Below are 60948 nucleotides of genomic sequence, written 5' to 3'. Positions count from 1 at the left end.
GGCAAATGGCAGAGAATGAATCATTAGGAACGGCAAACAAAAATACTAAATTACTGAAGAAATAAGAATTTTGCAAAGCTTTAATTATATTTGGGTTCGGTTCTTTAAATGTGTTTTTTTTTTGTCTTTTGACCAGCAGCCCTCAATGAGCATCTTTACAACTCTGTAAAATCAGGCAGAAATGATGGAAAATAGAATGCAGAATTTCATCATGTCATTACTGCCTTATACTTCTACCATAACTGAAAGCAGATCTAAAAAGGAATATCTGGTTTATTCTGTATAGTAACCTGAAATGCTACACTGATCCATTATGGATTACAACAAACATAGACAAAACAAGAACTTCTCAAGCTGAATACTTTACCTTCATCATTTCCTCGGTTTTCCTAAACTGCATCTTCACTGTCACCACCTAAACAGAAAAACTTAGTTAAATACATAGAAATGTTTATTTCATTTGACTCATTTTAAGAGTATTAAGTAACTCATTCAATTGTATTGAAAGAAGCTGAATTTACCAAAAGTTAACTATTCCCAGCCGTAAAATAAAATTTATCCAATGTAAAGTTTCAATTCAAATAAACATGCAAATGAGTACTTCGAGTTCAACAAAACCATCAATATTGCAATAATAACAACTGTATTGAAATCCTTTATTCTGAATTCAATCCCACGAAACAACACCCACCTTTAAGGAGTAATTTGAAAATTCTGTCTTGAATTTCTTTTGTTGCTATTTGAAGCACTTCGCATCTGATCAAACTCTCATGATCACTCTTATTTGCTTTAAATAATGAAATAATCTTCATCTGTCTGGATAAGTGCAGCTCTAACAAAATTCAATGAGTTCAGCACCATCCACAACAAAAAGTCTGTTTATTTGATACCCTATCTACCTCCTCAAACATTTGCTCTCTCCACCACCAGCACACAGTGACAGAAATGTATAGTTCCTGTAGGAGGCACTGCGGCTACTTACTGGGGCTCATTCAATAACCAACCTGGTAGTAGAAAAGTGGTGGTGAATACATCACACAATTTCCTCTCCAAATGACACTCCGATCCTGACTTGGAAATACATTGCCTTTTGATTACTGGAATTTCTGCCAACAACACTGTGGGAGTACCTACCTAGCACAAACTGCAGCTCTTAAAGAAAGTGGCTCACCACCTTCTGAAGCGCAATTAGGAATGGGTTTTTGTTGACCTTGTTCAGTGACACCCACGTCCTGTGAACAAGTGAAAAACCTTCCATTTGTTAAAAGCTAAGGAGATATATAACCGCATTTCCTGCACATTCAGGCACCAGATTTTCTCCAGGCTATTATGTTATCAGCTCACAGAAACCTACCACACAAATAATATAAATCGCTGAATGGACAAGAGCTCTTCAAACTAATGCCTGTCAGATGCTCTGCTATTTTTCAAATAGACCTTTGACATAGAAGCAGAACACAAAACAAAATTGTAATTTCTTGAAAAGTATGTGGAATCTGTAATTATTTTCAAGAGTTTTAAGTGGTTGCATCAATTGTAAAAAAATTCATTGAAATTTCCTTTGATAATAAGAAATGCACGTCCACGTGATCTGGCAACCCTTGACCTGGAAGCAGTACTAAGTTAATAAACAAGTTTTGTGGCTGACAGCTAGGTTCAAAGGAGAGCTGCATGCAGATGAGGTGGAGGATGAATGTGATTGGTACATGGATACAGACAAAGAGAACAAAGACAGTCACAGAAGGAGGAACACAAGCGATTTCTTGTGCAGAGAAGAAGCAAATCACGCCAAGGAAAAGATCAATTTTTCCTGTTTCACAGGACAAAGAAGGTGGGAACTCTTCGGAGGTACTGTGCAATCTTCTAAGAGTGTCCAAAACCTGGAAAGCTGCGTAAATAGCTTGGGGATGTTTAAGTACTGAATGTTTTGCCAGAAGTGGCCAAACTGCACAGTGTTATAAATTGGTTAGATGAAATGGAACTCTGGAGTCTGGAAAGCTACATCATCAGGACTGTCAAGAACGGAGAGAGTTCATAGACATATGAGTTGGTGCTGATATTCATGAAACATGAAGGTGAAAGCTGTTGTCGGATAGGACTCCTGGCTTACCCTGTATTAATAAAGGACAACATTTTGTGGAACTGTGCAGCTCTGCAGTGTCACTTTAATGAGGGGATAATGCTTGTAGTTGTGCAAGATCTCGGAGGTGGGGGGCGCGAGGCCAGAAATTCCCGCCCAAGGTCATTGGAGATTTTCATTGTTGAAACCCTGCCGGCTCCAAATCCGTGGTGGGGGAGGCAGTAGAGATCCAGCACTATTGTCTAAAGTAAAATGTACCTTTCAGTCATATCATTTACTTATTAATTCATGTGCAATTTGTGTTGGCTCTGATTCGTGATAAAGAGAAAGCTCCAAAAGTATAATCATGGGTCATTTCCTCATTTGATTTTCATCCAGTAAGCATAGTTATTTTGGTTTGTGGTAATGGTTGCTTACCCAGTCGAGGGAGCACCCAGTTGACTTCCAATGGCTTTCTTAGGCTTTCATGTTCTACTCGGCACGTGTACGTCTTCTCAACATCAGCGCTGGTCAGTACACTCTTCACACTACTTGTCAAGGAATAGAGACCATCACTTCCCTGAGTTGGCGCAATTTCTTCAGATGCTTCTGTCATTGTTTCATCACTTTTGAGCCAAGTAACTCTGATGATCTCGGATTGTCTGACGTTCTGTATTCGACAGGATAAAGTTATGGATTTTCCTGCCATTGCTTTTTCTGGACATGTTATCTCGTCCAGTTTTGGAGGGGCTGAATAAGAAACAAGAAAAACAAGCTTACTGTCGATTTTAACAGAGACAGATTAGAGATATTGGGGTCTAGATTCTATCCTATCTCAGCCAATGACCAGATAATTTAATCCTTTGAAAATTCAGGATGGGGCCAAAAAGTTACACAATAACCTCAGCTGGAGAAATATCATGCTCAGGACTCTTCACTCATTAAAAATGTTGAAAATATTACATACCAGGAACGAGTAGAGTTATTTCTTTCTTCTCCACACTCTTAGTGCATTCGTGTTGTACCTCACAGATATACTTTGTGCCCTGGTCTTGAAGTATATATGGCATAATAATTAGGACACTGGTGATGCCACATGATTTACCTTCAGACTCAATCTCACTTATTTGATGTTTATACTTCTGCATCATCCCATGGTCAGGATTAAAAGTTGTCCTGTCATTCCAAATGAACAATTTTTTTCAACCCACCATTCATCTTCATTTGTTACCATATTATTGTTAATGGTCTTGATTTAAAACCAATGATTGAACAAGTCAAGGCCACAGGTTCATTATGATGAGTTTGAAGCAGCGCAGCAATGTTTGAAACTTTTGGTTTCAGTTAGGTTGTGCTACTTTATTACACCCCTCCTCTGTAAGTCATTTCAACCAAAGCCGTGCAAATTGCAATCAGTGGAAATCAAATTTCTGTAACCTTTTTGTGCTCGTTCAGAAAGTTATGTGCTAAAGCTGGCCCCAGGCACAAAATTGGCTATGGCCCAAGATCAAGTTAATCACCACACCCAAGCTCCGCTACTACCAGTCATTTGTTTGGCTTCAAGGAAGATCTTAGAATTTAGAATAAATAGAAACTCAACAGGAGGGAGAGTCAATGCCTCAGGTCAGTAATCCCTCCAAATCAGCCAAATGCTGAGAGTTTCCAGCATTTTAATGTTTCTACTTCCAGCATCCACAGTGTATTGTTTTTCTTTTTAAAATAGCCTTATTTTGGCACAAGAATACCAATTTTAAATGTTTTGAATAGTATTTTTATTTTAATTTATTAAGAGGGAGATCAATATTAGTAGAGAAATGGTACTAGGAAATTTGAAGGTCGTGAAGGTGGATAAATCCCCACGGCCTGATAATCCCAGTGTACTTAAGGAAATGGCTCTAGACATAGTGGATGTGTTAGTGGTCACCTTCCAGGATTCTATAGACTCTGGAACAGTCCCTGCAGATCAGAGGGTAGCAAATGTCACTCCAATATTCAAAAAGGGAGGTAAAGAGAAAACAAGGAATTATAGACTAGTAAGCTTAACATCAGTGGGGGTAAAATTCTCGAATCCATTTTCAAGGACTTCATAGTAGAGCATTTAGAAAGCAGTGGTGGGACCAGACAGAGTCAGCGTGGATTAATGAGGGAGAAATCATGCTTGACAAATCTGTTGGAATTCTTTGAAGACGCAACTAGTAGAGTTGACAAGGGGGAACCAGTAGATGTGGTATATTTGGACTTCCATAAAACGTTTGACAAAGTCCCACACAAGAGGTTATCTTGCAAGGTTAAAACGTGTGGAATTGGAGGAAGTGTATTGAGATGGATAGAAAACTGGTTGGCAGAGAGGGAACAAAGAGTAGGGATTATGGCTGCTTTTCAAACTGGCAGGCAGTAATTAGTGGGGTGCCACAGGGATCGATGCTGGGACTCCAGCTTTCACAATATATATTCATGATTTGGATGAGGGAACAAAATGTAACATCTCAAAGTTTGCAGATGATACCAAGTTGGGTGGGAGGGTGAACTATGACAAGGATGCAGAGATCCTTCAGAATGATTTGGACAAGTTGAGTGACTGAGCTAATCAATGGCAGATGCAGTATAATTTGGATAAGTGTGAGGCTATTCACCTTGGAGGCAAAAACAAGAAGGCAGATTACTATCTGAATGACTGTAAATTGGGAGAAGGGATATGCAGCGGGACCTGGGTATCTGTGCGCCAGTCACTGAAGATAAGCATGCAGGTGCAGTAGATGGTAAAGTAGGCAAACGGCATGTTGTCCTTCATTGCAAGAGGTTTTGAATACAGGAGCAGGGATGTGTTGTTGCAACTATACAGGGCCTTGGTGAGGCCACACCTAGAATATTGTGCGCAGTTTTGGTCTCCTTTCCTGAGGAAGGATGTCCCTGTTCTCGGGGAGTGCAGTGAAGGTTTACCAGCCTGATACTGGGGACGGTAGCACTGATGTATGAGGACAGACTGACTAGGTTAGGATTGTTTTCACTGAAGTTCAGATGAATGAGGTGGGGATTTCATTGAGACTTACAAAATTCTAACAGGTCTAGACAGGATGGATGCAGGGAGGGTGTTTCCCTGATAGTGGGGGAGTCATGAACCAGGGGTCATAGTCTAAGGATTGAGGATGGAGGTGAGGAGATCTTTCTTTACCCAAAGAGTGGTGAGGCTGTGGAATTCATTACTACAAGAAGTAGTTGATGCCAAACATTGAATGCATTCATGAGGCAGCTAGATATAGCACTTGGGGCAAATGGGAGAAAGGCCTTCATTAAGGTTGAGATTTCAGAATGGATAAGACAAGCCCTAAGGCATTGCATAAGAATGTTGGGGGTACATTTTGGAAAAGGTGATATGGTCTACTATAAAAGAGAGACGGCCTAAAAGAGTGGAAAGGGCAAAGTGAAGTGATAGGGATGGATGGCAAGGTAGTTATACTACAACACGATAACCAGACAGTGCAAACCCACTCTTGGAGGGTAGTAGGAATTGATTATGAATTTGGAGCATCTGTAGAAGATGCAGAAATACAAGAAGCACCTTGTGCCTCACACACACCCACCTTGAGCAAATATGATGATCAGACGGCTATAGAGAGGGGGAATCTGATGATCAGCTAAGTAACAGTGAGACAGAGGATGAAGCTGTTACTTCAAAGGTTCAGCTACCCAAAGTGGGCACAAGGGTATCATACATACCCAAAGGGTCAAGTGAGTGGAGGGATGCCACTATAATCGGAAGAGCAGGAAAAGTATAAACATTGCCTTTACTCTTGGATGTTGCACCAAAAAATGAAAGCTACAAATTGGAAAGATGGAAGCCAAAGAAGTGAGATTTAAGTTCTGAGGATGAGGCAGTGAGCACTTGTGAACCCAGGAAAAAAATCTCAAATCTGTGATAGAAGTTATGTTAACAGAGAACAGTGGCCTGAGGAGTACAGCCCTGCCAGGGACGGACACGATAGTAGAGTCCGGAGCATAATGAGGAAGGCGAGGAATCAAGCAATAATAGTAATATGAGCAAAAGTCCCCATGATCGAGAAGTGTTGGCGGCTGCCATTAAAATGGAGCTCATGGAAATACAAGGCCAAACAAAGAGAACTGGACAGTTGGAAAGAGTTTGGGATGTACACCAAGATATCAGATGAAGTGCAGTCTACTTTATCCATTGGTGGGTTTGCACAGAGAATTTTGCAAGATGGGACTTATAAAGCAAAAGCCAGATTAGTAGCCTGTGGGTATGAAGAATCAGGATACTAATATTCTGTTAATGACAAATAATTTAATCGGGTAAAGAGGTTAAGGAAGTGTTATTTGCATCTGGAAATGGGACTTTGGCAGGTTAAAAAGCTCACTGTTTTGAAGCTGCATCGGCAATTTGCACATCTGTCTCCTTGGAGGCTGCAAATTTTATTAAAGGATGCAGGTGTCAGGAAATGAGGACTATATAAGCTTATGGAACAGGTCAGTGATCGGAATGAAGTTTGTGGGAAGTATAGAAGGACACCATTATGTCTGATAGTAACTCCACCTCTGGCCAGAGATTTTAATGATGTTGTGGCTATGGACATTAAGATCTGGGATAAGGCAAATAATATATATATTTTGCACTTTGCTAAATCAACAATCAGATTTAGTAATTCAACAGTTTTTCATAGTGGAGAAAAGAATAACCCTGGATCAGATCATGGAAAAATGGATAGGGACAGGAATGGGGCCATTGGCAAAGTTCCTTCATAGGCAACTGGGGGGTGGATTTGCCAATGATGAGTTTAGGGATATGTATAAAAGTATGAATGTGGCTGCGGAAAGCCCAGTTAGTAATGGAGTGTGTGAGGGGAACCATGCAGTAATAGATGACACGCTCAGGAAAATTTTGGCAGATAGATTAGATTTGCAAGTTAAATTCAGCCTTAGCATGCGAGGTACATGCAAAGAATTTGTTGCAGTGTTTGGGGGTTGTAGTCTGTATCGATGAGTATTTGTTAGAAATCTGAAAATTCTTCAATTTTGAATGACCAGCCTTCAGCTTGGGAAGGGACTACAATTGGCTCTGGCTTTGCTGAGCATTTAAATGCACTGCATATAAGTAGAAGAGCGTTTTTGGAAGCCGAAGTCTGAAAGAATTCAGAGCATTAAGGCACAATGTACGGCCATCAAACACTGTTTCTCAGCAAGGGGACATAGCATACTATGAGAATTTCAATGAATAGAAATTTATGCCTATGACCAGGGAAGGTTATAGGCATAGATGGCAAAACAATTGTTTTGCAACATGGCAGTCGAACTGTTGGGGTACATTCATCAAGAATACTGGGTACAGATTACAAATTTAGAAAGAGTAGGCTAATGTGATGAGGAACCATCATCTGATACACATGTTTCAGCTAACTTGCATAATTCTGTAACATACTATCTGAAGAGGAATACAATATTTCTGATGAAATAGAACAGACCATGTTTTCTAAAGGACAACTTCTAAAAGTTGGTACAAAACTGACATACTTGCCTGAAGGGTTCAGTCAATGAAAGGATGCAACTGTCATTAGTAGAGCAAGGAAGACCACTGAACAGAATAAACATTGGTTGAATGTACAGAATACAGGGGAGGATGTCAGGACCATGGATTGGGAACATGAAGTTCAAAAATGGAATGCATAAGAATCGTAGTGTCAGTTCCTGTGATCATATTCACTATCATCTGAAGAGATAGAGAACCTCTCGCTACAGGAGGGAAAGATTAAGCAGTGGTAGTTCAGAACAAGATATCAAGAAGAATAGGGGACAAAGCTTGACAAGGTCTCAGCGTATGGGTAAGACTACAAATGCTACTAGGAGTAGAAGCTCACATACTCGCGAGGTTTTGGTGGCTTCTAAATTAGATGAAAAAGTTTAAAATGATGTTGAACTGCATAGTTGGAGTGAATTTGGAGTACACATGGAGATATCAGATAGGGGTGTTGTGAAGTTACATATGTGAGGTTAAAATGTGGTGTTTGACAAATGTAAATAGTGAAAAGAAATGCTAAAACCAAAAGAAAGCATATACCATTTTCCTTTTTTTTAGAAAAAGACAGATATCTTTGAGTGGATTTTAAATTGCAGGCTGCAGAAACAATTGTTACAGAGACCTACATCAAAATCTTGCAGTCAGGGTTTTAACCAACCAAAACTGGCTTTTGAATTAGACCAATGAATTTAAAGCAAGCAGACGGTGACACAACCAATGGAATTCAAATGTGAGAATTGACAGCCTCAGGCCACTAATATCACAGGAATGCTGAGGTAATTCCAGGCATATAAATCCAGATGAGAGGGGAAATTGTCACAGTATGCTTGTTACCTTGAGTCAGAAGGAGGGTAGGTGAAGCTGGCATGTAAATCCTGCAGTTTCTGATGTCTTCACAAACTTACCACCTAACTAGAGAGAGATCAACTCAAAGTATTCCAGATGTGAGCATTACTGGCAAAAGTTTGTACTTCTAAAAGATGCTTGTTTGTATTTTAGTTGAGAGTGACTGAGTTCTGTGATGATTTATTTCATTATTGCTGAGGGAGTCTTGTGCTTGGACAGCATTTATTGGGGTTTTATTCTGTTTGTTAATTTGTTTTAAGGTTGTCACCAGCTTTAAAAATAAAGACCTGTTAATTGTTTGTTGTCAGATCCTGTCTTAATTTAACAAAACCAATAACTTCCTGCTCCCTCGCACATACTTGTACAAGATTATGAGGGAAGGTATATCCCTTTTGGGTGGTTCCAAAATTGCGCAGAAGGAAAAAATCATCTCCACGTTGTAACAGGGAACAAAGAGTTTGATCTCACAGATGGATTTGCACGGAAAAGCTGCTTCCTGATGGAATTTGTAAGACAAAGGCCAGGCTTGTAGCAAGGGGATCTGAAGCAAATCTAGGATACCAGGAGATAAGGAAGGATTCATCCATAGCAGGAAAGGTTATTTTAAGATCTTCTTGGCTCTGTTAGCTACAAAGGCCTATGAATGCAAATCTATCAATGTTAAAGCTGCTTTTTAGCAGGGGCATCAGTTTCAGAGAGATATTTTTCTCCATCCTTCCAAAGAGGGAGCTAACACTGAAGGGATACTCAGTTCACATTTTTTCCGTAAGGCCACTTTTGTTAAAGTTAGGCTATTGCCTGTTGAAACCAGATCTTGTGACGTTTTACTGGCATTATGGAGGAAAGCTTTCTGGTATCTTTGTGATGCATGTCAATGATCATTTTGAAGCTATTGTGTTTTCTGTGCTGAGGAAGGAATTCGAGGCTGGAAGGGAGGCTTCAGGAGCTTCCAAATATTTTGGGCTGGAAATTGGACAGACTGAGTCAGGTGTCACTTTACGTTAGCAATCTTATTTGCGGAGTCCAACTGCAATTAATGGTGGTCGGGTTTCACAAATGACAGTGGTTTCTAAGACCGGAAGAGAGGAACTCTGAAGTTTGGGCAAATGCATTGGCCACGTAGTCAGACCAGACCGGATGTTAATTTTGATGTCCTACAGGTGAGTACAAAAATGAATAACCCTGTGGTGGAAGACGTAATGAGAGCAAACAAAATGTTAGCCCAACTAAAAATGCAGGAGTAGGTTTTGAGGTTCCCATGTTTGGGGGAGTTTAGACACCTGAAACTCATAGTTTATAATTATTCTATACCAATTTGTGATGTGTTTTCAAACCACAATCAGACCAGACCTGAATGTACTGAATGGGCTCAGGGCAACAGCAGGGTGGAACTATCTCCTTCAGAGATCCAGAATGGACCTGACAAGCCAAACTCTTTCTATATTGTAACCATTTTATAATTTTAAGTTAGTCATTTGGCAGTCCTGATCTTCCATTTTGCTGAAAAAAATACATTTTTATTGAAGATTTTCATCTTGCACTCATCAGGATAATTTTCCAGCATGCCAAATGTAAACAATGAGATGAGAGTGCTGATTGGTTGACAAATGGACTCTCGATTGGTAGAGACATTACCACGGAGAATGCATCAATTCATGGTGACTGCCAAGCACGTGGTTGAAATTTAAACCAGGCAATACGCTTTAAATTGATCAAGGTATTATCCTGAGGAGTGAATTGCTTGACACTTTTTATTTAGCTGAAAAACAGCACAATGTGTGTATTTGTTTGCAAAGACCAGGGCCCTGTGAATTCATATATATGATGTCGAGATGCTGCCGTTGGACTGGAGTAAACACAGTAAGAAGTCTCACAACACCAGGTTGAAGTCCAACCAGTTTATTTGATAGTAATCCCACATTAATCTATCCATGGATTACTAATATGGGATTACTATCAAATAAACTGGTTGGACTTCAACCTGGTGTTGTGAGACTTCTTACTGTGTTTACCAATTCATAAATAGCCTTCAGTACACAAAATTGCTTGTCATCATGATCCTTAGCACATTGAGGATTATTTAGCAAATGTCCAATTGTGGAGTCACATTTAGTGTTGGACACTGAGTTTTGCAAGCACATCATAGTGGGATAAAGTCTGCACCTTGCCTATTGCAAACAATTTGCCAATCTTTGTATATATCTAACATTGCATTGGCACAGAAATTCATATACCACAACATTCACTTCTGTGGGGGGCAGAATGTCTTTTTGACTTGATGGCAGCATCCTGTTAGTGGTGATTCTAAACTATTATGTGTAACACGAAGGAATATTTCTTGAAACAAAACTGCACTGATTAATGATGGAGCTTTACATTTGACAAAATAAAAGTTCATTTTTCCATAGACTGGGATGTAATTTGCAGCCAGGTTGCCCAGAGCTAAATCTAACATCCAGGTTACTTTTTCTAACTGCTGTGTACACAAACACACAAGGGAAAAACCTGCAATAAGTAGCCAAGAATGATGAGAGCATTTTTATTTTTATTTTATTTGCGGTAACTATGTTTCACCAGTATATACGTTACCTCTTCTGCATTTGCACCAACATAAAGTTGCACCGAGAAGCACACATGCTACACATAGCAGAACAATTAGCCACGTAACTGTTGAATTGTCGTTAAGCTTTGAAGAAGCTTCTGAAAAAAAATAGAAGCATTTAGATTAAAATTGCCACAATAAACTGTCACTTGTGCAAAACGTGGTCTGATTTGCTTCACTTCTTTTGAATCATAATTTAAGATACTTAAATCGTGAAAGAATCTGATATTACAGACCTGTGCTGTTAACAAACTCTCTAAACAATAGTCTAGAAATACAGTGGTGCAAAAGGAGTGTGATTCAATGTAAATAAGCTGCAATTACCAATGACCCAGAGAGGTGTTTACTCTGTAATTTCACAGGTCAGTTCATTTTCATGCATATTGGAGTGACGAAAACAAGATTTTTAAAAGACAATTTTAACCAAAGACTGCAGCAGGCAAATAGAGGATGGATAGAGTTATAGAAGTTTACAGCGTGGAAACAGGTCTCTCGGCCCAACATGTCCATCCCGCCTTTTTTTTAAAACTCCTAAACTAATCCCGATTTGGCCCATGTCCCTCTATACCCATTGTACCCCTCAGCCTCCTACGCTCCAGAGAGAAAAGTCCCAGTCTATCCAACCTCTCCTTATAACTCAATCCATCAAGTGCAGGTAGCATCCTAGTAAATCTTTTCTGCACTCTTTCTGGTTTAATAATACCCTTTCTATAACAGGGCGACCAGAACTGTACACAGTATTCCAAGAGTGGCCTGAATAATATCTTATACAACTTCAACAAGACATTCCAACTCCTGTATTCAATGTTCTGACCGATGAAATGAAGCATTCCCAATGCCTTCTTCACCACTCTGTCCACCTGTGACTCCACTTTCAAGGAGCTATGAACATATACCCCAAGATCTTTGTTCTGCAAATCTTCCCAAAGTGCTACCATTAACTAAGCAAGTCAATCTACCAAAATGCATCACCTTGCATTTGTCTGAATTAAACTCCATCTGCCTATTGGAATAAGGAACTATGGTCAACTTCGGCCAGAACTTGCACAGTGACAAGAGATCCTTTCTTTCTCATCCAGAAACGTTGCTGCCAAATGTGGCACTTCCATGCAGGGTGGGGTGGAGTGGGGGGAGGGGGGGCAGGGGGAGTACAGACAGGATCCCAAATTGAACATCCAGGGTTAACTGAAGCAGCTCCCATGATTTTTGGCACATTGGGATGGGAGAATTGCGTGACGGCCTTTTCGCAGGCTTTGTGAACGCACGCAGTTCTCCCACAGCTGGAAAACAGGCAGAGTCAGGAGCATACTGGAAACCGAGGGGGAGAGAGGTAAGTAATTTAAATCTATTTTTAATGTATTTTAAATGTGATTATCAGGCCCGGCATGGAATTCTCCGGGATAGCATCTCCTACCCTGCCAGCATAGTTCTCCCCTTGTGGGGAATTAGTGAGACACTGGCAGAGTGAAGCGGGGTAGGGGGAGATGGGAATAAAGAACAAAGGACAATCCAGCACGGGAAACAGGCCCTTCAGCCCAACGAACCTGCGCCGCTGCATCCTCCTACACCTACCCTGCCCTGTGTGTATGTGAGTGGAACCCCTAATTTACCCAGATTCAGGGGAGAATAGTGTCAATTTGGTACACCAATCAGCCTAAGAGCACATCTTTGGGGTGTGGGAGGAAACCGGAGCGCCCGGAGGAAACGCACGCAACCACAGGGAGAATGCGCAAACTCCCACAGACACAGGCCCAAATCCATGTATCTGCACAGCTAGCAGTGATAGTCACTGAGCTGTTGTGGTGCCCGTCTACTGGTCCAGGATCAAGCACACACACCGACATGAAGTACTAGGCCACTCCCGGAACCTCCAAGAGCAGCCCACGCACGACCCACCGTGTGCATGCCCCTCGTTTGACAACAAGGTGGACCGACACCTGTGGAATAAAAAGACAAAACATTAACATGTAATTCTACATTTCCGGTGTCGTCCCGAGGCTCTGACCCTATTTAATACCCTCTACTATAACCCTCCATCCTTGTTTTGCTCATGTGTCTATCTAAGTAAACCTTAAACAAGCCCAACGTGCCTGCCTCTACCACCCTACTCGGTAGCGCGTTCCATACCCCCACGACCCTCTGCATGAAGAACCTTCCTCTCATATCCAAATTATACTTCTCCCCCCTCACCCTTAGATCGTGACCTCTCGTAATTGTCCCCAATCTAGGGAACAGCCTACCACTATTGACTCTATCTTTTCCCTTCAGTATTTTATATACCTCTATCATGTCCCCCCTTAATCTCCGTCTTTCCAAGGAGAAAAGTCCCAATTTCTCCAACCTTTCCTTGTAACTCAGTCCTTCCATGCCAGGCAACATCCTGGCAAACCTCCTCTGCACTCTCTCCAGAGTCTCCACATCCTTCCGGTAGTAAGGTGACCAGAACTGGACGCAGTACTCCAAATGCGGTCTAACCAATGTTCTGTACAACTGAAGCATTAGACGGCAGCTCCTATACTCTATACCCCTTCCTATAAAGGCTAGCATTCCATAAGCTTTCCTCACAACCTTCTCCACTTGTGTCGCCACCTTCAGAGACTTGTGAACCTGCACTCCCAGGTCCCTCTGTATTTCTATACTCCTAATCGGTCTACCTTTTATTACATAGCTCCTCTCTGCATTACTCCTTCCAAAATGCATCACCTCGCATTTGTCAGGATTAAATTCCATCTGCCATCTATCTGCCCAGTATACCAACCTATCTATATCCTGCTGTGTCACCTGACATTCCTCCTCAGTATCTGCCAGTCCTGCCATCTTGGTGTCATCCGCAAACTTGCTGATCACACCACGTACGCTCTCTGCCAAGTCGTTTATATATAATACAAAGAGGAGAGGTCCCAGAACTGAGCCCTGGGGCACACCACTGGTGACTGGCCTCCAGCCCGAAAAGGTCCCCTCGACAACTACTCTCTGTCTCCTATTGCCCAGCCAGTTTTCAATCCACCTAGCTACCTGTCCTTATATCCCATGTGCCTTAACCTTTCCTACCAGCCTACCGTGAGGGACTTTGTCAAATGTTTTACTGAAATCCATATAGATGACATCAACGGCTCACCCATCGTCAACCGTTTTTGTCACCTCCTCGAAGAATTCTACCAGATTCGTAAGGCAAGACCTCCCCTGAACAAAGCCATGTTGCGTATCCCTAATCAGATCGCAACACTCCAAATGCTCATACATCCTATCCCTAAGAATTTCTTCCAATAATTTTCCTACCACCGATGTCAAACTCACTGGTCTATAATTACCAGGGTTATCCCTACTACCTTTTTTAAACAGCGGTACAACATTAGCTACCCTCCAGTCTTCTGGGACCTCACCTGTGTCCAAAGAAGAGACAAAGATTTGCGTCAGAGGCCCAGCAATTTCATCTTTCACCTCCCTAAGCAGCCTGGGATAAATACCATCAGGCCCCGGAGCTTTATCCATTTTTATGCTACCTAAAAACCTTAGCACTTCCTCCTTCGTAATGGATATTTCCTTCCACTGATCTGCAGCTCCCTCCAAGACACTACACGACACCAAACCCCTCTCCTTCGTGAATACTGACGCAAAGTATTCATTCAGGATCCCCCCCATTCCCTCAGACTCGATACATAGCTCCCCTCCTTTGTCCCTAAGAGGACCAATTTTCCCTCTAACCACTCTCTTGCTCCTAATATAAGAGTAAAATGCTTTTGGATTTTCTTTAATCCTATCAGCCAAAGCCATTTCATGCCCTCTCTTCACCCTTCTAACTCCCCTTTTTAGCTCCCTACTACTCTCTCTATATTCCTCCAGCGCACTCTCCGTCCCCAGTTGTTTTGTAAGGGATGGTAGTGTAATTTTTGAGTCAAACCATCTGGGGCGGAAACCATGACAGAGCCATTATTGTAACCTAAGGGGTTAAACGCTAAGACCAGCAGATGATGAAACACATAGAAAAAGAAGAAAAAAAACATGAGACTGGCAGGCGCCCGGGGTCGTCAGCATAGCTTAAAAGAGATAGGAAAACAAACTAATTTACACCATATAAAATAAATGTGTTAGTAATTTACAGGACAATGAAAAAGAGTTAGCTGAATTAATGAGAGGTAAAACGATTTAAGCCTTAAAGGGGGTGATTGGATTAGAGTTAATGGGATGTCAACAAGGGAAGAGCTCACTCGGTAAAGAGATTAGGAAGTGGTAACCAATGAAGAAAGGAGGGCTGTCCTATTGTTATCTAGAAAAATGTATATAAACTATGATTGTGTAAAGCAAGGTGTGTGTACCCACGGGACGGCACCCTTTCTTGCAAGATCGAATAAACCGACAGTTAGCTGAACTCATCCGTGTCTTTGATTCAAGGGGGGGATCATAAAAGTGAGTATCTGACCGTTTCTCACAGTTTTGACCTAACATAAGCCTCCCTCTTCTTCCTGACCAAGTCTTCGATACCTCCTGTAATCCACGGCTCTCTAATCCTACCTTTCCCATCCATCCGCTTGACCGGCACATGTCGTTCCTGCAACATTTTCAGTTTGCCCTTAAAAGCCTCCCACTTGCCAACCGTGGACTTGCCAGCTAACAGTCCCTCCCAATCAGTGTCCTTCAGCTCCCTCCTAATCCAGCTATAGCTCGCCTTCCCCCAGTTCAGCACCCTCCCCTTTGGACAGTATTCATCCCTTTCCATTTTTATCCTAAAGTAGATGGACTTGTGGTCACTGTTAGCCACATGTTCGCCTACCTCAACCTCGACCACCTGCCCTGGCTCATTACCCAACACTAAATCCAGTATAGCCCCCTCCCTAGTCGGGCTAGTTACGTACTGCTCTAGGGACCCTTCCAACACACATTTTACAAACTCCTCTCCCTCCGTACCCCCAGCTCTAGGCCCCTTCCAATCCACTCCAGGAAGGTTAAAGTCACCCGCTACAACCACCTTATTCTTTCTGCATCTATCTAACATGCCTCTGCAAATACCTTCCTCCACTGACCTCGGGCTGTTGGGTGGCCTATAGTATGCCCCTAGCATCGTAATCTCTCCCTTTTTATTCCTCAACTCCACCCACAGAGACTCAATCCCTAACTCCTCCATATTGTCCTCCCTCTGCACTGCTGTGATGTGCTCCTTTACTAACAACGCCACCCCACCACCTCTCTTCAACCCTCCTCTGTCACACCTAAAACACTTACACCCAGGGACATTCAGCTGCCAGTCCTGCCCTTCACGTAACCACGTCTCTGTTACTGCCACCACATCTAACTTCCTCACAAATATCAAGGCCCTAAGCTCATCCGTTTTTCCTGTCACACTCCTCGCATTGAAACAGACGCAGTCCAACCCACCAGTGTCACTCGGAACCTCCTTCTCCCTGATAATTTTCCTTTCACCCAACTCACTCCCGGCCCCAGTGTCTAGTGAGCTATCAATCACATCCCCACCCGCCCCCCTATTAATTTAAACCATTCCTAAACACACCAGCTAACCTCCCTGCTAAGACACTTGTCCCTCTCCCATTCAAATTTTCCCCATCCCTCCTATACAGTTGCCCTTCTCTCATAAATACCTCCCAGTGGTCTACAAAAGTGAAGCCCTCTACCCTGCACCAATCCCTCAACCATGCATTCAGCTGCATGATCTCGTGATTCCTAGCCCTGCTGGTACTAGGCAGCAGCCCAGAGAATGCCACCCTGGAGGTCCTGCTCTTTGGACCCCAACTCCCTAACTTGCCTACATACATCTACCCTATTCCTCCTTCCTACGTCCCTCTCCCCTACGTTAATATTACCTCTGCCTGGGTCCCCTCCCCTTTCAAAATTCCCTCTATCCTTTCCGTTATGTCCTGTACCCCTGCTCCAGGGAGGCAGACCACCATCCTGGAGTCACGCCTCTGCCCACAGAACCTCCTGTCAATGCCTTGGATTCTCCCATCTCCTACCACCATCACATTGCCAGCCCCCTTCTGTCCCTCTAAGTCATTCTGGCCCTCCTGCCTATCCTTTTGTGCCCCTGTCGATGAATCTTGGGGGGCCCCCAGGGGGTTGGGCAGTGGGGGGGCTGTGATACCTCCTGGGCATGGACACCCTGGCACTGCCCAAGGGGCAGTGCCAAAGGGGTGGGGGCTGGGGCTGTGACCTAGAGGGCAAGTGGTGGCCCCAATGGGGTGGGGCTTAAGTGAAGGGGTGGGGCTTAAGGGAAGGGGTGGGGCCAAGAGGCAGAGCTTATATTGGGCAGGACCTAGTGTTGATCGGTGGGAGTGAGGGGTTCCTGCTGCCACTCTGCATTGGGATTGATCGGGACTGGAAGGAGGCCAGCGATTGGAGGGGGTCTGCCTCCTGGGGAGTGGCAGTGGGAATCACTACTGCTGGGGGGTGGTGCAGGAGATCAGAGCGTTCCAGGAAGGGGAGGGAGGACATCTTTTAGGGCAAACCAAATAAACTAACTCAAATTCACTGAGGGACAAAGTAAAAGGTGCAGCTCCCCAAAAGGAGGGGGAACAGCCCGAACAGAAGTACAAAGGAAACTTAAAACATCAAATCATAATGTGATTAGCGGGCAGCCCCCACGGTGCCCAATGGATGCAGAAAGTGTCAACTGCGCCCACTGACACCGCGTGCTCCCTCTCCAGGGACACCTGGCTACGACTGTAGCCATGGTAGAGGAGCAGACAGTCGGAATGGACAACCCCATCAATTGCCCACTGCCTGGACCTGATGGAGAGGGGGGGCAGAAGGGTGGGAGGAGGAGCCCAGAAGTAGTTGTGGGGGCTTCAGCACAGGGGTCCTGGGCTGGCCAGTGATTGAGCTGGCCAGCAAACGGGGGGACTGACAGATTGGGGCCACTGTGCACCTGCAGAGGCCCGAAACTGTCTGATTCTGATATGAATACGTCTTGTCCCACAAGCTTTTAATGAGATTCACGACTGTAATCATTGCTTTGCACAGAGCAAGGGAGATTTGAGTCTGAAGTTGAACTGAAAAACCAGTTTTCTCACCAATTCATCAACTCTTGGGAGAATTGCAACCACAATGTTTACTGATTAGACTCTGACCCATGCAAAGCTTTCCTGCACCTTTTGGTTCCTGTTGACTTCAGGGCCCGACCTGGGAGGATGAGGGTCCCACAACAGAGATATCCATTGACCTGTCTCAGATTTCCCAGAGCTCCTTGATGATGAACTTGGGCAAATGCTGTCTGGATGTCAAGGATAGTCACTTTCATTTTCCCTCAACTTCAGTTCTGCTATTCATACTTGGACCAAGGCTGTTGAAATATCTCCTCAGAGGCCAGTGTCTCTCCACCAGATTCCCCTTTATTTACAAACTCTAATTTATTCATTGTATGCCAGAGGCACTCTATCAGAATCCGGAGTGCTAGAACACCCAACACTCCCAGTTTTATATACATGAGACTCCTGAATGGGCACGTAATTCTGACCTCAGTCAGGGAGTTCCTATTCCAAGAGGCCAACCTCCTGTGCCTGGTTGAAATAATTACAGCTGTAATGCAGTTGGGAGCTGAGTATCCCCAGTGGAACCCAAACTGAGCATCAGTGAGCAAGTTTTTGCGGATGAAGTGGTGTTTTGTAGCACTGACCACAACAGTTTCCATTACCTTGCTGATTTTTGAGGATAGATTGGGGCAGTAATTGACTGGGTTGGATTTATCCTGTTTTGTGGACAGAACTTCACTGGGCAATTTATCACATTGACAATCCATGCCAGAATTGTTATTGTACTGGAGTAGCTTGGCTAGGGACATGGCAACTTGTGGAGCACCAATCTTCAGGGAGGTGGTGGCACAGTGGTATTGTCACTTGATTAGTAATCTGAAGACCCAGGTTCTGGGGACCTCAGTTCGAATCCCACTATGGCAGAGTGGAATTTAAAAATGAAATAAAGTAACTGGAATTAAAAGTCTAAAAAATGACCGTAAACCGGTTTAGTTCACTAATGTTGTTTAGGGAAGGAAACCTGCCATCCTCGCCTGGTCTGGCCTACATGTGACTTCAGATCAATGTGGTTGACTCTTAAATGCCCTCTGAAAAGGCCAAGCAAGCCACTCAGTTGTACTTAACTTCTGTAAGTGGAACAGAAGGAATAAAACCTGATGGACCACCCAGTATTGACCGAGGTACTGGAAATGACAATGGCAAAACCAGCCATGTTAACTCTGCAAAATCCTCCTTACTAACATCTGGGGGCTAGTGCCAAAATTGGGAAAGCTGTCTCACAGACTATTAGAGCAACAGCCTGACATAGTCATTCTCAAAGAATCACACCTTACAGCAATGTCTTAAACACACTATCACTAATTCTGGGCATGTCCCACCAGAGGTGACAACGCGTCTGTATAGAGTCGGGAAGGAATTGCCCTGCGAATCCTCAACACTGCCTCCTGACCTCATGGCATCAGGTCAAACATGGACAAGGAAACCTTCCAACATGACCACCCCCTCCCCATCTCCGTTGTTGAATCAGCGAGGCCCATTGTCTTCACCTTTACAATAACTGTGTGGTGGTCAATCCTACAAATAGTGTCTTTTTTAAAATTCATTTATTGGACATGGGCATTGCTGGCTGGCCAGCATTTATTGCCCATCCCTAGTAGCCCTTGAGAAGGTGGTGGTGAGCTGCCTCCTTGAATCGCTGCAGTTCATGTGCTGGACCTTGACCCACAATGCCATTAGGGAGGGAATGCCAGGATTTTGACTAGTGACTGTGAAGGAACAGCGATATATTTCCAAGTCAGGATGGTGAGTGGCTTGGAGTGGAACTTGCAGGTGGTGGTGTTCCCATCTATCTGCTGCTCTTATCCTACTAGATGGAAATAGTCATGGGTTTGGAAGATGCTGTCGAAGGATGTGCGATAAGTTGCTGCAGTGCATCTTATAGACAGTACACACTGCTGCTACTGAGCGTCAGTGGTGGAGAGATTCAATGTTTGTTGATGTGGTGCCAATCAAGAGGACTGCTTTGTCCTGGATGATGTTAAGCTCCTTCAGTGTTGTTGGAGTTGCAGCTATCCAAGCAAGTGGGGCGTATTTCTGACTTGTGCGTTGTAGATGGTGGATGGGCTTAGGGGAGTCAGGAGGTGAGTTACTCACCACAATATTCTTAGCCTCTGACCTGCTCTGGTAGCTACTGTGTTTGTGTGGTGAGTTCAGTTGAGTTGCTGGTCAATGGTAATCCCAAGAATGTTGACAGTGGGGAGTATCAGTGATGGTAACACCATTGAAGGTCAAAGGGCGGTGGTTAGAGTATCGCTTATTGGTGATGGTTATTGCTTGGCATTTGTGTGGCATGAATGTTACCTGCCACTTATCAGCCCAAACCTGGATATTGTCCAGAACTTGTTGCACTTAAACATGGACAGCTTCAATATCTGAGTTGTGAACGATGCTGGACACAATCATCGATGAACATCCCCACTTCTGACCTTATGATGGAAGGAAGGTCAGAGCAGCTGAAGATTGTTGGGCCTAGGACACCAGCCTAACAAACTCCTGCAGAGACATCCTGGAGCTGGGGTTACTGACTCTCCACAACCATCTTCTTATGTCCCAGGTATGACTCTAACCAGTGGAGTGTTTGCCCCCTGATACCCATTGACTCCAGTTTGGCTAGGCCTCCTTGATGCCACACTCGTGGACAGAGATATCTGTTATAGGTGGATTAGTGAGAGAAGTTGTTTTCCCTCTTGGTTCTCTCATCACCTGCTGCTGGCTCAGTCTAGCAGCTATGTCTTTCAGCACTTGGCTTGCTCAGTCAGTAGTGATGATAACGAACCACTTTTGATGATGGTCATTGAACTCCACCAGCCAGAGTATCATGTGTGCTTCTAGCCTTCAGTGCATCTTCCAGTTGATTTCTTATCAATTCAACAACTTAGGTGAGGATGGGGTGTCATGGCGGAAGGTTTGCTCAATCCATTGCCCAGGGCTTTGCCTATATAGGCAGTCAGTCAGGAAGATGTTCAGGCAGTGGGCACAGCTTCAGCCTTGGACTGGCAATTAGTCAGAGCACTGCTCTGGGTTGTGGGCGAGATGGAATTGAGACAGGGATTAAGAAAGGAGAGAGAGAGAGAGAGAGAGAGACAAACAGAATGGGAAAGGAGACAGAGGCAATGTGCAAAAGGTAAGCAAGCAAAAAGTTGATCTGAGTTTCAGTGGATGAGACATGCAAGCTGTGTTACCCAGGGTTTGTTTGGTTGATTTAGTGTTATTCCTGGTTTTCTCCCACACTCCAAAGATGTGTTAGCTTGATTGGCCATGCTAAATTGCCCTTTAGTGTCAGGGGCAGTAGCAGAGTAAATACATGGAGTTAAGGGGATAAGACCTGGGTGAGATTGTTGTCAGTACAGGCTTAATAGGCCAAATGGCCTCCTTTTGCACTGTAGTGATTCCAATTTGAAGGTGTACAATATTTCTGTTTATATTCAGTGATTTATGTTATGTTTCCAATAACTCTAGCTAGGAATGCACAGCACTGCACGTGTATGGTAATGCTGTTACATAAGTTCATTCGGACACTTCTCACCCAGAAAAACCAAACTCCAGCCTGAACGTTGTATCATGGGTTCTCATAGGAATGAAGGTTGTTTCACAGTCGGAATTTTCAGGAATGCAACCACTAAGTGGGATCTCACAGTATTCATTGCTCTCTGAATTAATTTGAGAATATTGGAAATTAAGTCACCATACCTGGGCCCAGATAAATTTCACTGTACAGATTATTTGAAGGTAACACTGTTCAACTAGTGTTGACAGCAGTTTAATAAAATTCCAACATGTGGTACTATTAAAGGCAGATAAATTTTGTCTGGTTAATTTGAATAATTATTGCATACAATAGTCATTTAATTGTGGAATAATAAAGGGTGAATTCCTGACTTAGATGCAAATCCAAGTAGAAATCCAATAGTAATAAATAGGCATCACGCTTAAATGTTTGTAAGCTACAATAAAAACACACTGAAAAATCTTTAGCAAAGAAAGGAACGTACCTATCATTCGGAGTGTACTTTCTTGTGAAATGCCATCAGGATGAACTGATCGGTGAGTCACAAAACATCTGTACACATCTCCATCATCATCCAATGTTGGTACAATTATTATTCTGCTGGAAACACTGAAGGTTCCATTATTACTGGGAGTGGTGGCTCTGGCAGTGATACCTGTTAGGTTTTTTGGTTCCTTAGATCCTTTGTTTGAGATCTTTTGCCAGATGAGTCCATGCTGCTTAGGGTAAAATCCTGTAACATCACAACCCAAGGTTCCCTCAGATCCAATCAAAATCTTGATGTGTTCTCTGGATAAACTAACCACTGGCCGAGCTGCATTAAAGGTAAATGTGAGAATAGGTCAGATAGGCTAAAGGCATTCCCAGAAAGATCTAAACCCAGATCTAAGTTATTCCATACAACCATGTTCCAAAAACAACTTCTGTCTTTCTTCAGCTGTTCCATTCATACAGGTTTCTACAAGAGGGTGCACCATTATACCCAGAGTAAATTAATCTCAAATTTGGATGGAAACATTCCAGATTCATCCATCACCAATAAGGATGGGGAGAAATTGGAGAAGAAGACTATTCTGTTGAACTAATCTCTAAAAGGAGGAAAAGAAAGTGGAAGAAAAAAATACATGCAGTCTATAAATCATCTTTTAAAATCAAAGACCATCCCAAGATTTTAACAATCAATTAAGTACTTTTGAAGTGTAACTGTTGTCATATAGGAATCATGTCTGTCAATTTTCACACAGCAGCAAACAATTTGATTAACAAAGACCAGAAGATCAGTTTTCTTAAAGGTAAATCTCCCACTCTTAGGTGGATTTAAAGGATGGGACAGCACTATCTGAGAGATTGACAGGGCTTTAGTTTAGTATCTCATTGAGACACCACACCTCAAAGTATGGAACACCCTCAGTGATGCCCAATGCAGTATCAGCTTTTAATTATTTGATTCAAGCTCTGGAGTCGGGTGCGAAACCACAAGCTTCTGACAAAGATAAAAGTGCTCCAAAAGAGACTGAATTAATACATAAGATGCTTTGGTAGGAAATACCAAAAGAAAAGGATTTAGATTACTGAAGGAATGCTGGAATTGGGGAGGCCACAGCCAAAGGAATGGTGTATTCTGGATAGGGTTCGTAAAGCCTGCAGGAGGTTACAGGGATATGGAAGGCCAAGATCACAAAGGGTTAATTAAAGAATTTAAAACTTAGGAACCATAATTTATAATTATTTGTCACACAATGCATTTTTTTGAAATGTAAGAGAAGCAGGAGGAGACTATACGGTCTGTCGAGCACCCTCTGCCATTTAAATGATCATAGCTGAACCTCTACTTTAACTTAACTGTCTTACCTACTTCTCATATCTTTTAGTTCCCTGAGACACCAAAACTCTGTGTACCTCAATGTATTCAGTGATGGAGCATCACAACTCTCTGGGATAAGAGAGTTCCAAAGATCCACAACCCCTTTGAATGAAGAAATCTCTGTTCTAAATAATCGTCCTCTTACCCCAAGACTGTACCCCATGTTCCAAAATCCCCAAACAGAGGAAAGAAAACTCTGTCAATTCTGCCAAGCTTAAACAAAGGAGACTACAAAGGGATAAGGGAGACATTGGCTAAGGTAGACTGGGAGCAAAAACTTTATGATGGGACAACTGAGGAACAGTGGAAGACTTTCAAAGTGATCTTTCACAGTGCTCAGCAAACTTATATACCAGTGATAAGAAAGGACTATAGAAAAAGAGATGATTAGCCATGGATATTTAAGGAAGTAAAGAAGGGTATCAAATTGAAAGAAAATGCATACAAAGTGGCAAAGATTAGCAGGAACTAGAGGATTGGGAAATCTTTAAAGGTCAACAAAAAGTCATGAAAAAAGCTATAAAGAAAAGTAAGATGGATTCTGAGTGTAAACTAGCTCAGAATTTAAAAACAGTTCATAAATGTTTCTATAAATACATAAAACAAAAGAGTGGTGAAAGTAAACATTAGTCCTTTAGCGGATGAGAAGGGAATGTAATAACTGTAAATGAGAAAATGGCAGAGGTATTGAACAGTATTTTAGTTGGTCTTCACAGTGGAAGACACAAATAACATGCCAAAAATTGATGACATGAAGGCTATGGCAGGTGAGGACCTAGAAATATCATTATCACGAAAGAGGTCGTGTTGGGCAAATTAATGGGGCTAAAGGTAGACAAGTGTCCTGGTCCTGATGGAATGCATCACAGGGTACTAAAAGAGATGGTGGGAGAAATAACAAATGCACTAGTGGTAATTTACCGAAATTTGCTGGACTCTGGGGTGGTTCCCGCAGATTAGAAAACAGTAGATGTGACGCCACTATTTAAAAAAAGGAGGTAGACAAAAGGCAGGTAATTATAGGCCAGTTAGATTAACTTCTGTAGTAGGAAAAATGCTTGAATCTATCATCAAGGAAGAAATAGTGAGACATCTGGGTAGAAATTGTCCCATTGCTAAGATGCAGCATGGGTTCATGAAAGGAAGATCATGTTTGACTAATTTGGTGGAATTCTTTAAGAACGTTACGTATGCAGTGGACAATGGAGAACCTTTGGATGTGGTGTATCTAGACTTCCAGAAGGCATTTGACAAGGTGCCAGACCAAGGACTGCTACATAAGATAAAGGTGCAGTGTTACGGGTAATATATTAGCATGGATAGGGGATTGGTTAACTAACAAAAAGCAAAGAGTGGGAGTAAATGGGTGTTTTTCTGGTTGGCGATCAGTGACTAGTGGTGTGCCTCAGGGCTCAGTGTTGAAACCACAATTGTTTACGAATTACATAGATGATTTGGAGTTGGGGACCAAGTATAGTGTGTCAAAATTCACAGATGATGCTAAGATGGGTGGCAGAGCAGTGTCCAGAGGACGCTGAAAGTCTGCAAAGGGATACAGATAGTATAAGTGAGTGGGGGAGGATCTGGAAGATGGAGTACAATGTTGGTAAATGTGAGGTCATTCATTTTGGTAGGAATAACAGCAAAATGGATTATTATTTAAATGGTAAAAAATTACAGCATGTTGCTGTGCAGAGGGACCTGGGTGTCCTTGTGCAAGACTCATGAGGAGTTGATTTGCAGGTGCAGCAGGTAATTAAGAAGGCAAATGGAATTTTGTCCTTCATTGCTAGAGGGATGGAGTTTGAAAACAGCGAGGTTATGTTGCTGCTGTACAAGGTGCTGGTGAGGGCAACACCTGGAATACTGTGTACAGTTTTGGTCTCCTTACTTGAGAAAGAATAAACTGGCACTGGAGGAGGCGCAAAGGAGATTCACTAGGTTGATTCTGGAGTTGAGAGAGTTGGCTTATGAGGAGAGACTGAGTAGACTGGGGCTATACTCATTGGAATTCAGAAGAATGAGGGGAGATCTTATAGAAACATAAAAGATTATGAAGGGAATAGATAAGATAGAGGCAGGGAAGTTGTTTCCATTGGCAGGTGAAACTAGAACTAGGGGGCATGGCCTCAAAATAAGAGGAGGCAGATTTATGACTGAGCTGAGAAGGAATCTCTTCACACAAAGGGTTGTGAATCTATGGAATTCCCCGCCCAGTGAAGCAGTTGAGGCTACCTCATTGAATGTTTTTAAGGCAAGGATAGATAAATTTTTGAACAGTAAAGGAATTAAGAGTTATGGTGAGCGGGTGGGTAAGTGGAGCTGAGGCCATGGAAAGATCAGCCATGATCTTATTGAATGGCGGAGCAGGCTCAATGGGCTAGAACGCCTATTCCTGTTCCTAGTTATTATGTTCTTATTAAGCCCTTTCATAATCTTTAATGTTTCAATAACATCACCTCTTGAGTTCTTGTATTTCCAGAGAATACGGACTTAAAGTATTCAACCGCACATCATAGGCAACCTCTCATCAAAGGGAACGATCAAGTGAACGCTTTTCGTTGCGGGCTTTGATGTTCAGCCTTTAAATTAAGCACTATTTTGATCCCTTCAAGTAACCAGATCAAGTCACAAAATTCCCTGAAAAAGCTGTTTTCATTTCAAGCTATAGCAAGGACCCTGTAAAGTCATAGGTCACAGACTGTATGTAGCCAGAATTCAGGAATACACAAGCAATTATAGTTTCAAATTCAATTACATGTAATTGACATATTCCAATCAAGGTATAGGGGTTCTCTCTATCCATTCACAGCTTCTGATTAAGGTTTTGTCACACAAGATACAGATATTAAAACCAATCACAATCATTTATGCCTACTTAATTACATCCAATCAGTGTGAAGACTTGATCAATGTTAGCTGATATCATTGTTACAAGTTATCATTGATGTTCCAGTGTGTGTCTGTGGATATCATTCCCTCTTCCCATGTCCAGATATCTGATTTAATGAATTATCTCAGACTAAAGGCCTTGATGCTTATCTGTGTTGGCTTTTATAAAGGCTTCTGTTTTTTCTCATAGCAGCTTATGTGATTTTTAATCTCATGTGATTATTAACCCTTTCACATGCTGTCCCACCTCCAATGAAAGAAAATCATTTCTTAAGTACGGAGACCAAAACTGCTCAAAGTATTCCACAGTATGATTGTGACACAGTATGATTCTTGTACTGCAATCTCCATGAAATAAAGGGCAATATGCTGTTTGCTTTCCTAACTGTTTTACTGTATCTGCGTGCTAACTTTGTGACACCTGTACGAGTAAGCTCAAGTCAAGTTTCATGCCTTTTAAAAAGCATGCATTCCAACCTCGCTCTATAAAATCAGCAAACCTATATACATTATTCACCACCTCTTTATCTAAGACAGCAACATAGATTGTAAATAGCTAAGGCCCCAACACTGATCCTTGCAATTTTCCATAGCGAAATTTTCTAAATCCAGGACAAGCAGGAAGTAGACAATATGAATTTGAAAAGAATTGCTGCGGTAATTTGCCTTCAGTGAACACAGATTCTTCAGGGTTATGGAAAGAATGCACACAGAGTGAGTGAGAGTAGTGGTTAAAAACCCCTCAGATATCCAATAGTATATCTGTCATAATATCAATTTCTTGAGTAACTTTTAAAAATTATATTTCATAGTGATGCTCTCGGAATTGTGTTCATAACTTTCCCCATTTGATTTATTCAATATTAGCAGCATTCTCATTGTTTGCCTTGGCTGCAGTTCCAATGTAGCTGTGTGGGTACATTTCTTGTGCTGCATATTACTTTTCTCCCCTTAGGTCGCCTGATGGCTCTAGAGCTGTGGATGGATTCACTTTGGAGCATCTGCAATGCTGAGAAAGTTGTGGACAGCACATTCAGTGAGCTGGTCACACCACAGATAAAATTTACTGAGGGAGATAGGGAAAGGGTGACCGCCAGACAGGAAGAATAGGAAGAGAGTGCAGGGGTCCCTTGCAGTTGTCTCCTTTCAAAAAGATATACCGTTTTCGGTACTGAAGGGGGAGATAGCTCACAAGGTGGCAGCAGCCAGGTTCATGGCACCATGGCTGGCTCTACTACACAGGAGGGCAGAAAAACACAGTGGCAGAGCTATAGTGATAGGGGATTCAATTGTAAGGGGAATAGACAGGTGTTTCTGTGGATGCAAATGAGATTTCAGGATGGTGTGTTGCCTCTCTGGTGCAAGGGTCAAAGATGTCTCGGAGCAGCTGCAGGGCATCCTGGAGGGGGAGGATGAACAGCCAGCTATCATAGTGCATATAGGCACCCACAATACAGGTGAAAAAAAAACATGATGAGATCCTAGAAGCTGAATTTAGGAAATTAGGAGCTAAACTAAAAAGTAGAATCTCAAAGGTAGTCTTCTCAAAATTGCCGAGTGCCACGTGCTAGTCAGAGTCGGAATGTCAGGCGAGCCAAGATGAATACATGGCATGAGGGATGGTTCAAGATGCAGGGATTCAAATTCCTGGGACACTGGAATTGGTTCTGGGCGAGGTGGGGCCAGTACAAATTGATTCCAGTCCTGCCAGGTGCAGACCATCCAATGTCCTGGGGGGGTGCTTGCCAGTGCTGTTGGGAAGGTTGTAGTCTGATGTGGTGGGGGATGGGAACCAATTCAGGAAACCAGAGGGAAGTAAAGTGGGGACAGAAACAAAAGGCAGTAAGGGGACAGGTGGAAGGCAGAAAAACCAAAGACAAAAATCTAAAAGGTCCACATTACATTTTAATTCTAAGAGGGCAATAAATGCCAAAAAAACCTTAAATTCTGTCTCAATGAAAGGAGTATTTGGAATAAAATGGATGAACTAACTGCGCAGAAAGTTCATAATGGATATGATGTAATTGAGATCACGGAGACGTGGCTCCAGGATGACCAAGGATGGGAACTCACCATCCAGGGGTATTCAATATTCAGGAAAAATAGACAGAGGAAAGAGGGTGGGGTGGTGTTGCTGGTTAAAGAGGAGATTAACACAATAGTAAGGAAGAGCATTAGCCTGGACGATGTAAGATCTATATGGATGGCGCTGCCAAACAACAAGGGACAAAAAACACCAGTGGGAGTTGTGTACAGACCACCAAAGTAGTAGAGGTCAGGGATGGCATCAGGCAGGAAATTAGAGATGCGTGCAGTAAGGGTACAGCAGTTATCATGGGTGACTTCAATCTGCATATTAACTGGGCTCACCACAGTGCAATGGAGGAGCATTTCTTGTAGTGTATAAGGAGTGGTTTTCTCAACAAACATGTTGAGCAACCAACTATAGAGTAGGCCATTCTAGACTGAATATTGTGTAATGAGAGAGGATTAATTAGCAATCTTGTGGTGTGAGGTCCTTTGGAGGAGAGTGACCACTATATGGTAGAATTCTTCATTCAGATGGCAAGTGACACAGTTAAGCTTGAAACTAGGTCCTGAACTTGAGGAAAGCTAACTTTGGTTTGAGATGGGTATTGGCTAGGATAAGCTGGCAAAGGATACTTAAGGGATTGACAGTGGATAGGCTATGACAGACATTTAAAGAACACCATGAGAACTTCAACACTGTGCATCCCTGTCTGGTGTAAGAATAAAACAGGGAAGGTGGTTCATCCATAGCTAACAAGGGAAAGCAGGGATAGTCTGAAAACCAAGGAGGAGGTATATAAACTGGCCTGAAAAAGCAGAGTACTGTGAGAAATTTAAAATCCAGCAGAGGAAATCAAAAGGTCTAATTTGAAAGGAGAAAATGAGAGTGGCTTGCAGAAAACATAAAAACTGACTGTAAAAGCTTCTATAGACATGTGAAGAGAAAAACACTGGTGAAGACAAATGTAGGTCCCTTACAGTTAGAATCACATAAATTCGTCAGGGCCAACAAAGAGATGGCAGACCAGCTGAACAAATACTTCAGATCTGTCTTCACTAAGGAAGACACAAATAACCATCCAGAAATCCTAGGGGACAGAAGGTTTAGCATGAAGGAGGAACTGAAGAACACTGTTATTAGTCAGGAAATTGTATTGGGAAAATTGCTGGGATTAAAACCTGATAAGTCCTCAAAGCCGCCTGCTCTGCATCCCAGAGTACTCAAGGAAGTGGTTCTAGGAATAGTGGACGCATTTTTGATCATTTTCCACTATTCATTTCCAGTGAATTGGAGGGTGGCTAACATTATCCCACTTTTTAAAAAAGGAGGGAGAGAGAAAATAGGGAAATATTGGCTGGTTAGCCTGACATCGGTGGTGGGGAAAATGCCGGAGTCAGTTATTAAGGATGTAATGATTGAGCAGGATTGGCCCAAGTCAGCATGGATTCACTAAAGGGGAATTGTGCTTGACAAATTTTCTGGAATTTTTTGAGGATGTGATCAGTACAGTGGACAAGGGTGAACCAGAGGATGTTTGAATCTTGTACTTTCAGAACACTTTTGAGAAAGTCCCACACCAACGATTAGTGAGCAAAATTAAAGCTCATGGAATTGGGGGTAATGTATTGACGTGGATCGAGAACTGGTTGGCAGACGGGAAGCAGAGAGTGGGAATAAATGTGTCCTTTTCAGAGTGACAGGCAGTGGCTAGTAGGATACTGCAGGGTTCGATGCTGGGGATCCCAGCTATTCACAATATACATTAATGATTTGGATGAAGGAATTGAACGCAATGTCTTCAAATTTGCAGACGACACTAAGCTCGGTGGCAGTTTGTGCTGTGAGGAGGATGCTCAGAGGCTGCAGGGTGATTTGTACAGGCTGGCTGAGTGGCAAATGCAATATCATGTGGATAAGTGCGAGGTTATCCACTTTGGTGGCAAAAACAGGAAAAAAGATTATGATCTGAATGGTGACAGTTTAGGGAAAAGGGAAGTGCAACATGACCTAGGTGTTATGATGGAACAGTCACTGAAGGTTAGTATTCAGGTACAGCAGGTGGTGAGGAAAACCTTCATAGCAAGAGGATCTGAATATAGGAATAAGGATGTTTTGCTGCAATTGTACAAGGCCTTGGTGAGGCCACACCTTGAATTTTATGTGCAGTTTTGGCCTCCTACCTGAGGTAGGACATTCTTGCCTTTGAAGGAGTCCAGTGGAGGTTCACCAGATTGATTCCTGGAATGGCAAGGCTGAAATAGGAAGAGACACTGGCTTGCAGTATTGGAATTCCGAAGAGTGAGAGGGAATCTCATTGAAACATATAAAATCCTGATGGGACTGGACAGGCTAGATGTGGGAAGGATGCTCCCGATGTTGGTGAAGTGCAGAACCAGGGGTCAGAGTCTAAGAATAAGGGGTTAGGTGTTCAGGATTGAGATGAGAAAGATCGTCTCCACTCATAATTGTGAACCTGTGGGATTCTCTACCACAAAGCTTTTGGGGCCAATTAGTTAGGTATGTTCACAAGGGAACTGGACATGGCCCTTGCAGCTAAAGAGTTCAAAGAAGAGAAAGTGGGAGTGGGATACTGGAAGTGCGTGTCAGCCATGATCATATTGAATGGTGGTGCAGGTTCAAAGGGCTGAATGGCCTACTCCTGCACCTATTTTCTATGTTTTTTGTTCTGAGCAGTTAAATTTGTCAGAGTACTCCGCTTGATGAAACTTTTGGACATTTTATTGCTCATCACAGTCAGGCATCAGATGATTTTCTAATTGCTTTAATCCAGTGTTATCAAGCAGATACTGTAGCTTGCATTGGTGTCACATAAAACTCATCTGCTCCACCAACATTCACCCTCTCTTTTAACCTTAAGAGAAATATCACGGCTGCACTATTGAGTTTCCAGTTTCCCACACTACCTGCTTTGCTGATCTAAGAAGTGAAATTGTCAATTCCACACCAAAAATAAGATTCTTCAAATTAATTCCACACACTGCTAGGTGATAGAGCAGAACATCATTCCATGGGCGCCATATTACAAAAGAAACCCGAGGTACAGAACCAGCTACACCACCCTCCCCTCACCCCCCACCATCATAGCCCCATCCCTTTGGCTCTGCTCCTGTTGGGCAATGCCAAGGTGCCCAATAGGCTGAGCCCAGTCATGCCCCCAACTATGTGGGGGTTCAGATGGCCTCATGAGCCTCCCCAGTGAGGCCATGGCACCTGGTCTCTGCTGGTGGAGACCAGCTGTGTTTGTTGCCAGTGTGTGGACCAAACTGGATTTTTCATCCCGCACACAACCTTACTGGCTCGCTGCGGCAGTTGATTGTTGTGGCGAGGCAATAAGATCATGTCCTCAGGCTTCACAGATGGAAAATTAATGTATCAACCCAAGGAGACACTGAATCCAATTGCAGCCTGCTTATTTTACAGCTCTAGCTTAGCATTTCCCTAACACCAGAGATAGCATTACTGAGGGTCTTACCTGAGACTTCCAATCTTGATTTCTTTTCTACCTGATCAGGTGTGACAAACACAATACAAGTGTACTCCCCTTCTTCAGTAAGCTGTATCTTCGGAAGATGAAGTGAAGCATCTCCTTTTTCTAATGCATCTGTTGACATGTTCGCTCCAGTTCTTTTTGGAATAGTGGTTCCTCCATGAAAGACATAGATATCCTGACTGTTGGGCCCAACCCATTGGACACCTACGTTTTTTAGGTTGAAGCCTGCTGCATCATAGCCAGAAAAATTACATTCCAGGGAAATATCTTCATTCACTAAGACACTCTTTGGGTTTGCAAATATTGTCACTTCCAAAGTTTCTAAATAAACAGAGCATTAAATATTAGTGCAATTGTTCAATTGTCAAAGCTAGAAATAAGAGATTCAAAATGTACTATTGAAAGCGGAACAGTAGCACTTCAGATACGCATCTTCAAAACACTGCAATGAAGTAATTATACCCAAATCATATCTACGATTCCCTAATGTGATTTTTAAAAAATATGTTAATGGGATGTGGAAACCCCCAGCAAAGACAACATTAGCTGCCAATACCTAATTTCCCTCAAGAAAGTGGTGGTGAGTTACCTTCTTGAACTGTTGCAGTCTGTCTAGTGTGGATACACCCATAATGTGAGAGAAGGATTTCTGGATTTTGATCTGGTATAGTTTCAAATAGCACACATTGCTGCTGAAGAGCTTGCACCCCAGGATCACAACTTGTAACCCCTCCAGTTTGGAAAGCCATGCCTTTAACTCCACTTGCCTGTCTGGACCTCAAAACTTTGATTCCCTTGTCAGTCAAAACCATGTATAACTCAGCCTCAAACATATGGCACAGCTCTCTGGGCAAGGAATTCCTGGAATCCTGGAAACAGTTTTGGTCCTTTTATCTGAGGAACGATATGCTGGCATTGGAGGTAGTCCAAAGAAGGTTCACTAGGTTGGTCTCAGGCATGTAGAGATTTTCTTGTGAGGAGAGGTTGAGTAATTTGGGATTGTACTCATTGGAATTTAGAAGAAGGAGGCGATCTTATTGAGACATATTGGATTCTCAAGGGGCTTGAGCGGGTAGAGGAGGAGAGATTGTTTCCCCCTGTGGGAGAGTCTAGGGCCACAGGGCACAATCACAGAAAGAGGTCACCCTTTTAAGGCAGATGAGGAGGAATTTTTGTTTCTCAAGAGGGTAGTGAATCTGTAGACTTACTTACTGCAAAGAGTTGTAAGGTTGGAAAGTGGGGTTGAGGATTGTCATATTAGGTCAGTCTGAGAATATAAAAGCCATAAGGTTTATGTATAGTTTGTAATCTCATGCTGTGAACATGCTGTCCTGCACGTATGCAGAAGTGCCATTAATCACACTCTGTAGTCTAGCTGTACTTAGTACCAAGTGTTTTAACTGTCATGTAAGGATTTATTGTGATGAGAGTGTGTACAGATTTGATTGGTTTTCAGAACATTATGAACTGTGCACGCAGCTATACCACCGCTCTATTGGTGTAAAAGAGTCGGGGATAAGTTGTAATAGGCTAATGCTCTGGAAGCCCGCCTACAGACTGGGATAAGTGTTTGGAAAAAGTAGAACAAAGAAGTTAGTTTTGCCTGGGTGTGCGGGACCACTGATGCCTGCCCACCCTAAGGAAAACGAGCTCCAACGTCGTAAAAGAATAAAGGTATAAATCTTCTATCCGGAGTTGACTTGATTATTATCAAACCAAGCCGAACGCAGAGCGCTGAACCTTAGAAATTGTCAAGTCAATCAATGCCGGAGCAGACTCAATGGGCCAAATGGTCTACATCTGCTCCTACGTCATATGATCTGATGCAAAAGGGGAACTAGGAGAGGAGTTACCCACTATGGAATTCCCAGCTTCTGATTTCCTGTTTATGTTACAATACTTACATGACTAGTTCAGTTTCTGGTCAATGGCAATCCCAGCATGTTGATAGTGGGGGGATTCCGAGATGGTAATACTGTTTAATGTTAGGGGGACATAATTAGACTCTATCTGGTTGGAGATGGCCATTGCGTTGCACACATGACATGAACATTACTTGCCAAATATCGTCCCAAACCACATCCAGGTCTTGCTGCACGTGGATACGGACGTGTTGCAAATGGTGCTGAATACGGCACAATCATTAGCGAGCACCACCAATTCTAACCACATGGTGGTGGAAAGTCATTGATGTGGAAACTGAAGATGATACAGCCTGAGACATTATCCTGAGGAATTCCTGTTGCAATGTCCTGAAACTCCAACTACAAAAACAGGATCTTGGTGTTACTCCAACCAGTAGAATGTTTTTCTCTGATTTCCATTTATTTCAATTTTACCACAGTTAGTTGAATGTTGATTTGATGTCAGTGACATTCACTCTCAAGTTTAGATGGGGGGAGGAGTGTTTATTTATCTGGAAACCAAATGGTGAAACAGGAAACTGGATGCCAATCTTTCACTTAATATTGAATTATGTAATTGTATTCTGGAAATAATTCTATGTAATAAGTTCCTGCCTGTATTCCAGAGATCTCTGTGTACTCTTTAAAAATAAGTTAGAGAATAAAACAAATACACTTCTGATCCACCCTTATGGGGTAATCTTCATTATTTCAACACAACCAATTAAACTTTAACAGAAACTTAGCAGATTAAAATAGCACTTTGGGAGTGATGGTGCTCTTTAGCCCCTCCAGCACCAACAGTCAGGCAAGGCCTCCAGTTTTTTAAGTTTAAAGTTTATTTATTATTGTCACAAGTAGACTTACATTAACACTGCAATGAAGTTACTATGAAAATCCCCCAGATGCCACACTCCTGTCGGGAGATGTTAACATGGCCAATGCACTTAACTCGAATGTCTTTCGGACTGTAGAAGGAAACCAGAACACCTGAAGGAAACTCGGGCAGACACGGAGAGACCATGCGACTCCGCACAGATGGTGGCCCAAGCCAGGAACCGAACTCAGGTGTTTGGCATTGTGAGGCAGCAGTGCAAACCACTGTGCCGCCAGCTTACTGGTGGACAACCTGTGCACCATCTCCAGCGACTACTGGGCAAAAATGCAATCACAGAAGACAGGACATTCAAACAAAGAGCAGGAGTAGGCCTTTTGGTTCCTCGAGCCTGCTCTGTCTTTTAATAAGATCATAGCATTTTTTTGTTCATTTGTGGGATGTGGGCACCACTGCTGGCCAGCATTTATTATCCATCCCTAGTTGCCCTTGAGAAGGTGGTGGTGGTGAGCTGCCTTCTCAAATTGCTGCAGTCCACATGCTGTGGGTTGACCCACAATGCTGTTAGGGAGGGAATTCCAGGATTTTGAACCAGTGACTGGGAAGGAATGGTGATATATTTCCAAGTCAGGATGGTAAGTGGCTTGGAGGGGAACATGCAGATGGGTGATGTTCCCATGTATCTACTGCCCTTGCCCTTCCAAATGGAAGTGGTCATGGGTTTGGAAGGTACTATTTAAGAATTTTTGGTGAATTGCTGCAGGGCATTTTGTGGATAGTACACACTGCTGCTACTGAGCATTGGTGGTAATGAGATTGAACGTTGTAGAGGTGATGCCAATTAAGTGGCCTGCTTTGTCTGGGATGGTGTCAAACTTCTTGAGTGTTGTTGGAGTTACACCCATCCTGACAAGTGGGGAGTGCTGACAAAGGCCCATCTTCTCAACGTCAGCGCTTTCTCTCCTTACAGATGCTGTCAAACCTGCTGAGATTTTCCAGCATTTGTCTTTTGATTCCATCACACTCCTGACTTGTGCCTTGTAGATGGTGGCTGATCTGATAGTAACCTCAAATCTATATTCTGCCTCCCCCGGTAACCTATCATCCCTTGTTTACCAAGAATCTGTCCACTTCTGTAATAAAAATATACAGACTCTGCTTCTACCACCTTTTCAGAAGAGATTTCAAAGACCTACAATCCTCAGAATAAATTTCACCTCATCTCTTCCATTTTAAATGGACAACCCCTTATTTTTAAAGCAATGACTCCGATTTCTGGATTCTCCCACAAGAGGAAACATCAAGTGGAATATTCCCATTCCACCCTCCACATGAATCGTAGTGGTTGGATCACCAATTTCCTGTCCTGGTCTCCCCATGCCAACACTATAGTTAAGAAAGCCCACCAACATCTCTACTTTCTCAGAAGACTAAGGAAATTTGGCACGTCAGTTATGACTCTCTCCCACTTTTACAGATGCACTATAGAAAGCATTCTTTCTGGTTGTATCACAGTTTGGTATATCTCCTGCTCTGACCAATACCACAAAAGGTCGTGAATGTAGACCAATCCGTTACACAAACCAGCCTCCAATTCATTGACTGTCTGCACTTTCCGCTGCCTCAGCAAAGCAGCCAGCATAATTAAGGATCCCACGCACACCAGACATTCTTTCTTCCACCTTCTCCCGTCAGAAAAAAGATGCAAATGATCACATATCAACCAACTCCAGAACAGCTTTTTCCCTGCTGCCATCAGACTTTTGAATGGAGCTACCTTGCATTAAGTTGATCTTTCCCTACACCCTAACTATGACTGTAGCACTACACTCTGCACTCTCTCGTTTCCTTCTCTATGAACGGTATGCTTTTTCTTTGTAGCATGCAGGAAACATTATTTTTCAGTGTATCCTAATACATGTGACAATAATAAATCAAATTAAACATGGACCATGCAAATGGCTGTTGACTTCGGGCAGGATTTTCTAGCCTTAGGGTGAGTGCGGCCAAAATATCCCACCCATCTTCTCCGTTTCCATTTTGTCCAGACCCCTCTGGATCGTGTATGTTTCAAGCAAGTTACCTCTTATTCTTTTAAACTCCGATGGATATAGGTCTAGCCTGTCCAGCCCTTCCTCTTAAGACAACATGCTCATTCCATTAGCCTGCTTCAGTAAGGAAATCAAGATTGTACACTGCAGTCCAGATGTGGTCTCACTGATGCCCTACATACATGAAGCATAACCTCCCTATTTTTGTATTCAATTGTTCTCACAACAAATCAAAGTGTTCTGTTAGCTTTCCTAATTAACTGCTGAACCTGAATACTAGCCTATTGTGATTCAGGCATTAAGACTCCCAGGTCCCTCTGCATTTCAATGTTCTGCAATCTGTCACCATTTAGTTAATATGCTTCTCTTTTATTTTCCCTGCTAAAATGGACAATTTCACATTTTCCAATGTTACACCACATTTAGATATGTTAAGTCACTAGGCAAACATGTGCTATATCCATTTGGAACCTCCTTATGTCATCCTCACAACTGATTTTTCTACCTATCATCACATCAACAGCAAATCTGGCAACCATCCAGTCATCCAAATAACATATTTAAACTCTAAATGGTTGAGGTCCCAGCACTGATCCCTGGGGCAAACCATTTGTTACATCTTGCCAAACTTGCCAGCCAGTCAGAATAAACAGAGCTCTCAACTGCCCAATGCTAGACCCATTAGGTCCACCTTGGTCAGACCCAAGAGCAAACCAATGAGGAAGTCCTCTAAACTGGATGCTGAAGAAGGATAACATAAAACTCTTGGTATAAAAAGCCCTCATTTCAAATTTACTTTAAGTAGACTAGGTTAAGGGGAAAATTGCAAGGTACCTTATATATAGAATAAAGAGTCACCATGTGCCTGATACAATACGTACAAAGGTATAGTCTGTATAACCACAATTTAAGCAAGTATTATGAAATTAAACTGTATTATTAATGTGTTTCCTGTGAATCCTGGCCAACAAACTAACTACCCGCTCAGCATGATGGGACATAGACAGTATGAGACAGGCCAAATTCTTTTGGGATAAAGGAGCATAAAGGAGCAGTTTTGCTTATCAGCTTGAGTGAAGCAGCTGCAAGCTAATCAGGGCTTGGAATGTATGGGTGTCTTTCGGGTCAAACCAAGTAAACAAACTTAAATTACCTTCGGACAAAGAAAAAGGGGGCGGCTCCCCAAAAGAAGGGGGAACGGCCCGAACAGAAACAAAAAGTACAAAGGAAACGTAAGACGAGTCAAATCAAAATGTGATTGTCAGGGTCTATAAGGCACCTCAGCCCCTGCGGTGCCCAACGGGCACGGAAGGCCTCGACTGTGCCCGCAGACACCGCGTGCTCCCTCTCCAGGGACACCTGGCCGCGAACGTAGCCATGGTAGAGGGGCAGACAGTCAGGATGGATGGCCCCGTCCATTGCCTGCTGCCTGGACCTGTTGATGGCGCGTCTCACCAGGCCCAGGAGCAGGTTCACGAGGAGATTGGCATCCCGACCCTCCCCTCTCCACACCAGGTGTCCGTAGATCAGGAGCGTGAGACTGAAATGCAAACAGAACATCAATAAAAGGTTTTTCAGAAAATCAAAAATGGAGTGAAATGTATAACATGAAACGTAGACGTGGTCCACGGACTCCTCGAGGCCACAGAAAGAGCAGTCTCGGGAGCCTGCGAACCAGCGAATCCTACGGTTGTGCGGCACTGCTGCATGCAGCACCCTCCACCCCAGGTCCCCGAGGTAACTGGGGGAGATCCCTCTGTGGAGTGACCTCCATTGGGGACCTCCGCCACCCAGCGGCAACAGGGCCCGCCAAAGTGTGTCCGGGCAACAGGCGAGGACGCGGTAGTGGAAGGTGTGCAGCAGCAGCCTGTACAGGAAACGCCTCCGCGCGCTGGAAAAAGGCACGGACGACATTTCCGCCAGACGGCTCATGCTGTGGGGCACCTGACCCGGGGAAGGGGGTCTCGGCTTCGGGCCAATGTGAAATTCTGTCCGAACAGGGGAACGCTCGGACGGGATCCCACCGCACGCCTGAGCCGCCTTGAGCTCATAAGAAAATAACATAAGAACATAAGAAATACGAGCAGGAGTAGGCCAACTAGCCCTTCGAGCCTGCCCCGCCATTCAATAAGATCATGGCTGATCTGTCGTGGCTCAGTTCCACATTCCCACCCTCTCCCCATAACCCTTAATCCCCTCTCTTATCAAAAACCCATCAACCCGCGTCTTAAAAATATTTAGCGAGGCAGCCTCCACCACTTCAACGGGCAGAGAATTCCAGAGATTCACCACCCTCCGAGTGAAGAAGTTCTTCCTCAACTCCGTTCTAAACCGCCCCCCCTTTATCTTGAGGCTGTGCCTCCTAGTCCTACTGTCCTTTCTGAGCGGGAAGAGTCTCTCCACCTCTATCCTATCCATCCCATTCATCATCTTATATGTCTCAATGAGATCTCCCCTCATTCTTCTAAACTCTAACGAGTACAAGCCTAGTTTATTTAGCCTCTCCTCATAGCTCAACCCCCTCAACTCCGGCATCAGCCTAGTAAACCTCCTCTGCACTCCCTCCAAGGCCAAAATATCCTTGCGTAAGTATGGTGCCCAAAACTGCACACAGTACTCCAGCTGCGGCCTCACCAATGCCCTATACAGCTGCAGCAAGACCTCCCTACTTTTATATTCAATCCCCCTCGCTATGAAGGCCAGCATCCCATTAGCCTTCCTGACCACCTGCTGCACCTGCAAGCTGGGTTTTTGCGACTCATGCACAAGGACCGCGAGGTCTCTCTGCATCGTCGCCTGCTGCAGTTTTTCCCCACCTAAGTAATAATCCTTCCTACCATTATTCCTACCAATGTGGACCACCTCGCACTTGCCAACATTAAATTCCATTTGCCAGTTCCTGGCCCATTCGCCCAGCCTATCTAGATCCTTCTGTAGACTCTCCACACCCTCCGCGCAATTTGCCGTTCCACCAATCTTGGTGTCATCAGCAAATTTCGACACCATACACTCGGTTCCCTCCTCCAGATCATCTATATAAATGGTAAATAGCTGAGGCCCCAGCACCGACCCCTGGGGCACTCCACTAGTCACCAACCGCCGATCCGAATAGCACCCATTGACCCCCACTCTCTGCCTCCTATTTGACAACCAGTCCTCTATCCATGCTAACACCCTACCCCCAACTCCATGTCCCCTGACCTTCTGCAATAACCTCTTGTGAGGTACCTTGTCAAACGCCTTCTGAAAATCAAGAAAGACCACATCCACCGGCTCTCCTCTATCCACCGCCCTAGACACATCCTCATAGAACTCCAATAAATTTGTCAGACACGACTTCCCCTTAACAAAACCGTGCTGCGTCTGCTCTATCAAGCAATTCCCCTCAAGGTGCCTCGCTATTTCCTCCTTGATGACGGATTCGAACATTTTACCTACAACAGACGTTAAACTAACCGGCCTATAATTCCCTGCCTTTTGCCTGGCACCCTTCTTAAACAATGGCGTAACATTAGCCGTTTTCCAATCTTCCGGCACTTCCCTGGAATCCAGCGACGTCTGGAAAATAACCACCAAGGCATCCACTATCACCTCCGCCATTTCTTTCCGAACCCTCGGATGCATTCCATCCGGTCCTGGGGACTTGTCCACAATCAGTCCCTCCAGTCTGTCGAGCACCGCCTCTCTAGTAACAGCACCGCCTCTCTAGTAACTAGCTCGTGTGTATTTTCGGGGCCGAGCACGACCGTCCTAAGGTCTTGGATGGCTTTGGCCACGCGCCGGACGGCCACCCCCGCGCGCTCAGCCAGCACGCGAGGGTTCATCCAGCCCGCTCCTCCGCCATCCAGCACGTCCCCGATCCTGGTCAAGTAAACAGATGAGGACAGAATTAAATGGGATTCATTTGATGGGAAAAAACAATGATGATAAAAATAGTAATTTAAATTGATTCTAAAAGGTAAGATACTGTTTAGGTGATAGTTATAAGAATAGAAGAAATGGGAGCAGGAGTAAGCCATCTAGCCCTTCGAACCTGCCCTGCCATTCGATAAGATCATGGCTGATCTGAAGTGGATCAGTTCCACTTTCCCGCTTTCTCCCCATAACCCCTAATTCCCCTGTCCATCAAAAACCTATCTACCCATGACTTAAATATATTTAGTGAGGTAGCCTCCACCACTTCGACGGGCAGAGAATTCCAGAGATTCACCACCCTTTGAGTGAAGAAGTTCCTCCTCAACTCTGATCTAAACTGACTCCCCCCCCCCCCTTATCTTGAGGCTGTGCCCTCTCGTCCTGCTATCCTTTCTAAGCGGGAAGAACCTCTCTACCTCTAACTTATCCATCCCCTTCATTATCTTATATGTCTCTATAAGATCCCCCCTCATCCTTCTAAACTCCAACGAGTACAGACCTAGTCTATTTAGTCTCTCTTCATAGTCCAACCCCCTCATCTCTGGGATCAGCCTAGTGAACCTTCTCTGCACTCCCTCCAAGGCCAATATATCCTTATGGATAAATGGACAAAATTTTTTAAAGAAAGAAGAGATGAGAAAAACACTAAGTAAGAAATGATGTTATTTAAGATAAGAACAAGCTATCAAAATAAGTTACTGCCTGGGATGAAATTACAAGGTTTAATTTCTGTTTCAAAGATGTTATGTTATAGAATTCGGGGAAAAAATAAGAAATTTCACTATACTGGGAGAAGGTGAGGTCTTTCACCAGAAAAGGAGTCAGACAGGTGTTGAAGATATTTGTAATTACTGCAGGAATTTTGTGGGAAGTTATGTAAAATCTGTGAATCTCTTACTGGAAGATAAGTATGTAGCAATCAGCAGAGATATCAGGGAAAATCCTGCAGGTGGATTGATTGTACAGGAAACGGAACACGAATGTGTTGCAGAATTAAATGAAGGGGCAAGGGAAGGATTAGCAGAGGAACCACTAGCAGGAGAAGGGGTAATTAACCGCTTGGTAGATGGTGCAAAAAGATGTTAATGGGAAACCCCATGGGCAGTACTGAATGAAAAGGAGGAGGTGATTGCAGGGGAGCAGATCCTGGGAACTGATTCAGGACAAGTAGCACAACTGATAGCTTTTACTAAAACGTTAGAGTGAAGCAGAGGGAAAAAGGTTAACATTTTTACTGACAGCCATTATGCTTTTAGAGTTGTGCATGATTACATGGCAGCTTGGCACAGACTTGATTTTGTAACTTCAAATGGGGGACACATACAGTATGAGACTTTAATGAGAAAGTTACTCCAAGCAGCCGTGTTCCTTTAGAGGTAGAGGTATTAAAGATTCAAGCTCACTGAAAAGTTGAGAATGAAGTGTTTCATCAGAAGGAACTCCTCAAATGCAAACAATAAAAGTGTAACAAAACTTACTCCAACTTATAAATCAAAGGAAGAGTTTAGTGAAGAAATTTCATTCCTCCAAACTTGGAGTGGCCTCGCTGTGGGCCACTCCAAGTTCTCCACAATTCTAAATATTTGTAGTGAGTCAGCTGACGAGCAGACTATTACATCATTCTGTAATCGGTTCCATGGTATACTGGGTCCGCAGACCCTTACAGCTTGTTATCATTGGTCACATTACATCCAATATAAAGTTGTCACTGGTTACATTCGAACAGATTCCCTTTAATTTTTTTCTCAAAATAGTTTATGACAGCCATCTTCCAGTATTCTTAATAACTTTCCAGTACCTGCACCCCTTTTTGTAAAACACTCAGATACCTGTAGATTTTCACCGACCCAGTTCACTTTGGAAACTTCCTTGTTTTCCAGCATTTGTTTAATGCTGGCCATATCAATTCTTGGTCGTTTTTCTGTTACACCTTCTGTTGAGTGTCCCATAAAGACCGATTGTCCACATAACTCTCAGTTGATACTTTCTTGCCCGATGTGCCCATAAAAAAAAATTCTGTTAATGTGTCAGACAAATATATCCCCATATCTAATGCCTCCACCAATGCTAAGGTTTCAGCCACCAATGTGCTTTTGACTACCCTTTTTACTTTCTTTGCTTTCCAGGCCAAGGGGCAACATTTTCCTTCCTTACCTACCAGGAACATTATGAATCCAGCACAGCTTGAATGTCTACCTGGTAGATTGGCACATGAAGCATCGCTAAACATAACCAACCTCATATCTTTTGGTTCTCCTGGTGCTGGGAATTTAATCACATATTCCTCTAACTGTACCTTGTTTAATGTTTTATTAGCCTGCAAGATCTCTCTGACTGTGGTGTGCCTCAACATATTACTGAACTCCAGGATATTATAGCTCCCAAGTGGTCTTGTCTATGTGCCTAGCCAATTTAACTGTCCCACCATACTCTTCTGTTTCTTTTTTGTGGGCCTGTTCCTCTTTTTCCATTGACCTTTTTCTAGTGATGGGAATGGGATCAATACTGTTTAGATATCCCTGTTGACTCATTGTTACACCAGAGGTACTTTGTTGAATATCAAGACCAAGATATCAAAAGATACTAGCTGCTTGACTCTCTACTTTAAAATCTGTTTTTAGCTTCTCAATTACCCTTTTTTCAAATTCTTCTGTGCCACTCCATCGGAAATCATCCACATGCATCACAAAAATTCCAGTTAATTTTCCTTTAGCCTTCCAATAAAACATTGCTGGATCTACTTTTAACTGGACTCAGTCAGTCTTTCAGCAATACAGACTCTACAGAGAAATACCAAACCCTTGATGCATCACTTAAGCCATATACGCATTTGTTAAATTTCCACAAATGTCCCTGTTTACTGTTTCTTTGGGCGGCCTCAAAAAAACTTTTCTCTGAAATGTTTCACCCAGCAGAAATGCTGCTTTGATATCAATTGATGGTTATCTGAGCGCTCTTCATAGCAGACCTGCTTAACAAAAGTATATTACTGGAAACTACATTGTACCTATAAATAAACTGATTCCCACAATCCTACAGGGAAGTATCACCCTTTTGTAGGATGTTAGACTGTTGGCATCTTCAAAGTCAAAGCAGGTGGAACTATCATGTTCTTTTACTTTCTTTCGGTCTTTGTGATCAAGACACCCTAAATAGCAATTTAGCCAACCCTGACCACAGATAGTGGATGTATATCCACTATCTAAAACAGCATAGTTGAAAGAGTCTAGCATCAGGATGCTCATTACATGACTCAAATTTTCTTCCACCAAAACAATGCCTCCCTGGTCTTTATCCTTGTCACTGTTGGTTTCCACATATTCTATGTCATGTGGTTTCAAAGACATGAATTCTTCTTTTCAGACATAGAACATAGAACATAGAACATAGAACATTACAGCGCAGAACAGGCCCTTCGGCCCACGATGTTGCGCCGACCAGTTACAAAAACAATGACCCACTAGCCTATACCAATCCCTTTTCGTCCATAAACCTATCCAGAGATCTCTTAAACGCCCCCAAACTAGACGCATTTACAACTGCAGCAGGCAGGGCATTCCAATCCCTCACCACCCGCTGGGTAAAGAACCTACCCCTGACATCCGTCCTGTAGCTACCCCCCCTTAATTTAAAGCCATGCCCCCTCGTGCTAGCTTTCTCCATCCGAGGAAAAAGGCTATCACTATCCACCCTATCTAAACCTCTAATCATCTTATATGTTTCAATAAGATCCCCTCTTAGCCGCCTTCTTTCCAACGAAAACAACCCTAGATCCCTCAGTCTCTCCTCATAGGACCTCCCCACCATACCAGGCAACATCCTAGTAAACCTCCTCTGCACCCTCTCCAACGCCTCCACATCCTTCTTGTAATGCGGGGACCAGAACTGCACACAGTACTCCAAGTGCGGCCGCACTAGAGTAGTGTACAGTTGCAACATTACACTGCGACTCCTAAATTCAATCCCCCTACCAATAAACGCCAAGACACCGTACGCCTTCTTGACAACCTTATCTACTTGATTCCCAACTTTCAGGGATCCATGTACACACACACCTAGATCCCTCTGTTCATCCACACTATTCAAAGTCCTCCCGTTAGCCCTATACTCGACACATCTGTTGCTCCTACCAAAGTGAATTACCTCACACTTCTCCGCATTAAATTCCATCCGCCACCTCTCGGCCCAGCTCTGCAACCTATCTAAGTCTCCCTGCAGACTATGACACCCTTCCTCACAATCTACCACACCTCCAACTTTGGTGTCATCAGCAAATTTACTAATCCACCCAACTATACCCTCATCCAGATCATTAATAAAAATTACAAACAACAGTGGCCCCAAAACAGATCCCTGAGGCACACCACTCGTAACTGCACTCCATGATGAATATTTACCATCCACCACCACCCTCTGTCTCCTATCTGATAGCCAATTCCTGATCCAACTTCCTAGATTACCCACAATCCCATACATCTGCATTTTCTGCAGAAGCCTACCATGGTGAACCTTATCGAACGCCTTACTAAAATCCATGTATACCACGTCAACTGCCTTACCCCCATCCACCTCTTTGGTCACCTTCTCAAAAAACTCAATAAGGTTAGTAAGGCACGACCTACCCGCTACAAAACCATGCTGACTATTTCTAATCAATTCATTACACTCCAAATAACTATAAATCCTATCCCTAATAATTTTTTCTAAAACCTTGCCCACAACAGAAGTAAGACTCACCGGTCTATAATTCCCGGCAAAGTCTCTGTTCCCCTTCTTAAACAATGGGACAACATTCGCTATCCTCCAATCCTCCGGGACTACACCAGAGACCAATGACGACCTGAAGATCTGAGCCAGAGGCTCTGCAATCACCTCTCTAGCCTCCCAGAGAATCCTAGGGTAGATCCCATCCGGACCAGGGGACTTATCTATTTTCAGCCCCTCAAGAATTTCCAGCACATCCTCTTTATCAACCGTAATACTGTCTATTTTACACCCCTGCAACCCAATGTCCTCCTCAGCTATATTCATATCCCCCTGCGTGAACACCGAAGAGAAATATTGGTTCAATACTTCTCCAATCTCCTCCGGTTCCACACACAACTTCCCCCTGCTGTCTGTAACTGGCCCTAATCTTGCCCTGACCAACCTTCTGTTCTTGACATACTTATAGAACGCCTTAGGATTCTCCTTAATCCTATCAGCCAAAGTCTTCTCATGTCCTCTTTTAGCCCTTCTCAACTCACTCTTCAACTCCCTCCTAGCCAATCTAAAGCTTTCTAGTGCACTATCTGAGCCCTCCAATCTCATCCGAACATAAGCCTCCTTTTTCTTTTTAACCATCGACTCAACTCTTTTAGTGCACCACGGTTCCCTAGATCTACCAAATCCACCATGCCTGACAGGGACATACCTATCAAGGACTCGCAGTAGCTGCTCCTTGAAAAAACTCCACATTTCAGACGTTCCCAGTCCCTGTAATCCCCTAATCCAATCCATGCTTCCTAATTCACTCCTGATAGCCTCATAATCGCCCTTACCCCAGCTAAAATTGCTGACCCGAGGTTCATGCCTATCTCTTCCCATCACTAAGGTGAACGTAACCGAATTGTGGTCACTATCACCAAAATGCACACCAACTTCCAAGTCTAGCACCTGGTCTGGCTCATTTCCCAGCACCAAATCCAATATAGCCTCACCTCTAGTTGGCCTGTCTACATACTGAGACAAAAAACCTTCCTGCACGCTTTGTACAAACACTGACCCCTCTAGCGAGCTAGAACTATAGCAACTCCAATCAATATTCGTAAAGTTAAAGTCCCCCATAACAATTACCCTATTACTTTCACTCCTAACCAGGATTGTCTCCGCAATCCTTTCCTCAACCTCTCTAGAACTTTTAGGAGGTCTATAAAAGACTCCCAACAGGGTGACCTCTCCTCTCCTATTTCTAATCTCCGCCCATACTACCTCAACTGACAAGTCCTCATCAAACTTTCTCTCCGACACTGTGATACAGTCCTTGACTAGCAATGCTACCCCACCCCCCCTTCTACCTTCTTCTCTACTCCGACTAAAGCATTTGTACCCCGGAACCTGCAACATCCATTCCTGACCCTGCTCTATCCATGTCTCAGAAATGGCCACAACATCAAAGTCCCAGGCAGACAGTTTACAATGTAGTGTATAGGAGAACTGCATTGGAAACAGTGATTCACAATCCATCTACATTCCTTCAATTTAAATGTCTTTTATTAGTTTCCCATGTGCATCTTCTTTTCCTATTTTCAAATTGGTTACAACTGCTTTCATTACTAGGTCTGTTACTGACGTAACTCTCTCTGTTTAAAGGCCTTCGCCTACCATTCGGTCTGGCACATGGTTGAGTCACTACTGACTCCTTCATTCTGGGCACTATGGCATTCCGGTCTGTATTGAACAAGGTGACGGGGAAGGATTGTTTCCCAAAAAACTTTTTTAATGATGCTGCCATTTGAGCAAAGATGGGCTCTGCTCCCCTTAATTGTATTCCAGTCATTACTTAAGGAGCACCCATATGCAACAGACATGCACAGTCCAACAACTTAAAGGCCAATATTGCATCTGGAATCTCCAAGTTAAATTTCATTAGCCTGTTGCGGCCCCTATTAAAATCCATGATTTACTCTTCCATGGATTCGGTATCTTGTCTCCTAATCCTGTCAAACATCACCACCCATCCTTCATAATTCTCCAAGAACTCAAATTTCTGGTAAAACTCATCTAAGTTTTGTAGCAGGATCTATAGTCTTTCTTCTCTATTTAGGGCATCTGCTGTCCAATTGGAATATACTTTGCTTCTTATCTTGTTCCTAATTGGAAGTGATAAAGCTAATGCTATGCCTTGCTTTTCTTCAGTCTTGTGGTGACCAGAGTCCACATTTCCATCTCTGCCTTCCATTGCCGAAATGGTTCGGCACCTGAAAAAGACAGGGGGACAATCAAATCCCATCAGTTTAGTTCTATCTTCTGCCATGGTTGTAGCACTTCTTCAAAACCAAACATCAAGCTATGATGGGTTTTCCTCTGCTACCAATGTTTCATTGGAAGGAACTCTTCAAATGCAAATGATTAAATATAACAAAAAAGTTACTCCAACTTATAAATCAAAGAAAGAGTTTAATAAAGAAACTTCATTACTTGGGCCACTCCAAGCTCTCCACAATTCCAAACAAGTTCTTATTTATAGTGAGTCAGCTGACCACTACATCATTCTGCAATTAGTTCCATGGTTTGCTGAAAGAGCTGTCTCTTACACCCTGTTATCATTGGTCACATTCCATTCACTGATTGCGTTTTAACATGAAGTACAGGAAGGAAATCATTTTGCTGACCAGGCGGCAAAGGCCTTAGTAGAACAGGATTCGGACTGGACATAGCCTGTAGGGTTAGAAGCTGTAGCAGTTGAGGACAACTCAGGTATTGATGTTACACAAGTGCAGGAACAAGCAGATGAAGAGAAGAAGGAACAATTGTAAAAAGACGAAGGGCTGAAAGGCCATGATAGAGTATGGAGGAGAGAGGGGAAAGTAATAGTTCTTCAAGTAATACAGTATCCGTTGCTGACATTTTATCATAGAATATCACACATAAGCAGGGACAGAATGCTTGATTTATTAAAAAATGTTGGTAATGGAAAGGAGCGTGAAATTTTCACAAAGATGTCTGCAGTGTGCTCCTAGCGCACCAGGTCATCCCTGCAAGATTAAATGAAGAGTCAGCCACGTCGAAAAGACTACGGGAAATCTTGCAAATGGACTTTGCAGGGCTGTTACCATTGGTACAGGGAAAGACGTACTGTAGATCAGTTTACTCAATGGGTTGAAGCATTCCATGTAAAAATGTCACAGCTAAAACAATAGAAGGGGAATGCCTCTTCAATTCTGATCAAGGAACGTACTTCACAGGAGAGTTTTGAAAAAGGTCTGTTGAACGTTAGGAAGAGAGCAGAGAATTCACATATTATATCATCCTTAGAGTTCAGGGATGGTGGAGAGGATGAATCGAACACTAAAGAACAGTTTAGCCAAGGCTATCTTGGAAGAAGGAAACAACTGGGCGCAGGCCTTGCCTGTAATATTACTATGTCAAAGGGCCACTCCTGTTCCTGGAACACAATTAATCCCTTTGAGCTGATGCAAGGAGAGCAATGCACCTCCCACAGGAAGAAATCACAGGTGCAGCAGAATTAGAAATAAACCAAGAACAGTCTTTTAATGTATGAGGAATTTAATTGACGGTCTGCATTTTCTCAAAAAGCAGGTAATCATGCAGCAGCAGCACAGAGATTGGACTAAGCTGGCAGGAGAAAGTACTCCTAAGTTACCTACAGCAGGAGATAAGGTAATGGTGAAACTCCTGGCAGACAAAAAGGGATTAGGAACTCACTGCAAAGGGCCTTTTGATGTAGTGGTTACAGGGTAGACATGTGACCTGATTAATGAGAAGCATGGTCCACAGTGGAGACACAGGACTCAGTTAAAACCTTATCCTAGTGAGAAACCCCAAGATAGCGAATCTGACCTGGTGAAAGTGATTTATTATAATAGCAGTAGAGAGAGCGTGAATAGATTAAGTTTCTTCTGATTACTAATTTTAAGGCCATAAGAACACTGGATTATATTACAGATTATGTGCACAGAAGATCCCTGACCTGCCACAACTACAAGGCACAGCTCCAATAAAGATTGACCAGACATATCCCAATGCAGAAGCAAGTCAAATTGTCAGCATGTACAAAGTGTGGCATGGTGATTATACAAGTTTTGTAAATAAGTTTTGTTATTACTTGACATTGACCAACAATTGTGTGTAGATTGTAAAACAGAAGTTGTACAGACTGTTATAATGAACACGTATTTATTTCATTTTAGTATTGAACGCACAGACACTGGCTGAAGTGGAGCCAATATTTGGGATGTTTCATCCTTCTGGAGAGGAACATATGAACACATATCTATATATGGCACATACATATGCAAAGATGATTAACCAGTCAAAGTGTTGGGCTTGTTCACATATTCCTATCCAAGTGGGAGAAGGAATATCTTTACAGCCAACACCCCTAACATGGTCAGAGTTGATAATGGCAGATCAGGTATCTCAGGAGGCTAGATACCATGGACACCACATCCCAGGATTTGACCATACAAGGATTTGGATGGAGAAAGTTCCATAGCGGTAGGGACTGTGCAGGGAAGATAGGTTATATGAGGGGGTACACACCCATTTATAATCTGTAAAAGTCAGCCCCTAATCTGATTTTGACTTAGCCAAACCTGAAACCAAAAGGGACTTGCTGTGTGGAGAATCTGAAAGGCCCTGGGAAAAATTTAGGGATAAGTGAAGGCAACTACAAAGTAGGTCAGAATAGCCAGAGTCCACCCAAAGGAGACCAGTCATTTAACGTATCCTATAACTTTAAAGGCTGCAAACCTTATGCAACACTTACTGGTACTTACTGGATCTGTGGAGACAAAGCATATCCTTGGCTCCCTATTGGATGGAAGGGGTCATGCTACTTTGGATATGTGCTCCCATACATATTTTTTTTTCCAAAAATATACTTTATTCATAAAAATCTCAAGTAATCCATTGCAAATGTACAGGTCTTCGAAAAGCAAAGCAATGTGGAGTCAAAACATTTTTACAGTTCTGTCCAAATTACAGTGTCTACAATTCAATACTTAAAAAAAAACTATATCCATGCCTCAAATATTTACATATTTGTACTAATTACAGGAATTACATTTCAGTTCTTAAAAATATATACATGCCTCAATAGATTTCTGTGTGCCGTTAGTGCTCAGATTGGCACACAGTTACGCAGGTCGAGGGTATACTGCAGTTCCTGGGCCCTCGGTCTGCCTCCGTTAAAAGGCCTTACAGCGTGGCCTTTCCCCATTGTGCCTTTGCGGCGGCTGCCCCAAGCTTCAGCCCGTCCCTCAGCACGTAGTCCTGGACCTTGGAATGTGCCAGTCTGCAACACTCGGTCGAGGACAGTTCTTTCAGCTGGAAGATCAGCAAGTTTCGGGCGGACCAAAGTGCGTCCTTCACCGAGTTGATGACCTTCCAGCAGCAGTTGATATTTGTCTCGGTGTGCGTTCCCGGAAACAGCCCGTAGAGCACAGAGTCCTGCGTCACCGAGCTGCTCGGGACGAACCTCGACAAATACTACTGCATTTCACTCCAGACCTTCTTTGCAAAGTCACATTCCAGAAGGAGGTGTGCGACCGTCTTGTCAGCCCCGCAGCCGCTTCGAGGGCAGCGTGCGGTGCTGTTGAGACCTCGAGCGTGCATAAAGGATCTGACGGGGAGTGCCCTTCTCACCACCAGCCAAGCCAGATCTTGGTGCTTGTTTGTCAGTTCTGGTGATGAGGCGTTCGGCCAGATGACACTGACAGTCTGCTCAGGGAACCATCCGACAGGATCCGCCGTCTCCTTTTCTCTCAGGGCCCCAAGGACGTTACGCGCTGACCACTGCTTAATCGCCTTGTGGTCAAAGGTGTGCTTGCGGAAAAATTTCTCCACGAAGGACAGGTGCTGCGGTACGGTCCAACTACTCGGAGCGTTCCGCGGCAGTGTGGCCAGACCCATCCTTCGCAACACTCGGGACAGGTAGAACCTCAAAAAGTAGTGGCACTTGCTGTTGGTGTACCGAGGATCTACGCACAGCTTGATGCAGCCGCTCACAAAGGTAGCCATCAGGATGAGGGCGGCGTTGGGAACGTTTTTCCCTCCGTTCTCTGGAGATTTGTGCATCGCCTCCCTCCGGACGCGATCCATCTTTGATCTCCAGATAAACTTGAAGATGGCCTGCGTCACTGCTGCAGCGCAGGATTTGGGGATAGGCCACACCTGCGCCACGTACAACAACACGGACAGCATCTCGCACCGGATCACCAGGTTTTTCCCTGTTATGGAGAGCGAGCGTTGCTCCCACAAGCCCAGTTTCTGCCTGGCTTTCGCGATGCGCTCCTCCCAGTTTTTGATGCATGCCCCTGCCGCTCCGAACCATATCCCCAGCACCTTCAGGTACTCTGCCCTGACGGTGAAGGGGACAAAGGATTTGTCGGCCCAGTTCCCAAAGAACATGGCCTCGCTCTTTCCCTGGTTGACTTTGGCTCCTGAGGCCAGCTCGAACTGCTCGCAGACCTGGAGGAGCCTGCGGACAGACGAGGGGTCCGAGCAGAAGACAGCCACGTCATCCATGTACAGGGAGGCTTTGACCTGCGTGCCTCCGCTGCCTGGGATTGTCACCCCTTTGATGCCTGGGTCGCTTCTGAGGGCCTGGGCAAAGGGTTCAATGCAACACACAAAAAGGACGGAGGAGAGAGGGCAGCCCTGTCTGACTCCAGACCTGATTTGGAAGCTATCTGTTTCCCACCCGTTGACTGAGACTGCGCTACTGATGTCTGTGTAGAGCAGCCGGATCCAATTGCGTATTCCCTCCCCAAAACCCATTTTGGAGAGCACGTCCATCATGTAGCTGTGCGATATTCTGTCAAACGCCTTCTCCTGGTCGAGGCTGATGAGGCACGTATCCACCTGCCTGTCCTGCACGTAGGCAATCGTATCCCTGAGTAGCGCCAGGCTGTCAGAGATCTTCCTGCCGGGTACAGCACAGGTTTGATCAGGATGGATCACTGACCCCAGAGCAGACTTGACCCGGTTGGCGATGACCTTGGCCAGAATTTTGTAATCCACGTTCAATAGTGAAATGGGTCGCCAATTCCGAATTTCTTCCCTCTCCCCCTTCTGCTTGTAGATGAGGGTAATGATGCCTTTCCTCATGGATTCTGACATCCTGCCCTCCAGGAGCATACTCTCGTATACTTCCAGGAGGTCCGGGCCCGTCAAGTCCCACAACGCCGAGTAAAACTCCGCCGGTAAGCCGTCGCTTCCGGGAGTTTTACCCTTCTGCAAGGACTCGACGGCCTTGGTCAGCTCTTCCAGAGATACCGGTCTCTCCAGGCTGTCCCGCTCACCGTCGTCCAAGACCTGCGTGATAGACAACAGGAAAGACTGGGAGGCCGTGCTGTCTGTCAGCTTCAGGTCATACAGTCCGGCATATACCATATTCACAAACTCCCTCCCTTGCCACGACATCGATGGGCAATTTCAGAAATAGAACAATTCATTAGTGTACTGCTTCCCCAATATGGAGAGCCTAAAATAATGCGAGAGGTTATAATATTGCGCTCCATTTTGGAACAAGTTGCCAATAACACAGCTACTACCCTAGCTGCAATAAACCATGGGATGGGTGCCCTGCACACTGTGGTGCTTCAACTGTCTGGCATTGGATTATGTCTTGGCAGCGAAGGGTGGGGCATGTAGAGTGATTGGGTCAGAGTGTTGCACCTACATACCGGATAGTTCAGAAAACATAACTAACAAATACACATATACATATATATACGTTCTAAGGTTGTTTAAAATGGTCAATTGCTGTGAAGAGTTTATCATTCTGCTTTAACTATTAAGCTTTAATTATTGAAACAAGACAATTTGCAGGACAGAAGCCGTACACCGCATTGTTCCTTTACCTGTCGGAGAGACAAACCACACAGTAAGCAGAGCCCCAAACAGGAAGAAGCGACCACCAGCCCCAAACCTCCGCTGGACCTGGATTTTAAACAGCAACGTCGGGGCAGCCATTCCACAAAATAAAGAGGAAAATAAGTCTAGTTTCGATTTCGTTCCCTTCTTTTTCACATGGTTCCTTCCTCTCGCCCAACTGCTGTGCTATTTCAGTCCTATGCTGTTTGAGCAGTTCAATCCTGTCGCCACAATAAACTCTGCCACCGCTTCACAACAGCAATCTTAACACGTTCTTGGTGATGAATAATATTTAGTGCAACAAAGATGTTTCTCCAGAACACTCTTTATATTCCAAAACAACCCTGTGGTCAGAGCCTCAAATGATGTGAACGACATGTCACTGCATTTCCATTTACCATCATGAAAACAATCTTACTTCTTGTCAGTAATCATAACCAAGACCATTTTATTTCTGTTGCATTTCAGGGTTTGTTTGCTACTAGAAGAACCAGAAATCCCTGAATTGTTGATAAGGGTGAATTGCTCAGTTGTTGCATGCGGCTGAAGGAGTTATTATGGGGAGGCGGTGGTATTGTCTCGGAGCAACCAATCCATGGTGATCCCTGGGGAGCCCCTGGTTCAAATCCAACCATGGTTCGATTAAATTTTGAATTCAGTAAAAAATTAGACAATTAAATATTGCGATTGTCGTAAAAGCCATAGTGGAAAGAAATTTTCTGTCCTTAACTCTTTCTTTTAGGGAAATCTTCTGTCCTTACCAGGTCTGTTGATTCACAGCAAAGTGATTAACCCTTAACTGCCCTCAGGGATGGGCAATGAATGTTGGCCCAAACCCCCAATAAATGAATTTTTAAAAAATCAAAGTGACAGGAATAAATGAAGAGACTACAGAGGAATGAGTTTACTTCCAAAAGCATTCACTGATGTAGTGATGATTCTAAAATAGCACCACATGAAGATCAAGCTGTTTTTAGACCAACGTGGAATGTCAAATACAACAAAAGGCTCAATATTATAACAATGTCATGGATTTTAAGCAAATATCAAGTTGTTTATATAGCTTTGCTTTGACTTAATAAAATATCTCAAGACACTTCACAAGAGAATTCTGAAACAAAGCTTGATGCTGAGCCACAAAAGGAGGCTCAGGTACTCACAAGCTTGGTCAAATGGTCTCAAGGAGTCTCTTCAAGGAAGTTTTAAATGGTGATAAGAGAGGCAACATGTCTTGAGGATGTGTGGCTAATCTGATAGAAAATGTAAAAACAAAATACCACGTGTGCTGAAATCTGAAAATATTCAGTCATACAGACTCAAAGTATTGGCAGCCAAAAAATGACTAAGTGTCATAAGGGCACTGGTCTGTCTGGCACCACCAGGTTTCAGTCCAACCAATTTATTTGATGGACTTAAACCTGGTGTTGTCAGACCTCTTACTGTGTTTAACCCCAGTCCAACGCCGACATCTCTACATCATGTCTGGCGCAATCCAGACAGCAAGCGTTCCACATTCAGTCCCTTTTTTGGAGTGGTGAATTGCGAGCTGGTTCCGGAAGGGGCGTGGTCACACTGTTGAGCAAAGCTGCAAAGCGACCGGGCGCCATTTCGGAAGTGCGCCCCAATCTCAGCGCACTGGAAGATTCCCTCCCTTCCCCCACAGACATCGTGACCCCATTCCCACCCATGGGCGGCAGCATGTTTCGCCACCCCCTTGCTGACATGGGTTGCCAGCATTGGATTCTCCCAATGGGTTCCGCTTCATGACTGTCGACATGCCACCACTTCATGCCCCACCGCTTCATGGTATTCCCTTCACGACCCTTCCCTTTACAAACCCCCTCGTCATAGCACCTCCCATTATAGTTCCACCCAGGCCCCGCCTCCTTGATACTGCCGCTTGCACACTGCCAGTGTGTCAGATGGGCAATGCCCATCCATGTCCCCGGTCACTTGAAGGCTCAATGACCCCTGAGCCCCCTGGTGTGACCATCATGCCTGGTCTCTGCTAGTGGAGACCAGTAGTGATTCTCACCAGGCTCACACTGTGCCCGAGGGTTGGAAGATCCTGGGAGTCGAGAGAACCCGGCTTCGAACGGACTGAGCATATTTATAAATACTATTTAAATACGCTAATCGACCTGGAGCCCTTTCTGGGCGCGATCTGGTTTGTGCCTGTCAAAACAGACCAGGACGAATGTTTGGCACCACTATTTTCCAGGGTCGGCACAATCTTGTGAGCAATAGGTAAAGATGTTGTTAACACATATATTTGTAGAGCATAGAGAAATAGCTTGAAGTTAAATAGATTGGATATAGTTAGGCATGTTGATAACCCACTTTATGGAAACAACTGTGAGTTTAGTCACAAACATAGGACATAGGGTTCGATGCTCCTAACACAGCAATAATTAGGGATAATAAAAAGACTGCCTGTAATGTAGAGATAACATCAGAGATGTGATGTGCAGTGAAGCATACACCACATCCTGCAGGAATGTAAGAGGCCCACGTTATAAAAAGCAAATGGTCTGCAAGATGTGTTGTTTATACAACTAAGCATAAAAGGGGGAAGGGGTCACTGAGATAGTCAGGACAGCAGTGATTAAGTTGGCAAAGGATTGATTACTGCCAATCTGAACTGGACATGTAACAGTATTGGATAAGATGGATGAGTTTGCTAATGCACTCTTGTGATAACAGGAGACATTGTTAGATGGGATAGGAACTTAGGGCACCTCGAGCCAATAGGAGAATGTCAACACATAGATGGGACAGGGACCACCAATTAGGAGAGAACATCACATTGCAAAGCCATCACAATGCTTGTAAAAAAGGTATAAAATGTGCTGTAAATCTATGTGAGGTGTGCCTATTTCGCTAGACACCCGGTCTTGCAAGAACGTCAAATAAAATCTTGCTCCTTCAGAACTTGACTTGACTAAATTGTTTAACTGTGAGCTGTGTTTCTCACAATCTGCCCCAGGAACAGCGGGGCCGGGGAATCTGCCCCATTAACTCTGTTTCTCTCTCCGCAGATGCTACCAGATCCTCCCAGCTTTCTGGGCATTTTCTGATATAAAATGTATATGTAACAAAAGACTGAATGCTGTCAGCATAGGTATGATGCTAAAGAAACTCTATGTCAGGTATTCTCCAGCTGTGGTGCAAGTAGCCTATAACTGTTTAGTTTATCTTATATGTTATATATATGACATATTAAGTTCATATATATTGTAATCATGGTGCAACAGTGATGGAGAGAGTGGATATTGAGATCAATGGCAGAGACATTGTTGAAACAAGTTGCTGTGACCTGTCTTCTTGTGTATTGTTATCACTGCAACCAGACAGGCAAATGATGAGAACATCCTTCCTTCCCTCTGCTGAGCTTGTCTGTAGTGGAGAGGATTTGAAGGATAAGGTAAGCAATCAGTGTATTCAATGTTTGTCTTGCCCTTGTAGTCAGTATTGATATGATTAGGTCATTTTACTTCCAGTCAGTATGTTGATGGTGAGGACATAAAACATTAGCAGATGTAGGCCATTCAGCCCCTCTCACCTGCACTGCACATTTTTGTTTAGTTTCTCGTTCTCTTAGTACTCCCTGTCATTTCTACAACTCCCTGATTTGTCCTGTTTTGACTCTTTCCCTGCTGTACTCAACTGAAGTTTTTTGCTATGTCCTGTAGGTTGCTACTATGCCTGTCTTAACATCATTTGCAAAAGGGGAAAATATTCTGGAGTATTGGAAAGATTTTTAAGGGGTGTAGATGCAGTCTGTGGGTCCTGAGCCCAGGGATGTGTGGGAGTGTGGGGGTGTTGGGTAAGTTAGGGGCAATCTGGGGCTCCTGAAACTGGAGGGTGGGATGGGGGTTAGGAGTCTGGGGGCACAGAGCTCAGGGGTGGAGGAGGAGGGCCTGTCTGGGGAAAGAGCTTGGAGTCGTCGCTGGCTAGTGTTGAGCATATTCTCCCTGGCTGCTAAGCGAACCTCTGAGGGCTCTCTCTATGAATATAGACACCAACCCTCCCTCGCCCCCATCCCACCCCTTCCATCTGTCAGCTACACAGACTCAGTGGCTGACTGCTGTAATTTCATCCTGGTAACCCCACTAACACAAACAACAAGCAGATTTCAGAGCTGCTGCTCCAGGCAAGCGATCTGTGCAGGTGTTAACATGCATGTGAGGGCTCCTCACATACCATGGACTCATCAGTGCTGCCCTCCACAGGAACCCATCCCATGCGAGTGCCCCTTTACCATCTGTATGGATTGCTAGCCATTCCTGGAAGGCACTGCGCCAGACATCCAAGTGGGTGCACTTATGTCAATGCTTTAAGGCTTCCCAATAGGGACCCCCACACAGTCATCCGTATTCTCTCTGTGCCCCCCGTTGTGAGGGTAAAGTGACACTCGTCATTCTGTCCAGGTGGAGCATGGCACCATCCTTGGTGTTGGCTTGCCACCATTCACACTCAATTGAGGCAAGGGTTGCTAGGATGGAATGGAGGTTCTGGGATGGAGAACCTGTTGGAATTCATCTCTCTCTCTCTCTCCCCCCAACCACCCCTCCACCCCCCATCTTCCAGAACAATGATGGACTTCGCCGGGGAGCCCATTGACCTGGTGGTGATTCTTGTGGCTGCTGCTGTGGAAGAGAAGGAGGAGAAGAAGGAGGAAGAAAATGCACTTCAAGGCCAACCCAGGCCAGAGGATGCAGCAGGAGAGGGAGGTGCTGATCAGGGGCGGAAGTCAGGTGCCCATCGGCCTCGGAGGGGGAGGGGAGGTGGGGAAGCAGGGCACAGAGGAGACAGAGACTCCAGCAGTTCAGGGCATGCATGTCCTTCAATGAGCTAACAACTGACTGTCTGTGGTGCCATAGGTTCCGCCTCAGCCAGGAGACGGTGTGGCACCTGTGCCATGTCCTTGTAGATTTGGTACCTTGAGGGACAGGGGGATGCCTGCTCATGATGGTGGTGAAGGTTACAGCAGCCTTCAACTTGTATGTCACCATGTCCTTCAAGGCTGCCAGCAGGGACTCTGTGGGACCTCCCAATCACCGAGATGCCAAATATGTAGGGGATAATCAATTGCATGCATGTCACCCTGTAGTCCCCACAATGCCAGGAATCATGGTTTGTGAATGGGAAGGGGTTCACACATGTATGATGTACATTCTGTGGTCACAAACCAGCTGAATGTTTGCGCAAAATCCTCAGGCAGCATGCATGACAGCTTCACCGTGGGGAGCTCTGAGAACCAGTCCAAGCTGGTGATGGTTCCTGGGGAACAAGGGTAACCCGCTAAGGACTTGGTTGCTGCTACCAGTGTGAGGCCTGAGACCGAGGTGAAGGCCCAATACAATGAGGTGCATGCTGCCACCGGCCCATTATGGAGCGGTGCATTGGGCTCCTAAAGATGCAGTTCTATTGCTTGGCCCTCTCTGGTGGGGTCTTCCAGTCCTGTCCCCTTACAGTCTCCTGCATCATGGTTCTACTGCATGCTCCATAACCTGGCGCAGCAGCGAGGAGACTTCTTGGAGGAGGAGGGCAACCAGCCCTGGGGATGAGGCAGCCTAGGAAGATGTGAAGGAAAAGAATGGCTGAGGAGGAACCAAAGGAGGACAGGCGGTGAGCAGCAAGGGTCTGGCAGGCAGGGCGGCAAGGGAGGCGCTCATTGCCACAAGGTTCTTGGACCATGGAGTGTGGGCTGTTCCACTGACAAACCTCACCTTTTCACCTCCAATTACCTGCAAACTTTCCCCCCACGAACCCTTTTCATTCCCCCATGCAATGCAATGATAACACCAGAGTGATGGGCCTGGGTTGGCCATGTTAGTGAGTTACTGGTCCAGGCAGGGGGGGGTGATGACGACTTGTTATGCAGTACAGTGTGATGCTGCCCTGGTGCAAAACGAATCTGACTCCTACCTGATCTCTGCATGCACACTGATGCCTGGGGGTTGGGATTGGGGCACGGTGGGAGTTGGGAGGTTGTGGCGTGGTCCCAGAATCCACAGTGTTGCTGAGATACCATGCCAGTTTGTGCAACCCAGTGGGTGCAGGGCACCCGCAGCTGGTCCTGTTTGTCCTGAGTGCTTCAATTCCACAGCATTACTGCTGTGGAATCCACAGGCACTTGGATTTGGTGATTGCATTACTGGTAGGCTGAAGGGCCACCCCAATGCATAATGATGTTCAGAGCCCCTCTGGATCAGGTTGGGGTATGGTCATCCCTGTTAGAGGATTATCACAGATATATTAATCACAGCTGCGGGACGCAATAACATTTATGGTGAAACTAACGGTGCAATAACTTGAGGTGCTGATAGTTAACAACGTTATAAATCAGTTGGAGATGATCATTGATAGTGCCTAATGTCCTTAACCTAATTGGTGCCGTCTTTCACCCATGCCCTCTTGGTGACCCTACAACTTCTTTATCTTACGTGACCTGGCGCAATGTTGTCTCCCTAGGATTCACATGGAGGCAGTCAGCTGAGTTCCATACCCCATTGCCTGTGATGCCTTTGGATAGAATCCCTTGGAGATCCGGGACCTGTAGCACCTTGACCGACTTTCTGGTAATATGGACATATCCATGCCACCCTTTTCATCCGATTGCTCGTGAGATGCACCAGTGTCAGGAAGCGGGAGTCGTAAGGTCTTGCAATGACCTGAGTTTCTTGGGTGGAAAGCCCTGGCACAGGCTCCAGCCTTCCTCTTCCTTTGGGTGTCAATGGCCCCTGGATGTCACAGCAGCTGGACTGAACTCCAGACATCCCAACATGCAAGCCCTCGATGATGGCCCTCGGAATCTGGGCCAACACCTTGCTGCATGTAGTAGGTATCCCCTGAGATTGGGCCAAGCTCTACAGCCTTTCAGTGTGTTGCGCTGGTGACTGGGCCATACTCACGAGGCCCACAGCCATAGCCCTCTGTGTCTTGGCCATGGCTGTTTGGGTCTCCAGAATGCTCCTGAGCCCTTCAGCCATGGACCACAATGACTCAGAAGGGTCCTGAGGCCCTCAGCCGTGGCTCATAGGAAGTCGCCATGGGCTGCTGTAACTCAGCCACGGCCAGTTGTAACTCAGCAGTGGATCACTGTGAATTGTACATGTCTTGGACCCTGCTGCTGATGGCAACCATTTCCTGCCCCAGGCTTTCAACTACAGAGAATATTTGGCTCAAAATCGATGAGTTAGAGTCTGAGCGTCAGGTACTGCAAAGCGTGAGGGAGGGAGAGATTTACCTGGACACTTTATTCCTACAGGTAGTCAGAACCCTTGTGTTAAGTATATCCAGTTAAGTCTGCGGTCAGAGATAGGAGAGTGTGACTGAGTGAGGCAGGATTCAGATGGTAGCGCCAAAGGAGCTTCAGGCTACTTTTTTAACAGGTTTGAAATTCTTTGATTTGAGTTGATTTATTATTCACATATATTGGAATAAAGTGAAAAGTATTGTTTCTTGCGCGCTATACAGAGAAAACATACCATTTGTAGACTACATAGAGGAGGAGGAGAGGAGAGTGTGAAGAATTTTGTGTTGCAGTTACATATACAGTGAAGAGAAAGATCAGCTTAATATATGATAGGCCCCTTCAGAAGTCTGGCAGCAGGGAAGAAGCTGTTCTTGATTCTTTTGGTATGTGTTTTCAGACTCTTGTATCTTTTTCCAACGGAGGAAGGTGGACGAGAGTATGTCCAGGGTGCATGGGATCCTTGATTATATTGGCTACTTTCCCAAGACAGCAGGAAGTGTA

The 60948-nt window shown here is 44.2% G+C and overlaps 1 protein-coding gene across 1 annotated transcript; it reads right to left on the bottom strand.

Moving 5' to 3' along the window:
- Positions 1-6428: 6428 nt before the first annotated feature.
- LOC145343664 (natural cytotoxicity triggering receptor 3 ligand 1-like) lies at positions 6429-53467 on the bottom strand. The gene is made up of 6 exons (XM_080189830.1): positions 53174-53467; positions 31864-32202; positions 22067-22396; positions 11022-11132; positions 10809-10937; positions 6429-6478 (listed from the first exon to the last, which is right to left on the bottom strand). The coding sequence occupies exons 1-6, from the start codon at positions 53283-53285 to the stop codon at positions 6429-6431; spliced, it is 1071 nt and encodes a 356-aa protein (XP_080045956.1). The 5' UTR covers positions 53286-53467.
- Positions 53468-60948: the final 7481 nt, after the last annotated feature.

Source organism: Carcharhinus amblyrhynchos, chromosome 6, assembly GCF_965287045.1.
Source record: "Carcharhinus amblyrhynchos chromosome 6, sCarAmb.v2.hapA, whole genome shotgun sequence".
Lineage (NCBI taxonomy): Eukaryota > Metazoa > Chordata > Chondrichthyes > Carcharhiniformes > Carcharhinidae > Carcharhinus > Carcharhinus amblyrhynchos.
Note: the sequence above shows the minus strand (reverse complement) of the source record. Positions and strands in the feature narration are given on the sequence as shown.

What these genes read in the sequence shown, in the direction of transcription:
- LOC145343664 (XM_080189830.1), bottom strand. Translation starts at nt 53,285, where the DNA reads ATGGCTGCCCCGACGTTGCTGTTTAAAATCCAGGTCCAGCGGAGGTTT. An exon ending in GTGGTTTGTCTCTCCGACAG is followed by an intron (nt 32,203 to 53,173) that starts GTAAAGGAACAA and finishes CTGTTTATTTAG; the next exon opens with AAACTTTGGAAGTGACAATA. An exon ending in AAGTACACTCCGAATGATAG is followed by an intron (nt 11,133 to 22,066) that starts GTACGTTCCTTT and finishes ATTTTTTTTCAG; the next exon opens with AAGCTTCTTCAAAGCTTAAC.